At 48.8% G+C, this 71,329-nt stretch overlaps 1 protein-coding gene and 1 long non-coding RNA gene across 2 annotated transcripts; one reads left to right on the top strand and one right to left on the bottom strand.

The window, feature by feature from the left end:
- Positions 1-21,190: 21,190 nt before the first annotated feature.
- Positions 21,191-22,562, bottom strand: MAGEF1 (MAGE family member F1). The gene is given in 3 exon segments (XM_060009974.1): positions 21,191-22,063; positions 22,066-22,537; positions 22,539-22,562. Coding segments are annotated over 3 exon segments (927 nt in total). The 3' UTR covers positions 21,191-21,632.
- A 297-nt stretch (positions 22,563-22,859) lies between these two features.
- On the top strand, positions 22,860-48,889 carry LOC132424166 (uncharacterized). Its single transcript, XR_009519172.1, has 3 exons — positions 22,860-23,054; positions 34,434-34,628; positions 48,720-48,889. It is a non-coding gene; the product is annotated as an uncharacterized lncRNA (long non-coding RNA).
- The last annotated feature ends 22,440 nt before the right edge of the window (positions 48,890-71,329 follow it).

The following is a 71,329-nucleotide window of genomic DNA, read 5'->3' as shown; positions in this document are numbered from 1 at the left end:
CAGGAAATTTGGCCTTTAAAGCAGGTACCCTTTTCAAATGATGTGGATTTCATGGGACTATTTTAATTTCACTTCAGCTCCATTACCCTTTATGGGCTGCAGGGGTGGTAGGGGGAGAGGGAGGGGAGGGATCTGGTGCAAGTCTGCTTCCGAGAACCGTAAAGCAGCCTTCTCTCAACCCAATAAATTCACACTTTCAGCGCCTGGCCGGGGGCCTCCTCCAGCCCAGGTGAGGGCAGGTGCCAAGGTTCCCAGTCCTACTTTTGTGGCTGGTTGCCTGCTGGGGTTTCCTTCTTCAACCTCTCACTGGCCCCTCATGGTCTTTGGACCACCCCCCCAACTTTACTGAGGTATAATTGACAAATAACATTATCTATATTTAAAGTTTACAATGTGATGATCTGATATACATTGTGAAATGATTACCACAGCTAAGTAACATATCTATCAGCTCACATAGGTACCTTTTTTTGGTGATAATACTTAAGATATCTTAGCAAATTTCAAGTATACAATACAGTGTTATTCACTATAGTCACTAGGCCGTACATCAGGTCCTCAGAACTTATTCATCTTATGACGGAAAGTCTTACGCTTTGACCAACATCTCCCATTTCCCCTCATCTCCCAGCCCTTGGCAACTACCATTCTACTCTGTTTCTATGAGTTGGACTTTTTTTCTTTAGATTCCACCTGTAGGTTTTACCATAAAATATTTGTCTTTCTCTGTCTGAATTATTTCTCTTAGCATAAATGCCCTCCAATTTCATTCATGCTGTTGCAAATGGTAGGATTTCCTTCTTTTTTTAAGGCCACCGTGTAAATATATCACATCTTCTTTATCCATTCATTTGTCGACAGACATTTAGGTTGTTTCCATATCTTGGCTTTGTGAATAATGCGGCAATGAACATGGGAGTGCAGATATCTCTTTGACATAGTGATTTCATTTCCTTTGAATATATGCCCAGAGTGGGATTGCTGGATCAAATGTTCTATTTCTAGTTTTTTGAGGAATCTCCATACTGTTCTCCATAGTGGCTGCACCAATTTACATTCCCACCAGCAGTGCAAGAGGGTTCCCTTTCCTCCTCATCCTCACCAACACCTGTTATCTCTTATATTGTTTTTTTTTAAAGAAGATATTGGGGGTAGGAGTTTATTAATTTATTTATTTTTGCTGTGTTGGGTCTTCGTTTCTGTGCGAAGGCTTTCTCTAGTTGTGGCAAGCGGGGGCCTCTCTTCATCGCAGTGCACGTGCCTCTCACTATCGCGGCCTCTCTTGTTGTGGTGCACAGGCTCCAGACGCGCAGGCTCAGTAGTTGTGGCTCACGGGCCTAGTTGCTCCGCGGCATGTGGTATCCTCCCAGACCAGGGCTCGAACCCGTGTCCCCTGCATTAGCAGGCAGATTCTCAACGAGTGCACCACCAGGGAAGCCCTATCTCTTATATTTTTGATAATAGACATCTTAACAGCTGTGGGATGATAAGTCACTGTGGTTTTGGTTTGCATTTCCCTGATAATTAATGATGTTGGGTACTTTTGCATATATCTGTTGGCCATTTGTATGTCTTCGGAAAAATGTATATTCAGGTCCTTTGCCCATTTTTAAATAGAGTTATTATTATTTACTATTGAGTTGTAAGAGTTCCTATGTGTTTTGGATATTAAATCATTTTTGGATACATGGTTTGCGAATATTCTCTCCTAATCCACATGTTGCCTTTTCATTCTGTTCATTGTTTCTTTTGCTGTGCAGAAACTTTTTAGTTTGGTGTAGTCCCACTTTATTTTTGCTTTTGTTGCCTGGGCTTTTGGTGTCAAGTCCAAAGAATAATTGCCAATATTTGCCAATATCAAGGAGCTTTTCCTCTATATTTCTTCTAGGAGTTTTAAGGACTCAGGTCTTATGTTTAACTCTTGAATCCATTTTGAATTGATTTTTGTGTCTGGGATAGATAGGGGTCCAGTTTCATTCTTTTGCATGTGGCTGTCCAGTTGGACTTCTTATCCTGGCTTGTGGTGGCCTCCAGTTTCCCCAGCCATCAGAGTGCCGACTGGGCTCCAGGTCACTCTCTCATTTAAGAATCTCTTGGCTAATTCTGAAACTCTTCAGCCCACACCTATGGGTCTTTCCCACCTCCTCTTATTACCTGCTCAGTGGGATTCCAGGTCAACTGTCCCTTTAGCCAGTCTAATACCATAGCCCCTAGTCACATGTGACTAGTCTGAACTGAGCACTTGTGGCCAGTCCGAATTGTGCTCTTAGTGTAAAATATATACCAGATTTTGAAGACTCAGGATGAAAAACGTAATGTGAAATATCTCATTATAATTTTTATATCGATAACACATTGCAATAGTAATATTATAGATACATTGCATTAAATCACATATATTAAAAAAATTAATTTCACCTATTTCTTTTTAACTTTTTAATGTGGCTACTAGAAAATCTGAAATTGCATCTCTGGCTCCCATTCGTGGCTCACATTATGCTTCTACTGGACGGTGCTGCTCTAGAGCATCAGGTAGTACAGAAATGCCTGGGCTGGGGGGTAGGCAGATTTCAGTGACCTTCCTGACCTTCTGCTTCCCTTTATTGAAACAGGATTAAAAGTACCTGCTTCAGGTGATCGTTGCAAGAACTCAGATGAGTTACCTGTTGTGAGAGTGCCTAGTGTGTACAAGTTAACATAATACATGTTGGTTTCCTTTCCAAATCATGTTTTGAAACACCTCCTAGAGCAGTGGGTCTCCATCTGGGATGCACCCAGATTCACCTGGACAGTTTCTTTATTTTTTTTTTAATAAATTTATTTATTTATTTTTATTTGTTTATTTTTGGCTGCACTGGGTCTCCGTTGCTGTGCGCAGGCTTTCTCTAGTGTGGCAAGCGGGGGCTACTCTTCCTTGCGGCACGCGGGCTTCTCATTGCAGTGTCTTCTCTTGTTGCGGAGCACAGGCTCTAGGCACGCGGGCTTCAGTAGTTGGGGCACACAGGCTCAGTAGTTGTGGCACAAGGGCTTAGTTGCTCTGAGGCATGTGGGATCTTCCCAGACCAGAGCTCGAACCCATGTCCCCTGCATTGGCAGGCAGATTCTTAACCACTGTACCACCAGGGAAGCCCTCACCTGGGCAGTTTTTTTAATAAAATGTGCCCAGGCCTGGGTCCCATTCTGGCTTAATTGGTCCATGAGGCCTGGGCATCAGCATAATTTCAAAGCTCCCCAGGTGATTCTCATGCCTAGCCAGGGTTGAAAACCCCCGCTCCAGAGCTGTTTGCTCCTTCACCCCTCAATGCTCTGACCCCCTTCCTTTACATAGTGTCCCTATAGCATTTTACATGTGTTTTGTGCTACTTTAATGATAACCAATGTTTCTGAAAGCCTACCAAATGACTGGCACTTTTCATATATTGTCTCTAATCCTTCCCACAACTCTGCGAGTAAAAACCCCATTCTGCAGATGAGGAATCTGGGGCTTAGAAAGGTTAAAGTAACTTACTTGTTCAATAAGTGGAGGGGAGGCAGGGGGAAGCGCTCCACTCAGCTAAGTCTAACTCCAGAGTGCAAGCTATTGACCATGAGACTACACTGTCTTTGTTTTAAATTCTGCAGTAACTAGACTGTAAGCTTCCAGGGGCAGGGATGGTTTCTTCTTGTTTGCAGCAGGACTCAAACAATGCATTCAGTAGCCCCTTGATATATACCTAATAACCCTCAAGAGTATCTGTTTGAGAGCATCCTTGAGCAGGCTGACGGGCTGGGGGCCTAGCTGGGGATGAGGAAGGATTGGTGTCTGTGCTGCTCTCCAGCAGTGGAGCGGGGGCTCTCAGGGCTGCCTTCCGCAGGCAGACCCCTAACAAGTGCAGGAAGGCTCTGGAAAGGACAGCAGGCATCTGACAGAGGCTCCTTGGTTTCCAGTCTAACATTCTTCTACAATCAGTCTCTCCTGGCAACTCTCTGGCCCAGAAGCAATGTTGAGAACCCAGGTTCTGCAGGACCAAGAAGGCAAGGGGCCTGATCTGTGTGGGTCTGAGCTGGTGGCAGGTGCCCCAGCCTCACCCCAGCAGTGCCTCCCCGCCCCACAGGCCCCCTCCCCACTCAGCTGCAACCAAGGGCTACTTGGATTTTCTGGACCAACTCTGAGTTCATATAATTTTATTCTTTTCACAATAGGAGATTTATTAAAGGTTGAGTAAATGTGATTCAAGTTTTCTACTTTTTAAAAACATTTTTTTTAAATTTAATTTTATTTATTTTTTTTATACAGCAGGTTCTTATTAGTTATCTATTTTATACATATTGGTGTACATATGTCAGTCCCAATCTCCCAATTCATCCCGTCACCACCACCACCCCCCGCCACTTTCCCCCCTTGGTGTCCATACGTTTGTTCTCTACATCTATGTCTCTATTTCTACTTTTGTAAGACTTCAGATACTTAAATCAAGACTTCAAACATTCTTAAATCAGGGGGTAGAAGCCTTTGCCTTGACTCACACAGTGGACTCCTCTACAGTGGTCCAAAAGGAGGACAGGCCAACTGCACAGCAACATGGGAAGATGATTTTATGTCATGAGAAGCGATGGGAAAATCCATCCACATTCTGAAAATGCCGTAATAACAATTATTTTAAAAAAATTTTAATAAAAAAGAGGTTAGAGAGCTGGGAAGAAACTACATGAGAGTGTTACCAGTGATTGTGTTATGGTGGTAAAATTACAGTTAATTCTTTTTCTTCTATTTGTCAAATCTTCTGTAGTATGTCTATGTGACTTTTACAATAAGTGGAAAGAAAAATTATTTGGGGGTGATCTATCCCAACAAAAACCATAGGATTTGATCTGCACTCCGTCGTTCTCTGCCTCAGTCCAGGCCACCTCACCCTCACTCCTTCCTGGGAGATGACGAGAAAAGATGGGGGAAGCCAGCCAGGCCCTGCCCTGGGGTGAGTACTCCGACATGTTTCCCCACAGCCAGTCTGGGAGTGGAGGACTGGAGGGCTGCCTCTCCTCAGCCCGACCCGCTCCAGGAGCGGGGTCCTTGGCCTCCATAATCAGGCCCCTGCTGCTCTTCGGGGGCTCCCCGGTGCCTCCCCCAGGTTTGGAGCCGAGCGCTGGAGCAGGTCACTTTGGACACCCGTGCCTAGGCACCAGGGCAGGGCAGCCCTGTGGTTTAGTCTGGTGTGTGCAGGCTTGGCGGCGGTTCAGAAGTGCAGTTACTGAGGGTAAACAATTTCCCTTTTCCTCTTAGGCTCTCTTCTCTCCCTGGTGGCTGGGGACCCTACCCAGAAGCTAGCCCAGCCTCGCCCAGCCTGCCATTTTGGGCTGACGGGACAAGCAGGCGATGGGTAGGTCTTTGGACCTAAACAGAACCTGGTTCAAATCTTGTCCAGCTTTGCCACTAACTTGACGAGCAACCTTGGGAGAATTACATCCGGTCAGAGCCTCATCTGAAAAGAGGCCTAATAACCCCTGGGTGGCAGGGCTGTGATTAGGGTCCAATGGACAGAAAGCACCTAGCACAGGCTCAACAGACAGCAGCAGTTATTGTTGGAGCCAGGGAGCTTCTGTGTCCCAGGCCCCTCCTGAGCTGGGCTCTCAGGGCTGAGGCAGGGGGATAGTGGGGGCGGGGCGTGGAGCCCTAGATTTGCCTCGAAGGATCAGCCCCTTTTAGTGCTTTGCTCTCTGGCCCTGCCTGCGGGGCTGGCTTTGGGAAAGTCACGTGACTTCAGGCTGCCCCCTTAGCCGTCCCTACTCCTCCCTTTCTTTACATCTGCTCAGCTCTGGAGGGGTGAGGTAATCCCTGGGAGAGACCCTCGCTCCTCCTTGGGGTATAATCACTGTCCTGTTGCTGGAGGCTGGATGATGAGGGTGAGAGGGCTAACCTCACCCTGGCCCTCCTGCCCTGGCCGTGCCCCATGGCAGGATCGGTCAGGAGACAGAGACTCCAGTCTGGAAGGCTCTCGTGGTGTTCCCCTGAAAACATCCACAGGCTTGGAGGGCATTTCTGAGGGACAATGGCTGTTTTTATAGTGCTTGCAGCAGTGTAATAGTAATATTAATCATCGTAATTATTATGTGTGGCACTGCGTAGTTTGCAAAGCTTTCTCATACCCCATCTCATTTACTCCTCTCAACAAACAACCTCGCGAGGTGGTATTGTTATTATCTCCATTTCAGAAATGAGGCCATTGAGGCCCGATGAGTAAATGATGACCGTAGGTAAGTAATAAGTGATCTCTTCTGACCACAAATCCTAGAGAGTAAGCATGGTACACATTGGCTCAATAGCAAGACCCCTGGGGGCTTCTCCCTTTGCTCTGAGTGCCTGCACACACCAGAAGGAGGTCCTTTCTGTTCTCTGTTCAGTAAAGAAAGGGAGAATCTGATTAAAATGGAGGTGGGGAAAACAGAGGGGAGGGAAGGTGATTTTCCCCAGGTTCTGGGTGTGGACTTAATGAGCAGATGCCTCCGTGCTATGGGTGGTGTTTTGAGTGTAGGAAGGTTAGCCGGCTCCACACTAGGTGCCTGTTAGGTGGCCTCTGCTAGGACACAGTTCAGTCCTTCCCACAGCCCAGCCACAGCCTTGGAGAAGAGAACAAGGTTCATCTTTGTGGTGCACCCCTGCCCTGCTGGGGAAGAGAAATCTCTGGAAAGGTTTTCCAGGGAGCAAGAACCCCCCCACACCCGCCACACTCCTTCCCTGCCCCTGCCAACACAGAGTGCTGAGAGGGGCACTTGTCTTGGGGCTGGGTCAAGTGCCATGTCACCTACCTGCTACTACAGAGAGGCACGGGGGCAGGCTTGCCAAGACCAGCAGGGAGCTGCTGGCAGCCCGCCCAGTCTCCCTTTCCCCATCCCCAGAGACAGAGGTGGCTCAGGACCCCACCTCCTAGGCACCTGTGAGGCCCAAACCCAGTAACAGCAACTGTGGAGGAAAAGAGCCTTTGGAAAGAAAAAAATAGAGCTTTTGACTTCCAAATTGCCACCATGTGCTATGGGGTAGGCAGGAGGAAGGGAAGTCCCCACCAATTGTCCTGAAGCCAGCTGTCGGTTTAGTTTGGCCACTGTCTGTCCCTCTGCCTTTGCGGCCAGCTGTGTGGTGGTACTATTTTCAGCATGAGCGGCAGAGCACAAACGTCCTCCCTGCAGTCAGCCAGCTTCCCCACCTGGAGGACTCGGGGCCCCTTCACCAGGCGGCGGGCAAGCAGGGCCTCAGACTAGTTCCTGGAAACTTTATGGTCCTTCTCCCTGCTCTGCTCGGTGCCTTCGCCAGGGATTGCTCAGATAATAAGGCACTGTAATAATGGTGACCATTTATTGATCACCTACCATAGGCTAGGCTTCGTGCAAGGCGTTCCATTTACGTTATCTTACACATTCCCACTTGGTCCTGCTTGTTCTATACCCTGCTTTAGAAAGAGGTCTGCTATGTAGAAAACAGGTATATTGCTTCTTGTTCATTAAACTTGTGGCTGATAGATTCTTCTCTTAAAACAAACAAACAAACAAAACCCCACATTGTTTTCATGGGGAAAATAGACTTCATTTATATTGCTTTGCTTTGCAGGAAAACCTCCAGAAACCTCAGTGGGCACTACTTCTGCAGACAAGTCACCTAAAATTCACTAGCATCTTCCTGGTCCCAGCAGTTCTTCCCTTCAGGGAGGCTGTATTTTAGAGTCTGTTTCTCCAGCCTTTCCCTCCCTTGCTCAACAACTGAGGCCTTTCCTATCAGAGTTGGAGGGGCAGAGGTTCTGGGTCCAGCTATGGACTGGTGGGCCATCAGGGGCCTTGGCAAGCCTCCCCTCCCAGCCACGGGGGCCCTGGAACGCTGCCCCTGCAGGAGCTGCCGGGAGAGTGGAGGGTTTGTGGGAGGGCTGTCGGTGTAGGGTGGGAAAGGGGAGCACTTCTCCAGCTGGTGGCAGGAGCTGGCTGGCCAGAGGCCTTGTTCACGGCCCAGTGCAGTGCGGCTCTTGTGTTTATGAGTTTTGTGAGATTTAGAGCACTCTGTATTAGCCACAGGTTTTTTGGGGTCACATCAAAGGTTAGAAAGCCGTGGAAAGAGTTCTTTCCCCATGAATCACACTTCCCCTAAACTGTAATTCTCTGAGAGGAGCCGGTTTGCTTTATAGAGCTGGCAGGAGAAAGGAGATAACAGGGGCTCCTGGGGAGTTTTCCAGAAGCAAACTTCTCTGGAGGACTAGACAAAGAAATTCTCAGTAGAGGAGCCAGAGGAGGAGAAAGACCCACTGGGACCAGGCTGATGGACTAGGATTTGGGGATTGGGATGAGGGGGCAACAGGGCTTCAGATGCTGGGGGCCTGGAAGGATTGGGCCCTTGCATTGCACAACTCCAGGGCACACCCTGCCTTCTGCGGTACACGACCTACACAGCCACATATAGCGACCCTTTCCTTGCTCCCTCATGGATGGATTGGTTATATCTCTAATGGGCTCCCATAGAATCGTCTAGATGGTTGAAGAATATGATTATCCAGGTGCTTATCTGCACCCCATTTCCAGCCACTTCACAGTTGCACCTTTGAGAAGAGGGACCCTAACTTCTTAGCTTTTGTCTTCCAGCCTGACACATAGTTTAAGCTCCGCAAATGTTTGTGGAATGAATGAATAAACATTGTCGAGAGAATTCTTTTAGCATTTAGGGACTGGTATGGCTAACTCAAGTATTAGGAGCCAAGAAGACCTTTGATTTCTTTGAAGAGTAATATTCAAATACACCAATTCTTTTAAGACCCAAATGGACCACTGCCTGCTTTTAGGAAGCCTCCAGATGAATTTCTGTTTACTTAGTTCCTCCTTCATCTCTCAAACACTAGTCCCTGTCTCAGGCACCATGATGGGATACGCTTGAGAAGCCCACAGTCCTAATGGGGTGACACACACTGGGCCTTACACTGGAGTGGTCAAAACTGTCAAAACGAAGGGCACATGTGGGGCACGTACAGGGGCTACAGGGTTCTAGGAAGGGAGTGGCTCACTCACTGCCAGGATGGCAGGCTTCACAGAGCGGGTGATGGGGGCAGGGGCTGGAGAGCAGACATGGAGGGAAACTGTCTTTGCTCTGCTCTTATCTAGGCTTTGTCTCTCTTGAGCACAAAGAGGTTAAGTGTCTACTCCAGGGTCACATGGCTAATGAGTAGGTCTCAAAGCTGATTCTTCAACGCCATATCCTGTGACCTAGCACCAGCTCGCTCTCTGTGCTTGAGCCCAGGCCTTGATGACCTGTCCGTCCAAAAGCCCCTGTGGCCTCACAGAGCATCTGATGTAAGAGGAGGCCTCAGCCACGGAGTTGATTCCTGAGCCATCCTGATGACACGTCTGGGCCTCTTTTACCTGTCGTTATCCTGTTAACAATCCAGCTTGTTCCCAGCTCTGCACCTGTCTTGCTCAACAGTCTGATGCTCTGCTGACCTACTTGGCAGCTCTCGTACTTCCTGCTTTGTTCCCCAGGTTCTGCCTGGCAATCGTCCTCGTGGATTATAGCACCTTTGCACCCTTGGGCAGCTGGCTTCCAGGTTATCATGAGGCACTGGGGGCTTCAGTTCCTCCAGGTCAAGGTACACCTCACTCCACCAAGCCTCCTGCACAAACCAAGGCCAAACAGAGTCCCTGCCCCTGCTGCCAGATATCCCCAGCCAGGCTCCTCTGCTAGGACTTCACCTCTTCCCTCAGCTCACCAACAGGGGCACTGCCCATCCCTGCCCCCTGGGCTGTAATAGGAGACAGGCCATGGGCTCCAAAATCAGACAGACCTGGTTCAACTTCAGCACCTGTCAGTTTTCAGAAGTTCCTTAACTTCACTGAGCCTTATTTTCCCATCTGTAAAATGGGAGTAGTAATACCTCCCTCACAAAAATATACACACAATCTGTACCTGGTACATGGCTGAGGAAGTGGGAGCTGACATCATCTACTACTTATAAAAGTTTTTCAAGAGCTCCTCATGTATCTAGGCGTTGGCCCTCTTGAGCACAGAGAGGTTAAGTGTCTACTCCAAGGTCACATGGCTAGTTAGGAGGTCTCAAACCCAATCCTTCAACTCCACATCCTGTGACACACCACCATCTCGCTTTCTGTGCTCAAGCCCCAGCTTTGATAGGTTGTCCAATCTATGGGTCTTTTTTGACCCTGAGATGCACAGAGAAAGCCTGAGTTAGCCCATTTTACAGTGAGGGGACTTGGGCTCAGTGCAAATAAGTGAGTTTCCCTAGGTCGCACTGCTCACCAGGAGGGAGCTGGGTGAGAACCACTTGATTCTGCATTCTATGGCCTCAAAATAAATCCTTCCCATCTCTCCCCTCCACTGTCAAGGGACCCAGCCCTATTCTGAGAAAGCCTTCTCTCCCCATGATCAGAATGTCTGTGAGTTCAGACATCATTCTGGCTCTTTCCACGGTCCCAAGCAGACCCTTCAAGTGGAGAACAGTGAGAAGGCCTCTCCAGATAGGTCTTGGGGGATGAGGAACACAGTGCCTGGAGCCCTGGGAAGGAGGAGACTGCTGGCTGAGATCCACTCCTCGTGCCCCTGCGGCAGCCCAGACTCTCCCCCCACCCCAGCCCCTGGCCAGAGCAACCCTGTGGCCAGTTGACGGTGGCCACCCAGCCCCCATCCCCGGGCTGCCAAGGTTGGCAGCCTCACGGCCTTGCTGCACAGCTCTGCACCTCTCCTCCTCAGTTTATTCCTTCCAGATACGCAGTTGCTGCTTTTTATTTGGATCACTTTTCTGTGTTATGGTATTTCGGTTGTTTTTCCACTCCTTCCCCCCATCCCCCTGCCTTTCCCCCATGGCAGGATTCCTGAGAAGACTAGCTTTTGGAAAGAGCTGCAAGCACATCTGCTCTCTGGCTACAGCATTCCAGGAGGGCCCTGTCAGGGGCTCGGCTCTCGGGGAGCCAGGACACGCTGGGCAGCAGAGGCTGGGGGGCAGGGTTCAGGGGCCCTGGCAGTGGAGGCCCGTGGTGGGCACGCTCCCTGCAGCAGGCAGGGCTGAGCCTCAGGGCCTGGGGGTGCTGCCTAAGTCCTGGGGCCACAGCTCACCAGCTCCCCGGCCCTGCTGGCTGTGACTGTTGGCTCTCTAGGCTCAAATCTGTGTATGCCAGACTTGGGGTGAGAGAGAAACCAGGAGCCTTGGAAAACGCCCTGGCCCTCCATCTCTTTTGTCAGAACCTCTTTGGTCAGCGGTTCTGAAGGGGTGGGGGTCCTGTGTGTGTGTGATCTCTGTAGGCGCAGTCAAGCGCGCTAGAGAGTGTGTGCCGGTTGCGTGCAGGCTTGGAAGTCACAGGGCCGGGGTTCGATCCCTGACTTCCCACCAAAGGCTGTATGAATCTGGGCAAGCCACCGCGAAGTGGGCATGATAACATGACTCCCTCCAACGTTGTTGTGAGGGTGAACTGAGTTAACACATGAAAATACTTCCTTGCACATAGTAAGTGCTCAATAAGTATTTTAGCTACCATTACTATATATGCATGGGGGTATGTATGGAGTTTAATAGATTTGGGGTGGTGCTTCTTGGACTTTGGAGTGTGACAGTCACCTGGGAAGCCTGTTAAAAGTGCTGGCTTCTGGGCCTCACTTGCAGAGATTCTGATCCAGCAGGTCTTAGGTGGGTTCAGGAATTTACTTTTTAATCCAGAGACCCTGGTGCTGCTGATGCACCGGTCCAGGGTCTGATCTGGAGTTGTGTGAGGTGTCTGGTGAACAGATCCTTGGGATCCTGGGCTCTGGTACATCCATCAGAACTGCTTTGCAAATGTAACTGGAGACCAGATAAAGGGGTGGTGTGGGATGAGGTTGGGGATGGCCAGGAGCCATCTCAGGCAGAGCCTTGAGGCTCTAGGAAGGAATTAAGGTTGTTGGAGTTTTAGGCATGGGATAGACACAGTCCTACTGAGTGATTTGGGTCGGACCAGTCTGGTTTACAAGCCCAGGGCACAGCAGATGGCAAAGAGGGTGTAAAATTGCAGTTAGCTCAAGGCCAGAGTGGCAGAAGTGTCTGTGCCCATATAGAAGCAGCAGCAGTATCTGGAGGAAGAGAGAATGGCCCAGATTGAGCAGCTGTGCCAACTCCCTGCTCCCTCAGGCTGGGCATCTGAGCCACTGGCAGAGCAGCCAAGCACGGCCTAGGCTCCACGAGCTGACCGCCTCACCCGCTGAGCCGGGCTGTGGCCGGACTGGAGGGCCTGGCTTAGGGTAAGAATCCGAATCTGTCAGCTCATCCGCTCAAGAGCTTGTAGTTTCTTGATTATTTTTCTCTTAGTAAAGATCTTTTAGAAAAATTCTTTATTTTGACTGAGCTAAGAAAAGAAGGAGGTGGGATGTACTGAGGCTGGGGAGATGGGGAGGTCACTCCTTCAGGAGCAGACCTGCAGGGGCAGCTCTGAGAGCTGGAGCTTCACCTTGGAGCTACTTTCAGGCAGTGGATTTGATGTGTTAATTAAGTGTATGTGAAGGTGAGTGAGTGTGCCCGTATGTGCGTGCGTGCATGTGTGTGCGTAGATGTACATGTACACAGGTGAGGGTTGCATGCACGTGTATTCATTCAATTCATTTAACGACAACCACAAAATATTTATTGAGTGTGTACTCTGTGCCAGACACTGTTCTAGATATCTGGGATCCATCAGTGAACAAGATGACATCCTTGCCCTCAAGGAGCTTACTTTCTATGGGATGTTGTGTGTATAGAGGGATGGATATGTGTTTGTGTGTATGAGTCTGTTGTACACACATGTGTGGAGAAAGAAGAATAACAACATGTGGGTGCACAGGCAGACCTGGGTCAAGAACCATCTGCCATTTTCTAGGCATGTGATCCTGGGCAAAATATTTAACGTTTCTGAGGCTTGGGGTTTTACAAAATGGGAAAATGATCCCTTTCTTTCACAACTGTTGTGAGACTAAATGTAAAAATACTTGGAAACCTCCAGGCAAAGTACCTGATATATGATAGTTGCCAAATGATACTTTTTTCTTCATGTCTCCTGTGGATTTGGAGGAGCTATTTCTACGTGTGTATACCAAGCGTGCATTTGCATCTGGGCAACATGCCTTGTGTATCTAAGAGGCTGAACGTGAGGGTTCTCCCTGAATGAGAACCTCCCTCCCTTGGGATGTATCCTGCACTGTGGAGATATCTCAGGTCTGATCAAAGGTGATGGTGTTGCCTGGAAAGTTCCATTCCAAGACAGAAGGTCCATTATAAAGCGGGGAGAGACAGGCTGCTAAGTCTGGAATCCCATGAGTTGGCCCATTTCAGCCTTGGTTAGGTCTGTCCTGGATCCTTCCAGCAGCAGTGGGACTGTGTGTTTTGCAATGCTGTTTTTTTTTGTTTGTTTGTTTTGCTGTATGCGGGCCTCTCACTGTTGTGGCCTCTCCCATTGCAGAGCACAGGCTCCGGACGCACAGGCTCAGCGGCCATGGCTCATGGGCCCAGCCGCTCTGCGGCATGTGGGATCTTCCCGGACCGGGGCACAAACCCATGTCCCCTGCATCGGCAGGCAGACTCTCAACCACTGCGCCACCAGGGAAGCCCTGCAATGCTGTTTTTAGTGCACACTAAGAATCTTGGCACCCCTTAGCTGACACCCACCTACAACAACTTGCAGCTTCTCTTTTCCTAGTTCCATGACTCCCTGGCCATGCTGCCTTCTTCTTAGCCCCCAGATCATTTGTAGAAGTATATCCAGAAGATGGACCCAGAAGGCAACTGTGGAGGCAGGATTGCATTTCTGTGTAATCTGCTTGGGACTGCCAAGACCTTTGCTTTGAGCAAGAAGAGAGATGGGTCAGGTTCCTGCCCTCCTCCCTCTACACTCTTTCCCAAGCAGAGAGTCCGCGGTTTGGGCTATGTCTTCTAAGAGGCTGACTCAGAGTGTCTACCTTCAGCCCCGGTGTCCATCCTCTGCTCCATCTCCAAGTGTCCATCAGATATTCATCTGAGCAACTGAGACTCAGTGTGACTGATGACATATCCATCTTCTTGACCACGAACCAGCTCCCTCTGGGCACCCAGCTGTTCTAGTGAATGGCTCCAGCATTCTTCCAGACATGCCAGCTTGACGCTGCTGAGTCATACCTCACATGTCCCTCTGTTGCATTTCCCACAGCTGATCAGTTATCCAGTGGTTCCAAGTTATTCCCCCAACCAGTCCTTTCCCACCCGCATTCCTGCTGCACCCCTCCCCTGGTCAGGCTGCCATCTACTCCAATTTGGAGTGGCCTCCCTGCCTCTGGCCTCCCCCTTCATGACCAGCCAGGCCACCGTCCTTGTGCTCATTGCTGTCCCTCAGCTGCTGCCCCCAGCTGCTCTCTCCATCCACAGCACCCTCTCCTCTCCTCCACAAACTCTGTTCCAACCTAACTGGTCCCCTTGTGGTTCCCAGGACACTGCACCTTCCTGCTACCTGACCTTGGCTGAAGTGGTTTCCCTTGCCTAGAATCCTTTTCTCCATTCCAAGCTTTTACCTAAATTCTAGCCATCTCTCACGGTATATAAAATCCCTGGCTGAGATGTTATAAGGCACGGGCGCCTAGAGCCCGTGCTCTGCAACAAGAGAAGCCACCGCGATGAGAAGCCCCCGCTCACCACAACTAGAGAAAGCCCACGAGCAGCACCGAAGACCCAACGCAGCCAAAAATAAATAAATAAATTTTAAAAATTAAAAAAAGAAAACAAACATGATGAGAAGGTGGGAAAAGTGGGGGAAGGGAGCTAAGTTGCTAGCAGTTTGCTAGAGATGGAGGATTTAGTTCACCTTTGGGGCAGACTTTTGCTTTGTTTCGGGAAAATCAACACCAATCTAAAACTGTGTTATCACTGTCAGCGCGAATGCATATGTTCACTGTTCTGGTTCAGCAATGTAAATAGCCGTGCCTTGGGAGACAGGGACTGCCTTTTCTCTCCTTTTTTTCCTAAGGTTTGAGGAAAAGAGTTGTGGAGGAAGTTGTGGACTGGTCCCTGTGGGGGTGACTATTTTCAGCTGAAGTTTGGAGAGTCGCTTGCAAGAGATGGCAAGCAGAGACTAGCAGGCTTCCTGAGGAGGCTGGAGAGTCCCTGGCACTGCTGCAGTGGGACCCAGGTGACACTTCTTGACACAGAGCTGGGGAGAAGCACACTCTATCCGTGTCTGCAGCATCCCTCTAGAACACTGGGGGCATCCGAGGAGGCAGCAGCCACGGATGCTTGAGGACTCCACAAGGACCATCTCCAGCAGAAGCTCTCCTTTCATGGGCCTCCGTAAGCCCCGCGCGGTGACTGCTGTGGATAGATGGATTTGTGACATCATTTGAGATGCCCCACTGGGAGCTCCCGGAAGTATTTGAGGGAAATATTGCATGGAGTGCGGCTCAGTGTCATTGTAACTCACTGTTAAAGTAGCAACAAATCATTTATACCCTTGGCAGGTGAAAACTAAATACACTAGAGACATAAAACCATACTACACTGTTAACCATGGTTGCCTCTGGGTGCCAGTATTCTAGAGAATTCCTTTTCTTTATATTTTTATGGAACTCTCCACATTTTCCACTACAAGCATTTGTAATTAGAAAAACAAAAGCTATGAATAAGGAATATCTCTTTCCTTCCCCTTCCGGCCCAGTGGAAGCCTCTGCTGCCTAAGGCTGTGTGGTTTCTTCCCTGCTGAACCCAGGCAGTGACTCTTGGGTGCAGATCCGTCCTTATTCCTTGTTTTAGGTACTTGTGCCAGCTCTGCAAGCTCCTTCAGGAGAAGGAACACGTCTCCTTCTACTCAACCCTCCCCCATCACTCACTCTGCTTGCAGGAGCTACTTCTCAGAACCTGCCTGGCCTGCTTCCACCCTTGGCCTTCATACTCACTGTTCCATCTGCCGGCACCCCCTCCTCCCTGGTCCCCCCCAGACAGCTTGTGGGCTTCCTGCTTCTCACCTTCAGTTTTGACTCAAATGTCTCAACGAGCAGGCCATTTAAAATTGCACACCCTCCCAGCACTCTTTCCCCCTCTCCTGCTTCATTTCTCCCTCCAGCATGGATCTCCATCTGACATGCTATGTAATGTGCTTCTTTATTATGTCTCCTCGCACCGATCTGTAAGCTCTAGACGACAAGGATTTTTGTCTGTATTGTTCTCTGCTGTAAGCTCACCACCGGGATGTATGCCTGGTATGTACAGAAGATAAGTGTTTGTTGAATGAGTGAATACAGTTTATAATAACACTAGTTACCGTGTACCAGATCCTGTGCTAGGTGCTTAGTAATTCCCTCATTCCGTCGTCTTCACAGTGTTTTGAGGTACACAGCAATATCTCTGTTGGAAAGACGAGGAAACCAAAGCTCAGAGGGTTAGCGAACTCAGGTGGAGGCACACACTCTCCCATGGCAGGGTGGTGTGGAACGCAGATCTGGCTGCTCCAGGGGCCAGGAGCTTTCCACTGTAGGAGACTCCTTTGTCCTCATGGTGGTCTCTCACTGTGCTGACACCCCACTGCGTCTTGGGCACCATTTATTTCCCCCACTGCAGGAACCACAGTGCTGGTGCCCTGAGCCAGCATTGCTCCAAGTGGGCTCCTCTCCCAGTTTGCATCCCTTCTGGTGACCCAAACCCTGCAATCAGAGAAGCCAAATGGTTCCTTCCCTGCCTCACTGCCTCTACTGTGGGCGCTCTAGGTTATGGTATAAATGAGCAGGCCCACAGGTTTTCTTTCTTTCTCCTGCAGCCCCATTCTCCCAAAGGGAGGTTGGTTGCTCCCTGAGAACCTTCTGCAGACCGGCAAGGTGGAATTACAGCAAGAACCCAGGAGATTCGGGTCCATGCTCAGGATCTGCGGCTCACTAGCTATGCCATGACTTTGGGCAAGTCTTTTAACTTGTGCATTGACACAATGAAAGGAATTCTTCTTTCTTTGTGGTTTGCCTACAGTACTGTGATGATGGCAAATGGAGAATCTGTCTCATGGGGATGTTGTGTAGATGCATGAGCCAATTTGATTATCATACTTAGCACCATGCCTGACAGATAAGGCTTAATAATTGTTGGCTGATCTTGTCATCAGTCATGAGTAGCCTGGGAACTGGCAGGGTTTGCAGTCAGCTGGTAGGATGTGTTGTGGGTGTGGATTGTAGCTAACCACTAACTCCAATCACCCTCCAATCTAAACTTTCCTAGAGCTTCAGTCCTCAGAGTTTAGAATTCCTTGTTCAAGGTCACATAGTCATGACTTTTATAAGGCCTTGATTGGGACGCTTTTCAGAATACCTCACCTCTTTAGTTAGTACACTATATTTCTGCTGGGAGGTAATTGTTGCCATCTCTGCTGGGTTACACAATTTGAGGAATGATTTGCACAAGCATCAGTTACCACCAAGACCAAGGCATGAGGCATAATTATCTCAGGTGGAAGCTGTGATCGAGTCTGTGCACTGAGGCCTGGTTTGCAGGGGCTACAAATGAGCTACCACCTCCAGAGCGCTATGTGCCTGCTAGATGCTGGGGCTGTAATTCACCGGAGCCTGTTTGCAAACACCCATTCTCCAAGTTCCAGTGGGTCAAAAGTCCCGACTCTGGTGAACGTCAAGATCCCTGCAGAGGGACTTCCCTGGTGGCGCAGAGGGACTTCCCTGGTGGTGCAGTGGTTAAGAATCCGTCTGCCAATGCAGGGGACACAGGTTTGAGCCCTGGTCGGGAAGATCCCACATGCCTCAGAGCAACTAAGCCCTTGTGCGACAACTACTGAGCCTGCGCTCTAGAGTCCACAAACCACAACTACTGAAGCCCGTGCGCCTAGAGCCCGTGCTCCGCAATGAGAAGCCACCTCAATGAGAAGCCCACGCACCGCAACGAAGAGTAGCCCCGGCTCGCCACAACTAGAGAAAGCCTGTGCGCAGCTACGAAGACCCAATGCAGCCAAAAAAAGAAAAAGAAAAATCCCTGCAGAGTCTGTGGCTGAACTGAGTGAGACCTTCCCATTGTCTAAGGCTTCATTTATAGTTTTCAAGGGAATTCCCTTTACTGGCTTTGCTATCTAGTTGTGGTATAGTACGTATGATTTGGAGTAATCCATCTGCCATCAGTCCCCCGACATCTCCTTGCTCTCCCACCCACATGGTTTCACCCAGGAAGATCTAGTTCTGATTGTGCCTGAAGGGGAAGGAGACCAGGGATCCAGGCCTTCCTTTTCTGTCATGTGAATGACCATAAGCAACAGGAGAATTCATCTCTTGCCCTCACCATGGCCAATGTCTGCTCTACACATGGGCCCAGAGGCCACACTTTCAGTACTTCTGAGAAGTTGATGATGGCATCTATGAAATGGGAGGTCTTTCATCCTGAGGCAAGGGTACAAGTTCTGCCAGCCCTTTGTACCATCTGGAAACAATGCTGGGAATCATATTTGCAGGTCCAGAAATGTTATTTGATTGTTCCATGGCATGAAAGACTTAATTTGAGGCTTAGTGGAGAGAGCAGACTAAAGAAGATTTAGGAAACATGGCCCACAAGGGCAAAAAGTGCTGAGTTTGAGTAAAAATACACATTCTACACGTAGTCAGCACTCTGACAACACTGGGGGTAGGCAGAGCTGGGACCAATGTTCACAGATAATTCTCCAACTTTATTTTACCCTCCCACAGGCCAGGGTCTTGTCATAATTACCTTGCTTATACAACCCTTGTTTGCATCTCCAGAGAGACAGCCATGTTTGGAAGAAAGAACACGAGTCCCCAAGCCTGAAAGGAGTCCCAAGAAGAAGGAAATGTAAGAGAGTGAAAAGTGTGGAGTTTTTTTTTTTGTTTTTGTTTTTGTTTTTGTGGTATGCAGGTCTCTCACTGCTGTGGCCTCTCCCGTTGCGGAGCACAGGCTCTGGACGCGCAGGCCCAGCGGCCATGGCTCATGGGCCCAGCCGCTCCGCGGCATGTGGGATCCTCCCGGACTGGGGCACGAACCCGCGTCCCCTGCATCGGCAGGCAGACTCCCAACCACTGCGCCACCAGGGAAGCCCCAAAAGTGTGGAGTTTTGACTAAGTCAGACTTCAGTTCCAATCCTTGTTATATCATATACCATCTATGAGAATTTTACAGCTTCTCTGAGTTTCAGTGTGCATAGTTCAAGATGGTACAGATAATATCTATCCTGTTAGATTGTTATAAAAATCATTAAAACATATGTAAAGCATTGAAAAGCTGGCTTATATTACGTATTGAATAAATGGCAAGTATTAATATCTGTAAAATGGAGGTATTTCGTAATACCCACTTTGCAATACGGTTGTGAAAAGTAGGGGGGAAATGCTTTTGGCCTATAGCAGATGTTTAATAAATGGTAGTTGTTAGTCCTGTCTTGCTGTGAAATATATGTCTGACTTTCAGCAAAGTCACCTCTGCTGACAGTGAAATGGGAAGTATTTCTACTCTACTCACTCCCATAAGGACTGCAGTGGCAACTGGCAATAATCACACATGCCTCACTTGATTTTTGGAGTTGTGATAAATAAAATCACATACAATATATTGGAAGCCAGACACAGGGAACAAAGTACTAGAATGAAACACATTGGGAGGCAAGGGACTTGGGTTCTAGTCTTAGTGCTGTCTTTTGCCAAGTGACTGTAAGCAAATCGCCAAGTAATCAGACCCTCAGGCGCACACACTGCTGACCTCTCAGCAGCTGTGAGAAAATGCAAATGTGAGAAATTATCACTATTGCTCCTTGAGGGTAAAGACAGTTTTCCCTTTTTAATCTTTGGAACCCAGCAAAGTCCTTGGCATATAGTGGGTACTCAATACTTTTGTTTAATGAATTATAAATTGCCCAGAAATCATATTTTTAATCATCAGTGAACTTTTTTACCCATAAGCTTATAATCTTTGGTCTCACTGCGATTGGTTGGATCCCTGGGCCTGTGTCCCAAAGTATTTGTATTCCATGCTAACCTTAACATACTCAGACATGTTATTCAGACGCAACTGAAAGCACACACACCCACAAAACCAGCAGTAAAGAGAGAAGAAAGCAGCTCTTCTGTATATGGCAGCTGTAAGGGGGCGGTTTCATAATCCTACACCCAGTTCTGGTTTGGTTACCACTCCTCTAGATTCCTTATTCCTCTATGTACCCATTCTACAGAATTCATCCCCAGAGTGAAGGTGGTAGCCACTGCAGAGGCTCAAGCTGCTTTCGAAGATGACTCTTCATGGGTAGTTAAGAATGTGAAAGATGCCTTACAGTTCTCCTCCTAATGGGAGATGGCAGGTGGCAAGTGGCAAGCAGAAACACGGATGAGAGTGCGGGGCTTCCTGGTGCCAAGGGAGAGCCCTTGAAGACTTCTTGGCAGCAGAGAACATCACACGTGCCCTCCACACTACATACCGTTCCAGAATTGTTAAAGTATTTGGTCTCTGGGCTTCCCTGGTGGCGCAGTGGTTGAGAGTCCGCCTGCCAATGCAGGGGACATGGGTTCGTGCCCCGGTCCGGGAAGATCCCACATGCCGCGGAGCGGCTGGGCCCGTGAGCCATGGCCGCTGAGCCTGTGCGTCCAGAGCGGGAGAGGCCACAACAGTGAGAGGCCCGCGTACCGCCAAAGAAAAAAAAAAAGTATTTGGTCTCTGAGGGCTTTAGTAGATGAGGAAAGCTTGTAGAGATTGAGAGAAGGGAAATGGAGAAGACCAAAATGCTAACAGTCACCATCATTACGTGTGCACTGTAATAAACTGCCCTGGACAAGGGCACTGGCAAAGGTTGGATGTTTTCCAGATCTGCCATGTATCATGTCTTCCCATCTTACTGAGGAGCATCTATGATCTTAAGTAATTTTTAATACCATCTCCCACCCACAACTCTTCTTCCTTTTTTCCTTCCCCTCTTCTCCACCCACCCCATTGTTTCTCCCTCCCTACCCTGAAGTCCGACTAAAGGTAACCTCAGGCAAGCCTCACCCAATCACCCCAGCTGGGTTGGGTGTCCCTCTGTAGCCTTCAACTCACCGCACTGTCATTTCTGGTTTATTTACTTACTGTCCAGTTCTGAAAAGTAGGACCTTTATCTTGTTCAGCATTTAATCCCCAAATACCCCCAACAGTGCATCACACAAAAGATGCTTAACAAATGTTTATTAAGTGTACCAGGTTATACTTCTAATTTATTGCATTTCCCCCCCCCACGCCCCAGCTACTACAATAACTAAGCAAACAGAGTTAAATGTCAGTCTTTTTTCTTTGCACAGTAGACAAAAACTGTTGGAAAGCTAGATACCAATCAGCTATATTTTTCCCTGGTACCAGATCATCATACTGGTGAGTTCCTTCAAACCATTTAAGTATAGCATTCAGTGCTGCATAATTTGTTCAAGATCACAGAATAAAATGTAAAGTTTTTCAATTAATTTTACAAAAGCAGCAAAACTCTACAACAAAATCCTACAGGAAAAAGTAGACCAATCTCATTTATAAACATGAATTTAAGTGTATTAAACGTAACAAAACTTACCAAGATACAAAACCTAAATCCTAGTTACACAAATACAACTGCTATAGAAATAACGACCTTCTCCCCACCTAGTCTACTTATGACTCAGACAGTAGCTTTTATACCCAACTTCCCCCCGCCCCACCTCTGGCTGGCCCTCACCAGGGGTGGATGCCGGCCCCAGCATTAGCATTAGCCCTGGCCCTAGCCCTCACACTGCCCCTGTCAGCCTCGTCTGCCAGGGCCTCACGGTACTGCACTGGCCAGTGTTGGGGTTCTTTCTTATGGAGCTTGGCCACGAACCCCAGGACTTTCATCTTGCTGGTTTCCAGGTCGCTTCGGGGATCCCAAGAGAATTCACATGCCGGTGGATTGGTGTGAGAAACAAGCCGGTAATTGAGGTATCTCAGCTGCACGAAATCTTCCATAATAAGCCTCCTCGGGCACCCAAAGAGGGGGTGATACTTTGAGGGACGCACCTCCAACCGACACAGCATCTCCCAGACCTGTGCCTCCCTGGCGCTATTACCTTTCATGTAGATAAAGCCCAACATCATCATTAAAAGACCCAGTCTGGGGCCATCTCCTCCTCCTCCTCCTCAAGAGGTTTTAGTTTGTTGGTCAGGATATAAGTGTGGTGCTTGCGGTCAAGCTGTTTCAGCTTGAAACCAAAGACATACGGCAGATGCTCTGCGGCCCTTGCGATGATCTCAGGGAACAGATCCTTTAAGTCTCTGATAATGTATTTCACCATCTCGGAGAGGGTGATAGGACTCTTCTTCCTGTCCTTTACCAGCAGAAACTGCACCAACTCGGCCACCGTCCGATCCAGACGGAGACGGGCCCCGCGCCGGGCCAAGGTTTTGGCTGCCAAAGCCCTCGCACCTTTCAGGGTGATGGAGGGCTCCGCAGCCTCCTCCTCCCTTACAGCACCAAGGTCCTCCTCGAGGCTCTCTTGCAGGAGGGGGCTCGGGGCCACCTCCTGCGAGGCGGTCAGGGCCTGGGTCTCACTGTCGTGGCCACCATCCATCTCCCCCTCCGCCCGAGGGATAGGGAGACAGACCCCCGCTCTCTGGTTTCTACAACATGTTTTCGGGCAGGCAGGTGCAAAGCGCGTACACTGGCCGAGGGGAGTGCAAGCCGCTGCACAAACCCCGGCGGAGGGGTTGGACAGCGGCTGGGACGGCTGGAATAGGACTAGGAGAGATGACAGAGGGGACTTAGTGGCTTCCGGGCTGCACCGCCGAGGGTTCGGGACGGCCGCAACGCCGCCGGCGCCAAAGAAGCGCGGCGAGGCCACCGCGCAGCCTCAGTGCGCGCCGGCAAGCCGATTTGCCGGACCACTTCCGGCCAACTCAGCCAAGATGGCGGCCCCGAGGCCCCGCGAAGCCCCTCCTTTTACTGCTCCCGCTGGGGTGGGAGTGAGCGCAGCCTTCGCAGGATGCCAGGGCTGTGGAGGAGTGTGTCGCCAGCGCTGTTCTTTAGACTTGAAGGCTGGAGGGGGGTAACCAGGGCTTTTCTGAGGTTTCAGTGTACAAGGATGAAATAGGGATGGAGTTCCAGCCACGTACTTTCAGCAGGTGCTTATTTCTATGTGTGTATCTAAGATTTTGAGTAATTTACTGTAGCTTAGTGCGGAGTGCATGCAGGTGAAGGCTGAGATATAAGGCTGTGCGGGACAGTTAGTGACGGGCCTTGAACAGGATGCTACGGAGATTGAAATCTATTCTGAACACGATGGGAATTCATACTACAGGGGGATTTAAGCAAGGGAGTGTCCGGACCAGATCTGTATCTTTCCAGTCTCTCTGGTGGCAGTGTGGAGGATGGATTGGAGTAGGGCTGACCAAAAGCTGGGAATCCAGCTTGGAGTATTGGTATTATTATAGTGCAGAATAGGAACTGAAACTCGGCCTGTCTTGTTCATTGTTATATCCTCAGTGCCCAGAACAGTGCCTGGCACATAGAGGCACTCCATAAATATTGTAAAATGGATGACGAGAGGGTAAGGATAGCAGATTCTGGGGGGTGGGGGTCAAAGAAGATGATAAAAGATATACTGAGATACAGCTGGCAGAAATAGTAACTGATTGGAGGAAAGGGGAGTTTTGTTTTTCTTTTTATCTAATCAAACTTAACTAGTCCCATTACTTTTTGCTTACTCTACTCTGAGCTTTCTCCCACTACCAGTCTGTCTCTCTCCCTCTCTCCCTCCCTCTCCAACTCCTCCTCCTCTTTCTCCTCCTCCTCCCTCTTCTTCCTCTACTTCCTCCTCCCCTCCCCTCCCCTCCCGTCTCCTTTCCTCCTCTCTCCTCTCCCCCTCCCTTTTCTCTCCTCTCCTCCCCTCTCCCCCTCCCTTCTCCCCCTCCCCTCTCCCTCTTCCCTCCTCTCCACTTCTCTCCTCTTCTCTCCCTCCTTTCAAGGCTCAGCTTAAATGTCACCTTTCCAAAGCCTTAGTCTCCATGCATGGAAGTTATTTACTGCCATTTCTGAATCACCATAGCAATTTGTATTTGTTTAACACCCACTTGTATAGACCTTATTGTGCACTAGGCTCTGTTCTGTTGTTCAAATATTAATTTGTTTAATTCTCATTAAGGTAAGTACTATTATCACTATCCCCATTTTACAGATGTGTCTTTCCTATGGAATTTGCTATTTACTAGCTATGTAATCTTGGGCAAGTTACCTGAACTCTCCTTCCCTCGGTTGCCTTATGAGTGAAATGGGCGTAATAGTAGAGAGAACATTGTGGAGATCATGTGAAGTAATTCATGTAAACCATTTAACACAGTGCTTGGCATGTGGTGTTCAGTAATTGTTAGCTATTATTTATTGCATACTTTTAATGTGCTGATAATGTACTAATTTTTTACATGTATGTACTCATCTACTCATAACAGCTCTGCTAGATAAGTGGTATTATTATCCCCATTTTACAAGTGAAATAACACAAAAAGAGGGTAAGTAACTTCCCCAGCATCACATGACTGAGCCACTATTTCAATCATATAGTATGACTCCAGAGACCATGCTCTTAACCACTATATTAATAGATGTTAATTATTGTCATTAGTATTGACCATACTCTGTATAATAGTTATTTTTGTGCTTATTACCCTCCAAAACCAAACATCCTAAAAGCTAGGGCTATGTCCTTAACTCTTTTGAAGAGCCCCTCAGCGTCAGCACTCAGTATGTAATTGTCACTGAACAAATGATGAAAGGCTTTACTTTTTTCCAGAGGAAATAGCATTTATGTTAAGTAAATATATGACAGTTAGACTTTTTTTTTTGGCCACGGCACGTGGGATCTTTAGTTCCCTGACCGGAGATAGAACCCGTGCCCCCTGCAGTGGAAGCTAGGAGTCTTAACCACTGGATCACCAGGGAAGTCCTTAGACTTTTCTAGATGTAATCGTGAACTCTTCATTTTTAAAAACTTCTGAAAATATGTACCCATTTATACTTTATGACTTAGAGAAGCTGAAAGTGTGTGAATGAAGCAGGAGGATGTTTATTATAGTTTAACTTGAGGCTGTTATTGGTTTCTATTGTGTAGAATATAAACAGAAACATTTTATGTACAATATAATTTAGTCCTCACAAATCCCTATTAGGAAGGTATTATTATTCTCATTTTACAAATGGGAAAATAGTCCCTGAGAGGTTAAACCACCTGTCCCCAACCACCCATCTGTTAAGTGCTAGACTGGAAATGAGGACCTAGATCTGTCTATTCTGAAAACTGTACTCATGACCACCATGCTGCACTGCCTCGTTGTCAGTTTCTCCTGAAGGTAGAACCACTCCTACCTAAAAGGGCATCACTGGAGGTAAAATAGTCTACTTACATATGTTTCTCAGTTCAAGTATTGCTGAGGAGAGACAGAGGAGATAGATGCATGGAAAGGAGCATGCAGGAGATACATTGAATGGAAAGAATTTTGAGGGGCAAATTAGCAGTAATATGACTGGATTTTGAAAACTGAATCAATAATGTAATGCTACTCATCAAAAAAAAAAAAAGGAACAAACTACTGATACAACATGGATGAGTCCGGCTGACATTATGTTGAGTGAAAGAAGAAAGATACAAAAGATTATATACAATATGATTCCAGTTAATCTGATGTCCAAGACAGGTTTAGCTAATCTGTGGTGACAGAAATGAGAACAGTGGAGGCCTGGAGTGGGGTTGACTGGAAAGGGATATGCATGAACTTTCTGGGGGGGATGGCAATGTTATGTATCTTGGTTTGGGTGTAGATATACATTTGTCAAACTGTACCCTTAATATCTGTGTATCTCATGGTATATAAATACCTTAAAAATTATAAAAATAAAAAAGTTTTAAAATTGAGGTATAATTGACAACATTAGTTTCAGGTGTACAACACAGTGATTTGATATTCGTATATATTGTGAAATGATCGCCACAATAAGTCTAGTGAATATCTGTCACCATACATAGTTACTAGATTTTTTTTTCTTGTGATGAGAACTGTTAAGATCTATTCTCTTAGCAGCTTTCAAACATGCAATACAATATAATTAACTATAGTCACCATGTAGAAAAGTTTCCAAAAATTAAATGAATAGGCCTTTAGGTATAGGAGGTGATGAGGGTATGAAGGGTGAATGGCTTTGCTTTGCCACTTGCCAACCCCTGGATGCTACAATGTTTTGTACTGAAAGGGACCTAGACAATCATTTGCCAGTTTTGATTGTGCCGACCTCACACTGGACAGGCAGACTTTTAAAACAATCCTTACCTAAGCTGTTAAAAGGGAGGAAATGTATATCTCTTTGGTAGGGGGTGCGGGGTGGCAGCAAAACAAAATTTGATGACTATTCGATGGAAACCTTTCTGAAGGATGCTCCTTTGTAGCCTAGACTACAGTGTTTAAAAACCTACAGTGCTTAGCACAGTTTAGTATGAGGAAAAGGATGAGGGAGTTACACTGGAAAAGCAGAACTGCAGGATGAATTATCCTGGAAATGTCTGGCACCCTGTGGATGTAGAAAAGGTGCGTCCTAGAACAAAGCACTGAACCAGGTCAGAAGACCTGAGTTCTGGTGTCCCAACCCCTTCATTCATTCTGTGACCTTGCACGGCATACTTAATCTCTCTGGGCCACTGTTTCCTCATCTTTAGGCTGACAACCTTAGCTTTGCCAGTCCCCATAGCTGTTTTGAGATTCAAGTAGGATTATAAATGTAAACACACTTTTAAAATGCTCTACCATTGAGAAACAATTATAAAATGTTACAGATTTTTTTTGTTTGTTTTTCTCTAAGAGACCTGGTAGAAAAATCTCAGTAATGAATGTCACTGGCCTCTCATGCAGACATTTTGGAATGAGCTTACACATTCCTAGTTGAAAAAACTGTCTGGCCAAAAAAGATTAAATAAAGAAATGTCATGTCCTGACACTCCATCTAAGGCTAGTGAATGCTTTGGTGGGAAGCCAGAGTTATCTTGCTGGATTCCTTCTAAATTTGTCAATGGATTCCTCCAAGCTCCTGATGCCTTCTTCACACAGATGCTGAGTAACGTCTCACTCCAGATCTGAGTGAGCCCCAAACTGCATAGGTGCTTGTGTCTTCTCTGTTTCTCCTGACAGTTTTGATAGCCGTGCAGCTGATCCGGCTCAAAGAAGGGATCAGAGGAAGAGCTTTGTCCCACGTCCCTGGGCCAGGGGAAAAATGGAGCCCAGTTTTGTCACAGCAGAATGGGCAGAGTGTGAAGCCCTGGGTTCTGTATGTGTGGCTGGTATTGAAGCAGGATGGCCAGGCGGATGATTCGATCTGACTTGGGTAATGAAAATTGTTTGTTACTGTTTGAAGAGCAATTGTGTAAGCAACAGTACTCCTGTGTTTGGCTGCCTGTGACCCACCACTGTCTGTAACATAACACCCGACCCAGAGGAGGAACAGACCCTGGCCGGCAGGGGAGGGGAGAGATGCAGGGGGCACAGGGCCCCCTTCTCCCTCCCTCCTCCACTGTCCCACCCGCTCTGTAAACCTTGAAGGAAAGTTGGCGAGAAGGCATTTGCCACCTGGACACAATGAGGCCCAGTGCGAGGGGCAGGCGCAAGGCTGGCGGGGAGCCAGGGCCCTGGTCTGAATGGCCGTCGCCAAGGGGCTGCCAACGGCCCATCTCTATCCCCCAGAGGCCGGGCCAGGGCCAGGGCGGGGGCCCATCTACCCCCACCTTCGAGGCCCCGCTCGCACCATTTGCTGGCCGTGACCAGAATGCACGGGACGCTGGCCTTTGAGCCGCTGAACAGAGCTGTTTCCCCTGTGCTGGCCGCCAGTTCCCTTGGATTAGAGCAGGCTCTCCGGAGCCCCTTTGTTGGCAGCTTGTTATTCTGCACATACCGAGCACTGCGCATTCATCTTTATTAGTTCTAATTGCTTCCCTATTCTAATGGGATCTTGATATTCCCATACAATTGAAAGGAAATGTATTCATTAAAATAATTCTTCTCCTAACTGCCGCTTCAAGCTGCTTCTCTAAGTGACATTGTCTCTCCAGCCACAGCCTGCTGAGGCCTCTTATTAAGACTCTAGTCAAAAGCCAACTTTGGGAGCAAACTTTCCTTGCAGGAGTTTCCAGACACTGAAGAGAGGGTGCTTTTTAATCGGCTCACACACTGAAGTCGGAGGCCAGCTGGTAGGCCTGGGGGTGCCGCTCGGGGCGGCGGTGGGGGGCGGGGGAGGAGAAGGGCTGGTCTCCAGCACTGCCTGCCTCCCGTAAGAATGCCCCCTTTCTCTACACTGACTGGCTGATTTAGGCAGGGCTCTTCCCCCAGTGTCATCTGGGTGGAACTTTTTGTTTATGCGCGAGCAGTGTCTAGGTGTGTTCTTAGAGCAGGCGCTGAGTAAGGTGCTGTGGGAAGTGTGGAGACGGAGCTGCAGTCTCGAGGTGTTTACAGTCTCCGTGGGTGGCTGCCTGTTCTGAGTCCCTCAAGTGACGCAGGAGAGGGGAGGCTGGGAACAGCTCTCAGTGTTCAGAAAGCTTCATGGGACAGAGAACTTAGAAAAGCGGGATACACTTCAATCAATGTGTTTGATTTAATCACCAAAATCTTTCAAGCCATGGGATCATGGGGGTAATACAAGAAGCTTCCTTGGGACGTTGGGAACCACTGATCTATTGGGGTGAAATAAGCCATTCTAAAAAAGCACGGCTATGTGAACACCTGCTCTTTACACGAGTGGTATAAAGACTGCTATAGGAGTTTGGAGGAGTGGAGGGGAGCATGTGCTGGGCACTACACTGTTGCCTGAGTCTTCTTTAATCCCTGTAACAGCCCTGTGAGGGAAGCACAGTTATTCCCCATTTTACAAGCGAGAAGTAAACAAGTTAGATAATTTGTCCAGTGTCCAGAGCTGAGAGTCAGGACTTGAACGCCGGCCTCTGATCCCAAAGCACAGGCTGTTTCCGCAGGAGCCTGCTGCCTCTCACGTTGCGTCTGTCAGGGCCAACAGAGGGGGTGTGATGTGGAAGTTGGCATTTGAGCTCCCTTGAGGCCTTTCGGGGTGGTGGGTCGTCAGCAGGTAGAGTGGGGTCAGGAAGGAAGAGCCTGAGCAGAAGTGCTGGGAAGAACCTAAATCAGGACATGACAGGAGTCCCGGTGGCCCAGCGGCTGGAGAGCGAGCAGTAGCAGGAGGAAGGCAGTAAGGTTTGTGGGGGCCAAATTTTGTAGATCCTTGCCTGACAGGAGTTTGGATTTCACGCTGTAGGTACTGTTCCAGTGAGGATATTTGAGCCTCTGGATAAACACATTATTTCTTTCAGGAGCATCAGTTTTCCTTGAGGTGAATAATTTTAGACATCTTCCTATTAAAAGAAATTCAGATAGATCATGCAATAGAATGCAGAATTCTCATGAATCTTTAAGAGAAAACAGAAGACTTCAAAGAGAGCTTGGGTGTGCCGGCAGGAACTTCAGGCTGAGGGGTCCCCTGGGGGAACTGGAGGCGTTTCTTTTGTCTGAAGTTGGTGTCCTTTAGCGGGAAAGTTTGAGAAAGACTGATTTTGGAGAAAATGTTTTGATCCCAGGAATAAAATAATTAGGTGTATTTCAAGAAGGATGGCAGGGGCTTGGAAGACAGGTGGGACAGGGCAGGGACCAAGAGCAGGAGTCCAGATAAGAGATGGTTACAATAAACTCTTAGGAGACATGAAGGGTCTAGGGGGCTGCCTGGGCCTCGGACCCCACCTCTTCACCCGAGCCTTTTTGGAGGCGGCCTGCCTAAGAGATGCCCCACCCCGAAACCACTCCTTCCTTTTAAGGGGCTCAGCGATTAGACTGGGATGGCTGGCCAGGGAGGCTGAAGCAGAAGCAGTTAAGGGAGAGCCTGGGCCTGGGCCAGGAACTGGTCCTCCCAGAGAACCTTTGTGCCCCGGCCACCTCACCCACCATGTTGCCTGCCGACCACTTTCCAGCCCAGCAGCTTTATTAGCTCACCTGCTGGAAGGTACCAGAAGGCAAGTGGTTGGACCAGTGGATTCTCTGCAGTGGTGGTGAGAGCAGGTCCTGTCTTGTTGCAGTGTCTGATGTCCTATACTGGTGGGCAGAGCCATTGGACCCAGCATGGTGGCCAACACCCTGTGGTCAAGAAAGACTCAAAGGAGGAAGGAGGGAATAAGACATCTCAGCTTAGGACCAAGACCTCACTCTACTTCTCCTTATCATCAGTAGATGGAGATAGCCCACCTTACTTAGCCAGACTCTCCTTTCAGGTGGGTGACTTTTGTAGGTAGCTTAGAAATGAACTTTGAAGCATCATTTTTAAAAAAGCATTAAAAAAATTCCTTAGTGCTTTATTTTTTTCTCATTTTAGAAGAGATTGTTTGTTGTACAGCAATGAGAAAATCCCGACCATTTTAAAGAAAAAACCAAAAAGCACCTATAATTCCACTACCCAGGGGAAACCACAGTTAACAAATACCCTGGTGTGTATCCTCCCCCAATTTTTCTAAGCATTTACTTTTATTGATTGATTGATTGCTTGATTGATTTAGGCTGCGTTGGGTCTTCATTGCTGCGCGCGGGCTTTCTCTAGTTGTGGCGAGAGGGGGCTACTCCTTGTTGCGTGTGCAGGCTTCTCACTGCAGTGGCTTCTCTTTCTGCGGAGCACAGGCTCTAGACGCGAGGGCTTCAGTAGTTATGGCATGCAGGCTCAGTTGTTGTGGCGCATGGGCTTAGTTTCTCCGCAGCATGTGGGATCTTCCTGGACCAGGGCTCAAACCCGTGTCCCCTGCATTGGCAGGCGGATTCTTAACCACTGCGCAACCAGGGAAGCCCCAGCATGTACTTTGTTTTTTTAACAGAGTTATCTTGTATACTCTGCTTTATATACACTATATATATGTATATATATATTCACATACTGTGAATCTCTCACACTAATATTTTTCTATAATGTAATTATTTGTGATTGAAAATATTCCACAGACCCCATGTCACCTTTAATGCCTATTGTATATTTAGGATGTTTTCAGATTTTCATTATTAAATACAATGTGATAAACTTGTTTGTGGCTAAATCTTTCCTATTTCCCATTATGGAAATTATTATATAAGAATATGACCATATAGATACGTGATTTTTTGAAAGACAAAATTGGGATTATTCTATATTTATTTCTATGACCTAATTTATACACTAAATCCATTTTGAAAATCTTTCATGTCTACAAAAGTGAATCTGCACAATTATGTATTCATTTAAAAAATAGTACTTTCATGTAGTTCAAAAATCAAAACGACATAAAAAAGAATTTTTTATAAAATTTTATAAAATTTTTTATGAAATTCTCAATTTCATAAAATTGAGAATTTTTGCTTGCACCCATGTCCCTCTTTACCTGGTTTCCTGATTTCCCCTCCCATAGGTCACTGCTTTTAATAGTTACAGTGCCCCTTTTTGAAAATATAAGCAAATGCAATTATATATACCTTGCCCCTTCTTACAAAGAAGTCAGCACACTATGTTCATTACTAGGCACTGTGCTTAAAACAAAAAAACTTAATAGTATGTAGTGGAGACTTTTGCATAGCAGCACATAACTTCCTGGCATATTATGGTTTGGATGGACAATAATATCTAACCAATTCCATATAATTGGACATTTGGGTTATTTCCAATCTTTTACTATTAAAAGCAATGTTATAATACAGACATATATCATTTCTGTATGTGTGCAAATATATTTGCCCAAAAAATTCAGAGAGTGGGATTGATGAGCCAATAGGTAAATACATTAGTAACATTAATAGAAAATGCCATATTGCCCTTCATAGGTGTGTATCATTTTCTATTCCTACCAGCAATGTGTGAGGGTGCCTATTTCCCTACAACTTCCCCCATCAAGTGTATTTTGGATATGTAAAAATCTGATGGGTAAAAAATGGATATATCATTGCAACTATAATTTGTACTCATTATTACTAATGAAGTCGAACGTTCTTTTATACGCTAAAAAGCCATCTGTATTACTTTTTTCTGAAAAAGGGCATTTTTTTCTATTGGGTTATTGGTCTCCTTGATTTATAGAAACAAATTATGTATTAGAGTGCTTGACCCTTTGTGAAGTGAGTTGCAGTTTTTTTTCCAGTTAGTCTTTTGTTTGTTTTGCTTATGGTGCCTTTGCCATGCAGGAGTTTTAAGATTTTTATATAGATGTATTTATCTTTTATTTTATGACTTTTATGTCTTATTTCATGACTTCTGGATTTTTGAATCAGTTAGAAAGACTGTCATTACTTCAAGATTTAAAGGAGTTCTCTTATTCTTCTGGTAATTTTATGGTTTTATTTTGTGCATTTAAATCTTTGATCCAGTTGATGCTTATCGTGGTGTACTGTGTGAAATACTGGTCTAGCATCTATCTTTTTCCACATAGTCAAACACCATTTATTAAAAAGTCTGGGGCTTCCCTGGTGGCACAGTGGTTGAGAATCCGCCTGCCAATGCAGGGGACATGGGTTTGAGCCCTGGTCCGGGAAGATCCCATATGCCGCAGAGCAGCTAAGCCCGTGCGTCACAACTACTGAGCCTGCATTCTAGAGCCCGTGCTCCGCAACTACTGGAGCCTGCGTGCCTAGAGCCCGTGCTCCGCAACAAGAGAAGCCACCGCAATGAGAAGCCCGCGCACTGCAACGAAGAGTAGCCCCCCCCAAAAAAAAGAGTAGCCCCTGCTCGCCACAACTAGAGAAAAGCCCGTGCACAGCAACGAAGACCCAACACAGCCAAAAATACATAAATTTATTTAAAAAAATCCTGTCTTTGCCTCACCGATTTGGTATTTATCTTATACCAAATTCTCATATATATTTGGATCTGTTTCTGGGCTTTATTCTATTCCATTGGCCTGTATGTCTATACAGCATCATTTTTGGTAGCTACATAATATTGCTTCTTATGTATATAACATAATTTATTTGACTAATTCATTTTTGTTAAAAATCTAGGTTGCTTCCAATTTTTCAACATTCCAAAGAGTGCCTCAGTGAATAAAATCCTTATATACATTTTATGTGTGCATGTGTGTGTAGCAGATCCATTTTTTCCCTTGGATAAATTTTTATACATGGAATTACTGGGTCAAAAGTTACGTGCCTTCTTAGGCTTTTTTCATACATATTGCCAAAATGCCTTCCAGAAAGATTGTACCAGTTACACTCCCTCCAACAGTGTATGAGCGCTGATTTCCCCTCACCCACACCAACTCTCAGTATTATCATTCTTTTTAATCATTGCCAATCTGATCAGGAAAAAAAAAGGGCCTCTCATTGCTGTTTTAATTTGCCTTTCTTTGAATGCTAGTGAGGTTGAACATTTTTTCAATTTATGGTGGTTTTTGATGTACAGAAGTTTTTAATTTTTAATGTAGTCAAATCTATCAATCTTTTCCTCTATGGTTTCTGCTTTTGTTGACATGTTTAGAAAGTCCCTCCCATCGTAAGATTATAAAATATCCACTTATATTTTCTTCTAGTACCTTTATGGTTTCATTTCCATCTTTATCCATCTGGTATTCATTTTGATGAATGGTGTGAGCTGGGAAAGAACTTGTATTATTTATTTATTTATTTCCCAAATGGATAACCCGTTCTTTCATCACTGTTAAAAAGCATATATTTGTGTGTGTGTGTGTGTGTGTGTGTGTGTGACTCTTTCTAGAATGAACATCTTGAATAGCTGGATACTGAGGGTAATTGAGTTCTACACTCTGGGTCATCATTAGAAACATCAGTCATACTAAACAGGCAGACGTGACACTTTCCAGCATACATGGGCTTTTAAGGACCGACTGACATTTGATATTCAAATCCCAGCATTGCAGCTCAGTGCTGGTGCAACTTTGAGGGAGACCATCCATGATTCTCCTTGAGTCTTGTTTTTTTCATCTGTAAAATGGGGTACATTCCCTTCGGACTGAAGCCCTCCCTCCTGGCTCCGCCATCTAGTGATCGCCTCAGGCCCTGACTGTAAATAGGATATGCTGGAGAGGGGAGGGGTTGAGTGCTGTGTTTGCTTTTTATAGGCTTTCCATCTTTACACTTGTGCTCAGACTCTCATTTGTTACGTCTTGCTGGTTTTAGTGTCTTTTCATTAGCAGCTTTTCTCTCCCGTCTGAATATGTGGTTTTTAATCATATACCAGCTAGGAAACCAGACAACTGGATTGTTAGAAGTGTATATAAATTAAGAGTAACTGGGATCTGAGTGAGGGCTTGAGGGCCTCTCCTGTTGTGTAATGTAGTGGTTCTCAACCCTGGCTGCACATTAGAATCACCTGGGGAGATTTTAAAGCATATCCACGCCTGGGTCCTACCCCAGGCCAATTAAATCAGAATCTCTGGTGGTTGGCCCCAGGCCTGGGTGTGTGATGAAGCTCTGCAGGTGATTCTATTCCTGTTTTTTTTTTTTTTTTTGCAGTACGCGGGCCTCTCACTGTTGTGGCCTCTCCCGTTGCGGAGCACAGGCTCCGGACGCGCAGGCTCAGCGGCCATGGCTCACGGGCCCAGCCGCTCCGGGGCATGTGGGATCCTCCCGGACCGGGGCACGAACCCGTGTGCCCTGCATCGGCAGGCGGACTCTCAACCACTGCGCCACCAGGGAAGCCCTCTGCAGGTGATTCTAATATGCATGCAGGGTGGGGAACCATTGGTTGAGTGCCCTGGCTTTGTGAGATCAGTATTTACACTCAGTGGTCTCCCCCTCTGGTTCCCTTCTAAAATGTGCCCCAAGTTGTGAGGGTCGCCCTACAGAACAGAAGGCCAGATGGCAGAGATGTCAGGGATTTTCTGGAGACCGTGCGCTTGCTGGAGAGGGCAGCGCCAGCTCTCAGGCCTCTGTCACCCTGGAGGTCACATACCTCTGGAATCTGGAAATGGCGTTGGCAGTTTCTTTTCAGAAAAATAGAGCCATCCTAGTCTCCCTCATGCAGTTCCTCCCGCCTCTGGGGGCTCTCCTGAGGAGTGTGAGAGGTGATGAGAAACAAACATTGAGAAAATAGCTTTAGTTATTTCTATCTCATCTATTTGTGTATTCTCTTGTTCTCTCGGCCCCTTCTCTGTCCCCCAGAACACATGTAGGTGATACATGTCAAGCCACGCTTGGTCCCCAGCTTTGGTGAATCCGTCCTATCTGTGGTGGAGCTGCTCTCTCCCAAAGTCAGGCTCACCTCCGCCAACAACTGGACTCACTTTGTCACCTGGAAAAATAGATAAAGCCCACAGGATGAGTCCCAACATCAAGTCTCTTTGCTACAAGATAAGCCTTCTTCTTATTCTCAAGTTTTGATAAACTGACTGTGGGCGTAGCCCATGCACTCAAGCCCCCTTCCAGGTGTCTCACCTGGTTTATGTAAGACTAGGGCACCTCTGGTTCCACCAGACTCTGTGGGGAAAAGTTATCGCCTTTACTAATGAATGAAAACTCCTCCAAGCTTACTGATGAAGGGAGAATCTCTGTGGAGAGAGGTGACTGGAATTTTCCCTTGGGATTTCTCACTCATCACCGACACTAGTCAGTGGCTCTACCCTCCAACACACACACATACACTGGGCAGCTGAGACAAGGCTGGATCCTTCAGACCAGCCTTTACTACACGTTGGGGATAACAAGAGAAATAAACAGAGAAGAATAACATGACTTCATATAAGTCATGACTTGTCATTTGCAAGATATGACTTGATCAGGAGGGCTCAGGGCCCACTTATCCTAGTGTGGGGCTGCCTCTGTGTAGTCAGAACCATCCCAGCAGCCCGGGGAAGCCTGGACAGATGCTTTCTTGAAAGTTCAGGTGGATCCACCAAAATAATGAAGCCAAGAAGGAGACGAGAGTTCCCCTTCTGTCTGGTGCCACCATCTGCGTTCCAGTTACTTGTCTGAGGATCTGCCTTTTCCTGGGATGATTTAAATGATGGCTCCTTTTTATGGGAAATAGAACTCAGATTCAAGTAAGGGTTTGATGCTCATTAAGGCTCATACAGCAAGAAAGGGGGTGGGCACACACCAGCTCACCTCAATGACTTGACTGGTTTTGCCAGAGGTACAGTTTATATCCACAAGACAATGGTTTTTCTTTTTTTCGACAATGTTTTTTCTTTAGATACGTTCAGTTGAGAGACACACAACGTTGTGAAATCCTCTAGTGTTGATTCATGACGGAGCCATAGGTGAGCAAACTGAGGGTTATTTATAGACTGCTGTTGATGTGCTTTTCAAAGAGGTCCCAATAGTTGTCCAGGGGGAGAAAAATGCAAGGGTCTATCAATCAGTCTGCTGAGACTTTTGCTCTACCTGGAAGTCTATGTGACATAGCTCTGCCTAACATGGTGGTTTCTTCTTCATACTCATCAAGACAGGCCTCATTCCCTATTCATGGGGGAATGGCCTTACCCTATGGCCCCAGCCAAACAAGAATGTAGCAGGACACAGCAAATCAATGGGGTCTGAGTGCGAAATGCTGATAGATTTCCCTAATGCTGTCTGTCTGGTCTGTGTTCCTGGAGATTGTATGGCCATCATCCTGCATTCCTTATGGGTTGAGTAACCCCATAAACTGTGGCCCACTGATCTTCAATGGAGGCAGTGCTGCCCCCTAGAGGCATTTTAGGAATATGTAGTGTATTTATGTTCGTTGCATTGGTTGCTGAGGCACTACTTAGGGGAGATTGAGGGGGCCAGACTCCTTGCCTTAGGTGATGCAGTTTTATCCAACGATTTGTCCTGCACTTCATGTGACATTTGAATGCCCCACCCAACATTCATATATAGGTAGAAAATCTCTATATTGGTCTGAGCTTAGAACCTAATTCCATTTTGTATATAAACACAAAGTACTTTTTTAAAAAAAAATTATTTATATTTAGCTGTGTTGGGTCTTTGCTGCTGTGCGCGGGCTTTTCTCTAGTTGCAGCGAGTGGGGGCTACTCACTGCGGTGCGCGAGCTTCTCATTGCGGTGGCTTCTCTTGTTGTGGAGAACGGGTCTAGGTGCGCAGGCTTCAGTAGTTGTGGCTCGCGGGCTCAGTAGTTGTGGTGCACGAGCTTAGTTGCTCTGCGGCATGTGGGATCTTCCCGGGCCAGGGCTCGAACCCGTGTCCTCTGCATTAGCAGGCGGATTCTTAACCACTGCACCACCAGGGAAGTCCCACAAAGTACTTTTTGCATAGTTTTAATATACACTGAATTTTTCATGAATGCTACTATCATATAAATCAAGAGAATACTGTATTTTATCTTTACCAGAAGTTGTTCACCATTTCAGACAACCACAATACGAATAGCAGAATCCTTGCCATATTTGAATTGCAAAAATAACACACCTCTATTCATCTGCATTCGTTCATATCTGTATGAATATACAGTACTTGTTTAATCTTGTTTCAGAACATCAAATATAAAGAAGTACCCGTAATGTTGAAGTCAATAATGTTTTACTGCTCTTAAATTCAAACTTACTCATTATAAGTAGGTCTAATTGTCTTATATCTTCTTATGTAGTTATGCTCAAGCATTTATAAATTTAAATGCATATTATTTTATTCTAAATTATTTCCTTTTAGTTCTTTATCTTATAGTTAGGGCTATATGTTGATTCTTTACAAAATTACCTGCGTAGGTGGGTCATACTATCTATAAATTTCATTTCAGAATAGTAAAAGTGGTCTTACAAAATACTTGCTATAAAAAGGGAGCATTGGATCTGATAGAGTTTCGGTAACCTCCTGGAGGATGTGTTATCTAATTTTCACAACAGCTGTATGAGCTAGGTCCTATTATGACTGCCATTTTGCACCAGAGGAAACTGAGTCACAGAGACATGCGGTACTTTGCCCAAGGTCACATATCTGGAAAAGGGGAGCCAGGATCCTAGAGGACTTTCACAATACCAGGTCACTATTCTGCCTTCCACCCATCACGTTTGGCCCATCTCCCGTGATTGGCCCAGGTGTCTACCAGAAGCCCATCCTCTGGCCTTGTTAGGCCTTTTACAGGGCCCAGCAGGGACTCAGACTGGAAGAAAAAATTACTTTTCCCTTTTGGATAACATTTCAAGAGAGTAAATCAAAGGGAAATGCTTTGCATAGAGAAGATCCCCAATAAACTTTGCTGAATGAATGATTTGGTAGAGTGGTACTGGGTCCTTTGGAACAGCCCTTAGATTTTTTTTTTATAGCATTTAAAACATTTATTTATTTTAGCTTTGGCTGTGTTGGGTCTTCGTTGCTGCACGCGGGCTTTTCTCTAGCTGTGGTGAGCGGGGGCTACTCTTCGTTGCGGTGCACGGGCTTCTCATTGCGGTGGCTTCTCTTGTTGTGGAGCATGGGCTCTAGGTGCGTGGGCTCAGTAGTTGTGGCACGGGGGCTCTAGAGCGCAGGCTTAGTAGTTGTGGCTCACGGGCTTAGTTGCTCCGCGGCATGTGGGATATTCCCGTACCAGGGCTCGAACTCGTGTCCCCTACATTGGCAGGGGGATTCTTTTTTTTTTTTGCTGTACGCGGGCCTCTCACTGCTGTGGCCCCTCCCGCTGCGGAGCACAGGCTCCGGACACGCAGGCCCAGCGGCCATGGCTCACGGGCCCAGCCGCTTCGCAGCATGTGGGATCTTCCCGGACCAGTCCACGAACCCAAGTCCCCTGCATCGGCAGGCGGACTCTCAACCACTGCGCCACCAGGGAAGCCCCAGGGGGATTCTTAACCACTGCGCCACCAGGGAAGCCCAGCCCCTAGATTTTTAATAATTTATTTCAATAAGTTGATGTGAGTTTCCCAGCCATTGACACCAGGTTCACAGGTCTCCTACCTCAAGGATGGAGACTTCCATTGTCTCCCTGGGGCTGAGAAAAGCTGGCCATTCTTTTTTCCCAGGAAGCACTGCTGTTGAAACAGGAACCAGCACATCTCCCTCATTCTTTCGCCATGCTCACTGATGTGGGCCTCAGGCCCTGGATGTGAGGTATTCTTTAAATAATAGCCTTTCTTCAGACCCTTGCCTGTGATCTAACTGATGCTGGCCTGGGAGATGCCAGCTCCTATAGTGGGTACCACAAAGAGATGCTGCACTGTGTTTCCTATGTGTCTTTGGCAGGTCTCATTCTGAGCTCCTGCTTCTTTCCTTCATTCAGCAAATGTTTTCTGAGGGCTTGCTTTGTGCCAGATACTGGGGTGCAGGGATAAGCAATAACACATGGTCCCTACCCTCCAGAGACTCAGATTTAGGACAGAGGACTGACTTTTGCAATAAAGTATGGAAAGAGCTGTGACAGTGGAATATACAGAGGCTCTGGGAGCCCAAGGAGCGGGGCAGCTGACCCAGACTGGGAAGAGGAGGGAAGCCTTCCTGGAGGAGGTGTTGCCTGAGCTTAATCCAAAGGAAAGCTTATGATTTAGCAAAGGCAAAGGATGACTCTGTTAGTCAGGGTCGCAACAGAGAATGATGACACACTAAGTTAGGATGATTTGAGGAGGGTTTATGTACAAAGGGGTTATTTGCAAAGGTGTGGGTAGGGGGTGGGGGAATGTTATGAGATATCACAGAAACCCAGGCTAGCAGCAGGCCCTAGGCCAGGAGGGGGGCTACTGTACTCTGGAAGGAGAGAAAGTCCTGTAGAACAGGCTGCCTTGATAGAAGGAGCGACCCTCCATCTGGGAGCAGGCAGCCTGATAGACTCGACAGGGAGGGAATAATTACGCTGGCTTCACTTTCTCTTATCCTCCCATTGCTCCTGATTTTCCCCATTGGCTAAATCCAACCGGAAGCCATAGGGCTCTAGAGTTCGTTTATGTGATCCATACGGGGCAGCCTCTGGGGCACAGAGCAGGGCAGAGAGTGGGTCTGGAGGATCCAGCAGGTCTATCCAGCACACTGGGTTAGGGAAGGCCTGGAGGTGGGGGAGAGCATGTAAACTGGGGAAACGTATACTTTATGGCTGGAGTGTGGAGTAAACTGGCCTGAGATCCGTCCATTATGAAAGGCCATGCATGTCTTTCTGAGGAATTTGAAAATTTGTCCTGAAGGCAGGGACAACACTAAAGGATTTTAGTCAGGAGGTGACATGGTTAGATTTGTGTTTTTAAATGGCCCCTCTAGCCCTGGTGTGCAGATGACCTGGAAGTACCATTTCAGACTAGAGATAATGAGGCCTGAATCAAGACAGTGGCTGTGGAGAAAGAAGTGGATGGATTTGAGGAATTTTTAGGACATAGACTCAAAATGTGATCCAGGATTGGATAGGGAGGTGTCAAGGCCCTGGTTTTTGGCTTGAAGCTCGGACAGGGGAGGGAACTTCACAGGAGCAAGTTGGTCTTCCGGCCGTTGCCTCCCGGGTTTTGCTTTCTGGATTCAGAAGACATAGATTGGCCCTCGTTAAGCTTTCAAGGGGGCTTTGGAGGGGCTTCTTAGTCATGCAGCAGGTTGGCCCCATCTTGGCTGTTCCATGAGCAAATCAAACTAGAGAGAAGGAGAGGCATCTTCTGCTCTCCCCCCTGGGATCTCCTGAGCCAGAACCTGCTCCCCTCCAACCCCTGCCCCTTTCCATATGGAGAGAGGATGTGTTTTCTTTTAACGTGCTTCACTGCAGGGGCAAATGAGGCCCAGCTGAGGGGAGAGAGCCAGCAATGAGGCAGAGCACGGGCTCAGCAAGCTGGGGCGAGCGCTGGGGTCCTGTCATCCCCGGTTTCCTTCCCCAGCTTTTCTGAAGGCACAGGTCCCCATAGGCTCATATTTCATCACTCGCAACTCTGAGGAACCTGCTATCCAGTAACAGGTCCCACTCCTTGGAGTTCTCTGCCCTGAAACCTGGAATAATTTTCTTTTGTTTTAGAGGGAAATGCTGAGGTAGTTCTTTCAAGTCCTAAGAACTTGGGTCGTCATGGCAACACATAAGGGTGGGAGGGGTGGTGGGGGTGGGGTGGGGGGGCTTCTTAGCAGCATTTTGTTTCAAATGCCTGATTAAAGGAAAAGCTGCTTTGGAGTTTGCCTCATTAAGACATAGCTGGGCGCAGGCTTGCTGGAGGATTTTCTGGTTCATCATTTTACACTTTACGTTTTGTCTACATTTTCTCACCTGATGGACAGTCTTCTGGGATTTCTCCCTGAGAATTTTGGCTCGTGCACTTCTCCGAAAATTTCAGCTCATTCCTGGCAAGAGAGTTGGTGGGAGTGTTTCCTTTGTTCTCTCCGGGGCCTTGTCCTGTAAGCCCCTTACTTACAATAGGACCTGCCACTTGAAAGGAAAAAAAAAAAAAGGTGTGCTTATTGAGGTTTTGTTCAGTCTGTGGAAGGAAAGATGTTAGCTGAGCAGCCATTTCACTCCACACTCTGCTTTTGGTCCAGGATCCTTCTCCCATTTTGACCTGGGCCAAGGGCTAGGGGCGTCCAGTGCTGACTCTGGCTCTGGGGGATGTCTTCCACCTGCTGTCTGTGGGAATCTAGGAGAAAATAAATGTGGAAGTGTTTAACCCAGAGGCTGAACTTAAGTCTTTTTTTTCCCTAAACTGAACTGTAAATCCTCGCTTGACGTGACTTTAGAATTCTCCTTCAGCTGGGACCAGCCTCCCCACTCCACCCCAGTCCATACCTTCTTTCCCAGCAGGAAATTCCAACTCAGACCTACAAATGATACTCAATCACCTTACAATTGCCCGGGGTTTCAATTAAAATATTTCCCACACTCAGTCACCAAGTCTTGTCATTTATTCCTTCAACGAGACTTCTAGATTCACCTAGTAATTTAAAAAAAATATTTATTTATTTGGTTGTGTTGGGTCTTAGTTGCGGCAGTCGGGCTCCTTAGTTGCGACATGAATGTGAGATCTAGTTCCCAGACCAGGGATCGAACCTGGGCCCTCTGCACTGGGAGTGCGGAGTCTTAACCACTGTACCACCAGGAAGTCCCTCACCTAGTTATTAATGTTCTTATTAACAATAGCCCCCACTTATTATTTTTTAAAATAAATTTATTTTACTTATTTATTTTTGGCTGATTTGGGTCTTTGTTGTAGCATGCGGGCTTTCTCTAGTTGCGGCGCGCGGGGGCCACTCTTTGTTGCGGTGCGCGGGCTTCTCATTGCGGTGGCTTCTCTTGTTGCGGAGCAAGGGCTCTAGGCGCGCAGGCTTCAGTAGTTGTGGCTCGCGGGCTCTAGAGCATAGGCTCAGTAGTTGTGGTGCACGGGCTTAGTTGCTCCGTGGCATGTGGGATCTTCCCGGACCAGGGCTTGAACCTGCGTCCCCTGCATTGGCAGGCGGATTCTTAACCACTGCACCACCAGGGAAGCCCACCAGTCCCCACTTATTGAGCATTACTGAGAGCCAAGATTTCTATGTGTCACCTAATTTAATAGTCACCCAAACCCTGTGAGGCAGGTACCATTCTTTGCATCTTACAGAGGAGGGAACTGAAGACCCCAAAACTAACTTGTCCAGAGCCAAGGAGCTGGTCAGGGGCAGAGCCGGGTCTGTCTGCTGCCCTTCCCTCCAGGACACAGTTGGAGCCTCGACCACCACCTAGCTTTCATCCTCTCTTACTAGACCTCGGCAAGCACTCCTGCACAGGCTCTGCACTTTATTTCCCGAACGTAGCCACTGAATGATCTTCCCAGAGTTTCCCTTTCATAGCTCCCCCAGTAGGCTCAGTTTTGGGGGTACAGAGACACGGCTGTGTTGTTCACCGTGGTGTCTGTAGGACTCAGCCCATAGAAAGTACACTATCAGTGCTTACTTATTTACTTACTGAATCAATGAAAAGTTCTCTTTCCTCCACCAGCCCCTCCCTTATTCCCTCTTCTTGGGTCCCTCCAAGCTGGAGCCACTGCTGGCCTCCACCATCAGACATGGCTTACCCACCTCCTGAGCCAGTCCTGTACAGGCAGGTAGAATCCAATCAGAGTATGCTTGTGTGGTTATAGGGTACATGCCTGTGGAGCTCCTGTATCTCTGGCTGCTTCAGCTTCTGCAGGGAGAAAGTATTTCTGCTGCAGTAGACCCAAGATCTGGGGGTGATTCCTGGGCCCCCAAAAGCCCCCTGGGTCCCATCTTTCCTCCGCTCCCTCACATATCAGCCTCATCTATAGAGTAGCTATTAACAAAGCACCTACTGGGTTGGGCATTCCATGTACATTGTCTCATTTAACTATCACAGCAACCTCAAAAGGCAGATATTGGTGTCTCCGTTTTACAGATGAGGAAACTGAGGCTTGAAGAGACTAAGTCACTTGCTAAAGGTCTCAGATAGACACTGGTGGAAGAGGGATTTGAGCAGGGGCTTATCTGCAGTTGGAGACTTTGTGATTTTTTCCTTGACTGCCCTTCCTCACAGGGGCCAGGCTTCTTCCATGTTCTACCCATCAAACCTAGAAATCCCTCCTCATTTTCGGGGAACCTGACAATCTCAGGGGCTAATAATCATAGTAAGAACAGGTGCAATTCTGTGAGCATCTATATATGCCAGAAGCTCCACAAATGACCTTATTTAATCTCTACTCCTAAGAAGCAGGTGCTATGATTATCTCTATAGCTAAGAAAACTGAGAGATTAAGTGTCACCTCCAATGTCCAGTAGCTACTCGGGGGAGGAAGCTAGGATTCAAAGCAAGTGTGTCTGAGTCCAACGCTCGTAGTCTTTATTACTCTTGCCAAAGCCATCTGACTGGGAATGAGACCCTGACAGCCCTCTACTCCCCTGCTGCACCCCACTTCTAGCAGAGGTCCAGCCACCAAGAACCTGGTTGCCTCTGCCTTCCGGCCTCTGGCCTCCTGCTGCCCTACCCCACCTGCCTGAGGGACCAACCTTCCGGGTTGACCTGAACTGAGCCACATTCGCTTACCCCTTTGGTTGCTGTGCTTAGCATGTCTGGCCACCTAGCCGCCAAGTCAGTTCCTTTGTCCTAGCTTCCTCCACAGCCCAACCCCTGCTCTTCCCTGTGCATGGAAGTCCCTGTGTGATTCTCACTGCCCGCCATCCCCCTGCGAGCTCGACGGGCTATGGCACTCCGCTCTTACAGCTACATGGCTTTCTAAGGTGGCCCAAGTGAGTCTCAGCTCCTCTGCCTGGCTTCCTGGGCATCACGTAGCTTCCCTGCTTCTACCCACCAGTGATCACCTCTTCTCTGTGGCCCTGGGACCCTCACGTTCTGGGGCCAGTCCCTGTGACTGACCGAGCCTGCCTCAGGGCCTCCTTGGCACTGTAGCTGAGGCTTTTTGCCGGCTGCCTGCTCCCTGCTGACCCGCTTAAATGGTTCTGCCCTGTTCTGCCATTTGATGGCCGCCTGAGTCTATCTGAACTGACTCCTACCCCTTGTCTCCCTCTGACCCCCAAAGAGCGCATGCTCCCCACAAGCCCTAGGTCCTGTCTTGCAACCTGGCCCAGTCACCCCTCTCACCCCATTTGATGAGACATTATCCAGCCTTTATTTCCCAGCGTCTCCCAACTCGGACTCTGCTCCACTTAGAGCAAAATCAATCAACTAAGAATAAAAGGCGGGGGCCCATGTGTAAGACATAGTGGGGGGCACTGAGACGTCCCAGCTGCCCCTGCTCCCAGACCCACTGTCCCACACCCACGCCCTTCGTCCCTGGTTTTGCTGTTCCACTTGATTCCTCCTAAGACATCCGGCCCCTCCCCTCCTCCCATCTCACCGAAGGCCTCCCATGCTCTGAAGCCAACGCTGAGGACTGTAAGCCAGGGCTTTCCTATGTTCATTGCACACAAAGAAAAGGCAAACTGGGGTAAATGGAGTGATGGCTGGCGGCCAAGGAAGAGCCTGCCAGGAGGTCCAGACACCCCAGGCTTGGCCCCAAGCGCTAAAGGGGTGGATGAGTCTCTGTTCACCTGGAACCCATTCTGCTGAGCAGCTCTCCATTGAGCCATGGCAATAAACAGTAATAGCTGCCTTTTATCAAATGATTAAAACGTGCCAGGTGGTGTGTTAGGCATTTAGATGCATCCGTCTGGCTGGTCCTCTAAGGCAGGTAATCATTATCCCCATTTTACAGATGAGGACTGAAGCTCAGAGGCATTCAGCAGCTTGCCCGAGGGCTTTGCCTCTCTGAGCTTCCAATGTGCTTAAAGTCAGCCTGGGATGAACCCTCCCGCATTCTTTTTTTCCTCCCTATGTGCCCATCTTGCAATGAAACGGGAGCTCTTTGAGTGCAGAGCTGGGTCTAGTTCCTGTCTGCATCCCATCCTGCCTGGCACACTGTAGGTGCTGCCTATTCTCCAGGTCCTTCTAGGAAGCCCCAGGATTCTTAGACCCAGCTCTTGCTGCGATCCTGAAGGAATAAACCCAAATGCCTTTCTTGAGGAAGGCCAGACCCCATATCTGGGCAGTGTGTTTGGGAAGAGGGGCTGAGCTGTGGCCAAGTGGCTTGGTGACCATGGCCGTATGGTAGTGAGGCGTTTCCAAGACAAACACTGTCGGAGTCCCTGTCTCTTTGCTTGTCCTCCGCAGGGCATCTGCTCACACTAACGTCCCTGATCATGGCCTCAGGGATCTTTCCCACTTCAAGTATTGAGAAATCGCAGGTATCTCTTGAAAGATGATCCCATCTTTTTATCCAGCTCCTCCTGGCAACCCCTGGTAATCCTTGAGAGAGGAGAGGGCCAGGGAATTGAGAAGTGGGTCCCATTTCCACACTCCTGCCTCCATCCTATCATGTATAACAGACAGTGTTAGGTCATTGTGACCCCAGAGATTGCTGAGCTGGTCCAATCTCTCCATTTATAAATGACAAAGCCAAGACTCAGGGAGAGGAGTGTTTCCTGCAAAGTCGCAGGTGAGAAGAGGCATTTCGAAACGTCCGGACTCTTCACCCAGTGCTCTTCCCACAGGATACATTGCTGCAGCATCAACTCCATTACCAAGGTGCTCCCGCCCAGTCTGGGGTTCTGGAGGTCACTGACTTCTTGGTTGCTTCTTGGTTGGAGGACTTTGTGTCTCACCTGGGAGGAGGGGGGATGGGTGGGTAAGACCACCACAGGACAAAAATCACAGGTGCCTACCTGGGCCCTTTGTGGCCCCTGCAACTTCACAAAATGGCAGGCTGGGCCACTTGTGCTCACTGTTGCCCACGCTCCCTCTGTTCCCATTGTCTGGAAGCTTGGTGGGAGGGCAGTTGCCTCTATTTTGAGCACTGTGGTTGCTATGGGCCCATTAGTGGCACAGACTTCCTACTGAGTCTGTGCTCTTTGGCCAAGCAAGGGCCTGGCTCTTCCTAGGCTTGGCAGGACAAGCTGGGTTAGCTGGGAGCTGCCCTCCTCCTCGTTGTCTCCATTTCTTCCAGAGGGAAGGAGTGAGCCATCTACATATTTTCAGCTGAGTTATATTTTGCATAAAGTAAACTTAGCAAACAGAGAACACAGTGAGAATATATTTGGCTTTGAAGCATCAGTGTTCTGACAGGCATTTCCTATTAGCTATCTCTGAGCCGACCAGCTCGGCTGCGTTTTGCTTAAGTGGCATAATTCTCCTGCCGTGGAGACAGCTCATTCATTAGTCATTCCAAAAGCCAAATACGAAATATCCTTCTCTAAGCCAACTCCACCAACCAGCCCCGCAGCCCACAGCCCGGGCGGAACAATGAAACTGTGGAGCTTATGGGCCAGTCAGAGGTGGGCCTGGGAGCTACTTGTCTGAGGGCCTTGGAGGACGGCTTTGGCTTGAGCCTTTCATTCCCTCTGGAACAGGAAGGACACATCTTCCCCTGGTTGGCAGAGGCCTGGGGGGCCTTTTGGAGGATGGGCTCTATCCCATGTCACTACTGAGTCACCTGCAACAGCTCGAAGCCCTGATTGAATACACTCCATTTGGTTTATGTTTTTTTAGGTCCTAGAAGCTAAGGGTGCTTGTTCTAAGAGGAAGCAGAGGAATGTGTCCTTTCCTGTTGTGTCTCTCAGCTGAACTCAGTCCTTCCTTGATTGGCATCCTGCATGTTAGCTCTTTTAATCTCTGCGCAATGAGGGCTGATGTCCCCATTTTACAGATGAGGGAACTGGAGCTCACAGAAGTGAAGCTCACACAGGCAGGGTTCGAGCCTGTCAGTCTCCAAAATGCATCTTCTTTCCTCTGTCAGGAAACCTCTTTCAGGATGATTATCTGAGTTTAAAAATAAATATACATATGGAGGTGAGGATCTCTTTTTCTCAACTTTGGAAGAACTAAGAATGCCACTGTATTCCAGGCAGGATGGGCTGAAAAGCCAGCCAGGATGAAGCAGGGAAGGCATGCTGTTCTGAAAGGAAGGCTGAAAACACCTGGGGTGGGAGCTGGGGGGCAGGTAGTTCTGATGTGGGCAGAGTCTCGTTTGAGGTGGGCCAGGAGCTGGGACCAGAATAGGGACAGGGAAGGGGTTGTTGTGGTTCCATGGCCCAGCTAGGGATTCCTCACATGCCCCACTGAATGGACCATCTGACCAAGCAGAATGCCATGTAGTAAAGACTCCACTAACACCCAGTAATGGGGGGAACACCAGAGGAGCGCCGAGAAAGTTCCTGTGCAGAAGCGAAGAGCTGGCGGTTGTGATCACAGCTGGCGGTTGGTGTCGGAGTCTCCAGAGGGCCTCATTAGCGCTCCAGGTAGACAAACACACTCACAGGTGCCCAGGCCAACAGGGAGGTGGGGGGGGAGACAGGCCAAATCAGAGATAGAATATATATATATATGAGCTAGGAATGAGAATCTCAGAGTCCTTCCAAAGTAGACCTCCAAAGCCAGAAATCCGGAGTGGTGCCCTCCTTACCCTGGCATTAGACCTTCTTCCTCAGGCTGGCCTCAACTCACCTCTGTAGTATCATCTCCCACCTTGCCCTTCATCCCTCCATTTTCTGTCTCAAACTATTTGTTGTTTCCAAACACACATAACACTTACTCTACAGCTCTTCCACATGCTATTTTCTCTGCATGTACTTCATCTCTCCCATTTATAGCCTCACTAACAAACTCCTACTCACCCTTCAAAACCCTGCCTAAATGTATCAGGAAGCCTTCTCCATCTTCCCAGGATACTTTTTCTTTTTTAACTATGTTCCTGACCCCTTTTCTGTAACTCTAGTAAATCATTAATTCTTATGTACCATGAGGAACTCTGTCCTATTTTATCTCTGGATTCCCAGGACCCAGTGGAGAGCTGGCATATAGAAAATGCTCAGTCAATTGATAAAGCAGCACAGCCTGAACCGCTGAGAATTTGAAAACGTTTGCCACGGAATCATTGTGCCTCAGACCTGAAAGAAAACATACAGTTGATCTAAGTGAACCATCTCTCTGATGTGGTCCCACATCGTCTACATTTCCAGCCTGATGTAATGTACATACCACCTAATCTAGTAACTGGCACATATTAAACGCTCGAAGAATGGTAGCTGATGTTGTTGCTGTTGTTTCTCAGGGACTCAAAATAGACCTAGAAGAGTCCATAGAAAGAACACTGAATCTGGAGTCGGGGCTGCAGCTCTGCGTCTAAGGCTCCAAAGAACTTTGGATAAGTCACATCAGCCTCTCTAGACCTCAGTTTCCTCATCTATAGTGACAGATACAGCCATATGTCCTATAATTGGGTCCCTTCTAGCTCTAATGTAAACAAGCCAAAACAAAACCAAAACAAACATCACTGATAGATCTTAGGGATTCCCGCTATGATCTTCCTGGCGTGACCCCTGATCAGAAACCAGGGAACCAACCCCGACCTAAATGGTTCTTCTGGGGGTGTGTTTTTCCCACAGGCAGGACCAATCCTCAGGGAGGCAGAAACTCTTCCTTGCCAAACTGGCTGCCAGTCATACCTGCTGTGCCATCCTGGAGAAGGAGGGAGAGAGTCTGTCATGGAGCTTGTGGCAAAATCCTTCTTCCTCCGCAAACACCAGCTATGATTAGCTGTGTCCTCACCACGAAACTGCAGGGCTGTGTGCGGGTGAGTCACAGATGTTCAGATCACATTTATAGAGTGCTTGCAAGGCGCTGGGTGTGTGTGTGGGGGTGCTTCGTGGCTGTCAGAAGCACCCCAGTTCCCTTTCCCTAGCCCCAGCAGTTGTTGAGTCCTTAGGACCCAGGCATTTGGGTTACAGAGTTTAAGAACCATCCTCTGATGCTACCCAGCTTCCAGGCAGTTCCTTATGCCAGGCCTCTGCCATTCAGAGCAGACCACCTAGAGGTGGATAGGGACTTGCCCCTCACACCGTTTTCTCCACCCCATCCCACCCAGCAGGACTGCCACAGGGACAGACCCAGGCCTGAACCCCTCTCTCCCTGGTCCCTGTCACTCCCAGGGCTCCTCTGAAGGAACTGGGTGATCTCTCTAGGAGTGGTTGGTCTGAACCTCATAACCTCCAGGGGCCCTAGCTCCATCACCCCCATACCCTAGGCTTACTCTGTGGCTGCTGATGTGAGGCAGGGCTGCAGCCAATGGTGCAGGAGTCCCAGCCCCTCTGAGCTGGGCACTCTGTTCCCAAATGCCCTCCTCAAGCCCCCATCGCATCCAGTGACGGAGGACCCTAAGCTGCCAATAGGAGCTGGAAAAGAGGCGGAGGCCTCTTAGGTGGAAGAATCCTGGCAGATGGGCAAGTCCCAACAGGTGGACCAGGACTGTGGCAGGCAGACGGTGAATCACCTAGGTCCCCGCTGCTTACTGGACAGAGCCAGGATAATGACAATAATAATAGAGATCCAGGGTGCTGTTTTATTTATTTATTTATTATTATTATAATTTTTGCGGTATGCGGGCCTCTCACTGTTGTGGTCTCTCCCATTGCGGAGCACAGGCTCCAGACGCGCAGGCTCAGCGGCCATGGCTCACGGGCCCAGCCGCTCCGCGGCATGTGGGATCTTCCCGGACCGGGGCACGAACCCGTGTCCCCTGCATCGGCAGGCGGACTCTCAACCACTACGCCACCAGGGAAGCTCCAGGGTGCTGTTATTAATGCCCACCTTTCCTCCCAGGATCGTGTCTCTCCTCCATCTATCTAACAACCCTCAGGGGCAGGGAGTTGCTGAGGGCGGAGATTTTGTTGTCCTGTCTTAAATGGGGGGAAACTGAGGCCAAAGTTATTCTCTGCTGAACCCGGGTAGTCCTGAGAAGAAGACTTTGTTTCCCAATGTCATCCTGATGTCAGGAGAGTCACGCAGGCCCACAATTATTGGTCCTCCTTACTGGCAAGCTCTAGGCTTAGGTTTTTTTTTTTGAGTTCTCACAGCCTCTCCTCTAATCCTTACTTACAGCAGCCTTAGGGGGCAGGGATGATTATTAGCTCCATTTTACAGATGAGGAACCTAAAGTTCAGACAGGTTAGGTCACTTTTTCATGGTCACACAACAAAGGAGTGGCAGAGCCAGGATCTGAACCTGGTGGATTGACCGTGGTAGATTGACTGTGCCTTCACAGCTTCCTGCACAGCTATGCCATCCACAGTCAGGAATCCCAGGATCTCCAAGGCTGGCTTCCTAGGCCTTTTCTGGCCTTTCTCTATTGCCTTCCCCTCCTGGATTCACTCTATCTCAAGATTAGGGCTCTTCCCAGGGTTCCCTGGAAGCCAGCTTTCATTTTCATCTCTGAGCAGCCGTGGAAAAGTAAAGATTCAACACTTTAATTCTGGGGTCGTAATTATCTGGTATCTACCACCCACTCAACTCTACCCACTAGTTATTATAATAACAACTATAATAATTTAGAGAAGCAATCATGATGATCACAGCGTTCACTGATCCCCTATCAGAGGCTGGACAGAGATAGATATAGCCTCGCCCTTTTTAAAATTCCAAAATGGTCCTGGATTTGGGAGTCAGGAACACCAGGTTCTAGGCTTAGTTCTGGCCAGGATGCCAGACATCATATGGCTGAGTGAGCCCCTAAATCCCTCTGTGTCTTCATTTTCCCCTCAGTAAAATGGAAATAATCATCTTGCAAGGTGAAGTGCTTTAAGCTTCTTGAAAAAACATCATAATAAGACAATCTTTTCTTATTTATGATTAAAAAGCACCCTGGGGTCTGATGCCTCAGTGATGCCCCAGTCTCCCAATGCTCTGGCTGCCCAGCCCTTGGGGAGGGTACTGGATCAGGGCTGGGGCAGGGACTGATCTCTGGGTTGCAGTGGGAATCTTACTTTTCCAGCCCTTATCCTCAGCAGCTGCCGTCTGCCAAGGCCCTGGAGCTAGAAAAAGAGAGGCTATTGCCTGAGCTCAATAAATGCTTTTATTAGTCCTTTTATTAATGATGGTTGGTATTTGTTGAGAAGCTGGGACAATAGTTATTCCAGTAAGAGGATATTAAGCTCCCGTGGACAGGCCCTATATATCTAACATGCTCTGGCCCCCGCCCTCCCCCGACACTGCTTTATTACAATGCAGCACACCCCTGGCCTCCTAGCAACTCCAAGAAGAGAGAGGAGGGGTGGGGGCGGGGGGGTGGGTAGGGATAAGCTGGTGTCATTAAACACATAACCCTTTTCAGAGGTTATGGTAAACCAATAGCAGGAAGCTTTTGCTTCCCCCTTGAGAGCTTAGGGAGCCTGGGTGATTTTTGCATTCTTTTTTTTTTTTTTTGCCTCCTCTGGGTTCTTGGCTATTTCACAGCCAAGATGAGTTGGTAGTGATGAGTTGCTAGTGATGAGTTGGTAAAGGAGGAGGACATCCTTGACCATTTGTTAAATTTGTGACCATTCCTGTTCTTTATTTTCAGCAATTTTACATTATTTTTAATTTAACAAACACATTTATAATACTTACTATATGCTGGCAGTGTTCTGAGTTCTTCTCAAATACTAATTTATTTAATCCTCATAACATCCCTATGAAGCAGGTACTATTATTATTCCTATTTCATAGATGAGGAAATTGAGGCCCAGAGAGGTTAAGTGACTTGCCCAAGGTCACACAGCTAATAAGTAACAGAGCCAGGTTTGAACCTAGGCAGTTGTCTCCACTGTGCTCTTTATCTGAAATTGAAACTGAGTGTGAAAAGAACTGGGAAATATTTCTAAAATTCAGCACCTTTATTACTTTACCAAAGGGAATTAGATATTTTCATATAAGTAATAGTATAATAAATTATAATAGCAATCCTGAAAATCGGAATATCTGTGAGTTGAAAGCATCCTTAAAGGTCATCTGATCTAATCCTCTGAAGAATACAAGAATTCTCTCTGCAACATCCCTCATATGTGATCCTCAAGCTTTTTCCTGAATATCTCTAGTGACAAGGAACTCATTACCTCATTAGGCAGATCTTTCTAGGTTTGCACAGTTCTCACTGTTACAAAAGAAAGTACTGAGACTTCCCTGGTGGCGCAGTGATTAAGACTCTGTGCTCCTAATGCAGGGGGCCCGGTTTCAATCCCTGGTCAGGGAACTAGATCCCACACGCATGCTGCAACTAAGAGTTCACATGCCGCAACTAAAGAGCTGGTGAGCCGCAACTAGGGAACTCTTGAGCCGCAACTAAAGGAGCCCACCTGCCGCAACTAAGACCTGGTGCAACCAAATAAATAAATAAATATTTTTTTAAAAAAGGAAGTTCTTCCTCGGGCTGGACTGAAATTTAGCTCCCTGTAACTTATTCGTATGAAGCTACCTTAGTCTTCTAGAACTGGGGAAGAAAAAAAAGAAAAAGATGTCTCCCTTTTGTATAGGAGATAGGCCTTAAAGTACTTGAAAACAGCTTTCATGCCCCCTTAAATCTTTTTTCCTCTTTGGGGTTAAACTTCCTTAGTTCTTATGTGGTCCTCATTAGTTATAATTTCCAGATTCTCTGTCTTCCTGTTTCCACCCCTCAGATGCATAATCGTTTGTCAGTGTTCATCCTAGAGTGGTGTCAGAAGGAAACACACGTCAGGTGTGGTCCAGGAGCTCTGAGAAGAGCAGGACCACTTCCTCCATCTCTTTCTTTTGCACTCTACCCTTCCAGTGATGCAGCCTAAACTCGCCTTAGGTGCTTTGAGAGTCACATTATACCCTTGACTCATACTGATCCTGCAACCAACGTGTGACTCTTTCAGCTCCATCTTCCAAATTCTGAAATTGTACTGCCATGCTGGGTTTTTGTTTGGTTTTGTTTTGAGCCCAAGGGTAGTAAATTTCATCTTGTTAAATTCAGTTCCTTGTCCAACCTATCAAGGTTGACTTGGAACCTTACTCTTTTACCCATTTAGTGATTCCCTACCTGATTTTGTATCATCTGAAATTTTGATAAATATGCTATCTGTGTTCCCATTCAGGCAGTCATTAACTTTTTTTAAGCCAACTAGGAAAATTTCCAAGGTTAGGTTTGTGGAGGAAGATGAGGTAAAGCTAGAGTGATTCCAAAAATACATTTTGGTTTTGGATCAATAGGGGTGACTAGTGTTGTACACTTTCTGGGAGTGTGAGTATCTGGGTAATTGGGTAAAGACTCGTCCAGCATCATTGCTGCATCAGAGCCTGTGACCCATGATGAGGCAGGAAGGCAGATATTGATAGCTTGGTTCATAGATCTGATTGTTTCCTATATACCCTCTGCCGACCAGTACTGAGCGTTGAAAGGGAGGATGTTGTGAAATAGAAGCAAGGACCACTGTGAGGAGACAAACAGGACTCCCAGACCACAGAAAGCCAGGAGGTTGCTGTAAGCATTAAGAGCTCCAGAAGTAAAAAAGAAGACATTCTTGGAGCAAAGACAGAGCTAACAAAAAAAAAAAAAAAAAAGAGCTTTAGCACCCTGCCTGGAGTTTGAATAAATTTTTCTCAGCTTGAACAGCCATTCTCTTCTGTCATTCCTTAGAGGTCACACCTAAAAGCCAAAAGAATCAAACTGAGGCCACCTCATTGGGGTTCACAGAAGGGGGGTCTCTGATTATGCCAAAGGGTGTTGGAAATCAATTTAATGTCGCAGTCTTGCTCCCCAGCCCACTCACACCCCGCACCACAGGAGTATATTTTTAGCTCTTTCTAATATTCACCCAAATTGTTCTTCTCCTTGCCCATTTTGACACAGTATTCTCTAGTCCCCACCTCTTCTCCACATGCTGCGCCCCGCCCCCCTCAGGAGTGTGGTGCGCTGTGGTGGCCCAGACACCTGGGTTGGATGCAGATGCAGGGAGGAGGTCGATTTTGGTGCCTGGGGGGTAATTATTGGTGGCTGAGAATTATGGGACTTCCAAGACAGTTATGAAGGAGAAATGGAACCAGGTTGCCAAGTCCACTTAGGACAAGCCAGTAAAGCTGAACTGGGACCAAGTGGGAGCCAATGTCTGGGGCAGACAGAGCAGTAGACGCTGAACTGATGGGCAGCCAGGGTTTTTCATGTGTCTTCGGTGGCCAAGGCAGAGGCATGCTTCTTGGGGCTAAGGGCCCAGGCTAGGCAAGAACGTCCTCAGCCCTATGCCTCCCTGCTCCACACTCCAGCCCTGATGCCCACCTCAGACTCTTTCTTGCTTCCACAATGCACTGCTTAGTCCATTCAGGCTGCTATAACAAAAATACCATAGACTGTGTGGCTTCAACAGCAAACATTTATTTCTCATACTTCTGGAGGCTGGAAAGTCCAAGATCAAAGTGCCAACTGATTCGGCATCTGGTGAAATCCCATTTCCTAATTCATAGACCATCATTGTCTTACTGTGTCCCCACCTGGCAGAAGGGGTGAGAGAGCCCTCTGGGTCTCTTTTTTTTTTTCCAGTGGGTCTCTTTTAGAAGGGCACGAATCCCACTCATGAGGCTCCATCCTTGTGACCCAATCACCTCCTAAAGACCCCACCTCCTGATACCATCACATTTCGGCTTACATGAACCTCCAGTCTATAACAGACCTGATTTGTCCGTCTACTGGACTTGATGCACAAGGCCCACTCTCAACTCAGGAGGTACCTCCTTTCCACTCAAAGGGCCTGTAATCAATGCAAGAGACACTCCTGTTACCTGCCTCAGCTCATTGGAGCCCCACTAGGTGGACAACCCCACCTGGGCTCCCTGCTTGGCCAGGTTGCAGGGAGTTGGACACTCACGCAGCATCGGGCCCTGTGCCCAGTAAGAGCGGAGCTCAGACAAACGGGGATGGCCCCCCTCAAAAGGATGGAAACCACTTATCTGTACAGAGCCAACATTTCCATTACTTTAGTAACTGAGACCCTTGTTCAGTTAAGTCACTAAAAAGAAGATGAAAGTAAATGGAATCTGTTTTTTAAGTCATATACATTAAGGGAGTACATAAACAAACCAACCCCTACAGAGTTGGTCTGGATTGAGTATTTCACTCACAATTTATCTTTCAGTCACGCCAATCCAGTTAAAGGCCATAGGGCTTACTTACTGTGATTATTTTCTATTATTAGGCAAATTTTTATTTGCTTGTGGTCTGATTCTTTCAGGTGTAGGCTTGTGGGCCTGTGTTAATTTGTAGGGTTGAGTTATTTATGTCATATTACAATCTAGTCTAGTCTATCGATTTCCTACACGTTTTCCTCTCAAGACGATCACAGATTCGAAATGAATTAAAACTCTAAACTCAGGAGTGGGATAAAAGGAGTGAGATGGGATTTGAGAAGAATGGAAGGATCACCTCTTGGTATTTTGCCCCAGTGTCCTGGACCCCAAAGGCAGAAGAAAGCAGGCATTCCCACTCGCTGAGCACAGCTCTCAGCTCACAGGAGAGGGAAATAGGAAGATAACAAAGATAAAAACATCAACTCCACCCAAATGACTCAAATGAAGGCGCGTCTCAGAGTCTTTCTGTTTTCCTGAAACTCAAGGCCTGAACCTAGGAGAGCACTGTCCAGCTGCCTGTGCTCGAATGGGAACTTCATAAATCTCCAGAAAGCCTCTGACCCTTTCTCTTTTCACTTTGGCTCTGTTTCCTTCTTTGCTGAGGGTCCCTATTTGTCAGAGCAGAAGGGAATTGCATCAGTCAGTTTTGAATCAGACAAAACAAAAACGAGTGGGCAGCCTTCCTTGGAAAGGAAAAAATACTGGTGGGATTTTTTTTTTTTCACCACCCCTGACTTATTAAGCAGCACTAAGTATCTTAGAGGAGGGTGGCCAAGATTTCAGATATATGAAGGGGAGCAGCAATTTGAACACTGAGTGGGGGGTGGGTTGGGTAGGAAAGCGAGGGTTTGGATTCAGCCTCACGGTTCTCCCTCTCCCACTGCAGGTTAGAAGAGGCAGAGAGACAGCACAGCCTGGGGACGTGCAGGTGTGAAGGTGCGTGTGCGCAGGAGTGACCCTGTACACACCGGTACAAGGAGCAAACAGAGAAAGGAGTCCAGGAGAAGAAAAGAAAAGGTGACTGAAGTGAACAAGAAAATACTCTGGGCAATAATAGTGAGGATAAGAGTGATAATAAGAACCATATGCTGCATTCATTCATTCAACATGCATTTACTCAGTGCTACTCCGGGCAGGGCATGTTTTAGGCTCTGAGGATACAGCAGTAAATGAAACCAACCCCTGCCTTCAAGGAGCTTAAGTTGTAGAGTAATACATATCGGGCCTGTAACATCTGTTATCTCATTTATAGACCCTGGGAGGTGGTTACTGTTATCCCATTCTACAAATGATGTGGCCAAGTCTCACAGTTGAGTCGAAATTTGAACTCAGGTCCCTCTGACTCCAGAGCCCCTAGACTGTGATACATGCCCCCCACTAGCAAGACCCCAGCGAAGGCCCACTGGCCCTGCCTCAGTGGTGAGAGCTCATTGGACAGACCACTTTCCCTCCTTGAGCCTCAGTCTATCCATCTGTGGAAAAGAGGGGATGGACTCATTGATCTCTGAATCCCCTCCTGCTTATTTGGAAAAATATTCTATACGGGTGTCCTCCCCCTCCCGAGTGCTTCTTGTGGAGACGAGTGGCAGCTCCAAAACGAGATGACCGTCCAGAGTAGTGCTTCCCACACTGGGTTCCAAGGCATTCTTTCCAGGGATTCTGGAGAAGCAGCCCTGGGGTGGCCCTCTGGCCGGCAGAGGAGGGAGAGAAATGGGGTGGAAGGGAGGGTGGGGAGAAGGGTCTGCTGGGGGTCGGATGCAGCTAGTCCAGGCAGTTGCCTTTCTTCTGGGAGGTACAGGGCTGGGGCCGTCCCAGAAAAGCCCCTCCCTTTCCCCTCCTCCCTCCTCCTTCTTCTTTAAATACCAGCCAGTCACAATACCTTGCTCAGGTGCATCCGCCCTGAGGCTGGGAGAGGTGGGAGGCAGCGGGGGGCCTTGTGGGGCCCAAGGCTCAGAGCCCAGGAGGGCAGATGTGGTTCAGGCTTACATCTAGGACTCTGAGGACCCGGCTAGAACGTTTGAGCGAGGAGGGATGTGTCGCCAAATGGTAACGGATGCCCAAACAAGGTGAGATGGGTCCCAGCTCTTCACCTTAACCCTGACTCACCTCACCTGGCTGGTCAACCGCTCTAATGTGGAAAAGTGAGGCAACAGCGTGAGCCCGGCTCGCACAGTGGCTAAAGGCAGCCCAGGTCCCCCCTGATAAGCTTGGTCAACTTATTAAATTACACAGGAAAAAACGAGATGGATTATTAATTCTGCACACCTCTCTTCTCTGCCTGGGGAAGCTGCCTTCCCGGGTTTCACTTTTCAAAGGCTGAAACAGATACGGAGATTTTGCACTTAACTAAAGGAGAAGGGCGCTCACTTCAAGTCTTTTCGAAACCATTTTGGTTCTGAGCTCAGTGGAGCCAGTAGAGACCCAGTCACCATCTGGCATGAAAGGTGTTAACTTGGAGTCTTCGGTCAATTCCAGACATCAGACTCAGGAACAAAGAGAATTAATTTCGGAGGCCCCCTTAGCCGGCCCCTCCCCTTCCAGCCTGTAAGCTGAGAGCCTCTGTCTTGACTTGCTAGGTATTAAAAAGTTAAGTCTGTGAGGTCACCTGCAATGCAGAACGCCAGGTGCCGGAGCTTGCCCTACAGGGCAAGATTATCTTATCAGCCAGGCTGATAACACTCAGGAAAGTCTGGCCATGAGGAACACATACTTATAAGGCCAACACCTTTCAGTCCATAATAGATTAGGTACAGAATGGGGGCAGGAGCAGGGGGCTGAGTTAGCAGTCAACTCTGGGCATGGGAGCCTGGCTCCTGGTCAGAACCTTCCTGCGCTCGTTCGTTTGGCTCGTTAAGAAGAAGGCATGTTGAGTGTTGAACTGTTTAGGAGGTACTTTCCCATATGTCACCTCACTTGACCCTCACGACAGCCTGGTGAGAGAGCTATTGTTACCCCCATTTTACAGTTGGAGAGACTGAGGTACAGAGAGGTTAACTAATTGCCCTTTCACACGGCTAGCAAGTGGGACTTGAACTCAGGTTTCCTGATTCCAGAACCTGTTTGCTTTCCACGCTCCAGTGGTGGCCTTGACCTGTTCTCACTTGGCTACCCTTTGAATTGACAGCTCCCCAGCAAGCCCCCTTTGCCCCTCTGTCCCCTGGTCACAAGCTCTGCTCACCTGGCAGAGGAGGCAGGCCAGAATCTGATAAAGAGGGAAGAGGAGATAGTGACACCATGGGAATGGTTGAGGGGTGCTCTAAAACAGCCCTGGCCCCAAAATACACACAGCCTTATGGGCTCTCCTGGGGCTTGGAATTCATTATCCCTGGGAGAGGTGATTAAATGATTAAATGCAAAGGAATTAGAATGAGAGGTCACGCTTGGTGTCAGAGGAGGGGTCACTGGTTTCCTCTTGTGCTAGTGTGGAGAGGGGGTGGGGGGAACCTGGAGGAAGCCTCCTCCCTCTGGGGCCCGAGTTTCTCTTCTGCCAAAGGAGAAGCTGGACTAGGTGATCTTAGACATCCCTACTTCTGGGACCTCTCAGAAAAATCTCCTGGGACGAGGATCTCTGTAAGCCCTTTTCTATCCATCCTCAGCCAGGAGTGGGGGAGTGTTCTGGAGGAAGCAACTTCTAAGCTAACTATAGAGGAGGTGAGTAGCTGGGGTCTGGAAGCAGCCCATGCAGACGCCTGGAGGTGAGCGCCAACATGTGTGTCTGAGTCACTGTGGTCCCGAAGCTTAGGTTACAAGAGGCTGAGAGATGAGGCTCAGAGATAAGCAGGAGCCAGATTACAAAAGGTCTTGTAAGACCATGTCAAGGAGCGTGGGCTTTATCCTAAGAGCAATAGGGAGCCAGAAAGGAGTTAAAGCAAGGAAGTGGCTTGACGATATGTGTGTCTTAGTACTTCCCCTCTGGTGCAAATGTGGAGACTAGATTGGAGGGCGGGGGACAGAAGAAGGTGATGGGAGGAGAAAGGGCAGTGGGAGAGAGACCCCACCTGGACTTATTTCTGCTTCCCATCCCCTTCTTCTGACCTAGGCTGGCCTGGTTGTGGTACCCATATTTGCAAGAGTAATAATAATGGCTACCATTTATAGATGCTTCCTCTGTGCCAGGCCCTGTGCCGGGTGCTGTGCGGGCTTTGTCTCATTTAAGCCTCACAGTAACCCCGCTGGGTAGGAATGCTCACCACCCATACTTTGTAGATGAGAGAGCTCTGGTCAGAGAGGCCAGGTGTCTTGCCCTGGGTCACACAGCTGGTAAGTGGTAGCACGACCACCCAAGCAGAGATGTGGCTCATTGTTCCTAACCACCGGGTGCCCTGCCCCCTGAGACACCACCCCCACCGTTAGCCCTCACTCTCCGGAGCGGGATGGAGCTGGGTTGGCCAGCTTCCTGCAGCAGAGGAGAACTAGAGCAGTCCTAGTTGGCACAGACGTGATTTGCTGTGGGTCCCTTTAAACAAACTGTGAGTTGTGTTTGGAGAGGGTGTGAGATCTTTGGGAGTGTTTGGGGTCCCACAGCTAGTTTGCCTTTGCCTGTCAGAGGGGACACAGAGCTGGGCCTGGGGCAGGGTCTGATGCTGGGGACCCTCCTCCCCATTCCCCTCTCACATGAAGGGGCCTCTCAGAATCCTTGGGGCTTCAGGAACCACTTCCCAATCCAGAGGGGAGCCGAGACGTCACACTTTGCAGAGGCTAGAGATTGTAGAGGGAGAATGGCTACTATCTCTTTCCCACGCCGCCTTTTCCTGGAGGGGGAATAGGACCCAGGTCTGGGTCAGGGAGCTCTGGAGGGCACCCCAAGGTGATTAGAGCACCCCAAGGAGGCTAGCACAGGGGCAGTGCTTCCAAATGCCAGACTTCTGTGCTGGGCCCTGCCATAGAGAGCTGGGTAACCTTGGAAAGGTCCCTCCCCTACTCCCTGTACCTCAGTTTCCCCACTGGATGAGGAGATCCCTAAATCCCCCCTCTCCCAGCCCCGGAGTCTGAGTCTCCAGAGCCTGGATGAGGCTGTGGTCCAGGCTGACTGGCTTCCCAGCTCTCTCCAGCCATGGGGGCCCATCCTGTCTCTCAGGGCCACCGTGGAGCCAGGCTAGAGGGCAAGCTGCCCCTTGAGGCTTCCACAGCCTGAGCTGGAGTGGCTGCTTGCCAGCTCCAGGCCAGAGCCCTGCTCCTGCCCCCCCCACCCTTCCCCCTACCCTGTAAGGACACGAGCCCTTCTGGGTTTGCTCTGTCAGTTGGAAGATAGGGCTGGCTTGCACCTGCAGAAGGGCACACTGATTAATTTATTTTGCATCATTTTGCATTACCTGGCTCCCGGGCCTCCAGCTTGACATGCAGATTTATGTAAAAGAGACCTGACATGCAAATGAGCCAGGCCTGCCACTTGTTTTAGTAACAGGCAGGGCTGCATCACTGGCTCCTCCAGCCCAGCTGCTCTTCCCATGGCCCACTGGCTCTCGCAGGCCGAGGAGGTCCGTCCCTGCACTGTGTTGCCTCTGCTCTGCTCAGAGGCCAGGCCAGGTAAGGAGTCAACTTGACAGTGAGGTTAGAAAGAAGAAGGAGGCTCAAGACACTGCTTCCCAAGGAGTTTCTGGCTGTGACTTGTTGAGAGACAGAGTGGAGAGGTAAAGAGACAAACACACACAACCAACCAGAGGGTACGAGGCCAACTGAGAGAGAGGCAGGCAGGGATTCAGACAGGGGAGACAGGGCTGCACACAAAACAAGCATGGACGGAGAGGGATAGACAGATGGACAAAGCACAGGCAAAGCACAAAGTCAGAGAGGGTGAGAAGCAAAAAAAAAAAAAAACATCAAGCAGGAGAGTCGGGGACACAAGAGGGGGATGCTGAGGGAGGGGGCGGACACCAAGAAAGAAACAGATCTCAGAGTTGCTGTGGAGGAAGAAGTGAGGATATAGCAACAGCCTGGCTGTGGGGAGGAAAAATGAGGGAGGAGTTGGCAATGACAGCTTGATGCTGGGGAGTCGGGGGAAAAGGAGTCACAGGCGGATGTGACGGGGGAGACCTGTGGGGAGAGACAGGGGAGCTGCCCTCTTGGAAGCCCTGGCAGCGGCTTGGCTGCCACAGGCAGACGCAGTGCCACCACCTCATAAAGCCTGATTTGTATCCGTCTAGCTATGTTTACACACGCAGCTATAGACACACACTTACGAACCACACAGACATGCCTTGGGTAGAACAAAGCATTCTAGAGCTATGAGGCTCTAGAAAGGGAGCTTGAGGGGTTGTCTAGTGCGGCACTGGCAGGGTGTCTGTCCTCCCAGGGCCCAGGGAGAGTTCACAGCCTGCCACCCCCACCTTCCGGCTGGAGAGCAGCTGACACCCCAGGTCCAGGATGTTCCTTGCTCACCTGTCCCAGCCAGCCTCCCCACTTCCTGTCCTCCAAATGCACTCGATCTGAGCAAGAAGGCAAGCAGGCAAGGAAATAAAAACCAAAGAGGGACCCCCTCTTGTTCCCACAGCCTCTTTTGTAGGGAAAGTGACACTGTGGGAGGAGGGCGCCATGCGTAGGCCCTGGGTGGGTGATCTTGGAGAGCAGGCAGGGGCAGGGTGGGAAAACTCCCTTGGCTTTTGGACAATCTCCAGCTCCCCCCAATGAGACTTCCAGGGAGGGGACAGAGGAGGCATTTCTTAAAACCTGAGGTGGCGGCACTGAAGGTACCCTCAGAGACCCTCCAGCCCAACCTCATCATTTCACAGAAGAGGGACCCGTGACCCAGAGAGGTCCAGCAGCTCGGTTAGTGCATAGTCCGGCTAGCGTGGGGTTGGGCTAATGGACGTTTTCGCTAAACAACTGTTGTTACCTCCAAATTGTCTCCTTGGCATTGACGCCCTTCCCCTCTCTTTTTCTGATTCTTCTGACTTGGTGCTGGATACACACACAGCCCCTTGAAGAGTGGACTCTAGTTTTACTCTGAGACAGATGAACTTGGTACACATTGTGAAACTTATGGGCTCAGATGCTTCTGTGCACTTTTCACTGGTGCTCCCATGGAGACCTAGGACTCTTTGGGTCACCTGTACCATCTCACTAGCTAGTACTTGCCAGTTCCCAGCAGATAAAGCCTGCAAACAGCTGAGTCCAGCGAAGGAGTCATGTGAGCCTAGGATTTCACCTGGCAGAGATCTGCTTTAAGATGGGGTCTCCAGGCACCCGGGTCATCTCTGGAACCCCTCCCTGCCCCTACACACACATCTAGAAGTGCAGGTCAGCTCCTGAGACTCACGTTACTGCCTGGGCCTGACTCTCCGCTTGGTTCAGCCAGAGGTCATCTAGCTCCACGCTGGCCCTGTCTTTTGTGTCAGTCTGTCCGGCTTCAAGTATCACCTTCGTGTTAACCTCTAATCCAGTGGTTGTTAACTTCTTGGGGGTGAGATACCCTTTTGAGGACATGATTAAGGCCGTGGAGGTTCTCCCCTCATGGTACTGTTCATGCCCACGAGACTTTTCATATGATGTCAGGGAATTTGTGGACTCTCTGAAGCCCACAGACCAATATGGACCCAAGAGTCCTCCTGGCATCTCAGGCCTTAGGAAGCGAGGGTCCCAAGGCCCCAGATCATTTCAGAAGAAAACTGAAGCTCTGACCAGGTGGCATCCCTGGATGCTTCCCATGGAATGTCTTCTTTCCCTCTTTCCGTCTCAGGGATTCCTTTCTAGGCAACTATTTCTTCCTTGCTGAAAAGTCAGATCTAAGCTTCACCACTATGCCCTAGCTACGTATCAGGCAGGCTCAAATGGTACGTAATTCACAACTCCATTTTACTTTCCCTCGGACTCTCTTTCTGTCCTCCTCTCCAGCAGCCCCTCCCACTCAGCCGTGCCCCTAACCCCGTTGTGCTCTGTCTCAAGCCAGGGCTCAGCTGAGCACCAGACCCTAGGGTGGCTCCAGAAGACGAACAGGGTAGGGGACACACTCTCAGGGAGTTGAAAGCTGGTCAGTCTTGTCCCTTTGTCAGCTAGGGGAGACCACGGGTGTCCATGTTCTCAGAAAAAGGGCTTCTGAGGGCAAGAGTGGGTGGGAAGAACAGAGAAGCCAGAGGAGAAAGGGAGGGGTGGGTAAGCAGAGTGAGGGCTCTCTCTGCAGATTCCAGACCCTGAGCACTGCCCCGTCCCTACCCCCACCTCTCCTTTTCCAAAAGCTGGTGATAGAGGAGGTTGTGGACTCTGGGCTCTGGGCCTGGCTGGAGAAGCTGAGGGGCCTCTGTGTGAAGGGGAAGCGATGGGAGGGCTGGAATCTCTGGGGGCCAGGGCAGGCTAGGGGCATGGGAAGTTCCTTGTGGAAGGCCTAGGACTCAGGGTGGGCCAGGGCTCAGAAGAGTGAGAGCAGGCCCCTCGCCAGAGAGAGGTCTGGCCAGCCCATGGGGTGGCCCAGGCATCCGAAGTGCCTTTAGATGGAGAAAGCTGTTTAATCTCCCCCTGGAAATCAGGAAGTTGGAACCCAGACAGCTGAATACGGGGCGAGAGGAGTGATTTCAGAGGAAAGATGAAAAGAATTAAAGTCAGCTCAGGAGGGAGCAGAGGAGAGAGGGCAGGTCGGGGGTGGGCGGTGAGGGGTTGTCCGCAAAGCCCCTGCACCCTGAGCCTGGCTGGGACTGCTTCTGGGGGTGGAGGTGGGGAGCCTTGCTGAGGCGGAGTCTGTGGGCGAGGGTCAGGCCTGTCATCCAGGGGAATTCTGAGGAGGTGAGTGTCAAAGCAGAGAGGAGCTACCAGGGGGTTCTGAAGATCATGGGAGAGCTCTGAGAGGAGACAGCAAGAGGCCAGGAACAGAGCCTCAGCCCAGATTTCCAGTCCAGGCAGGACCACAGCATGTGTATGGGGTGCTCTTGTGATGGGGGCAAGGCTTGGTCCTCTTAACTGTCCCTCTCCTCCAGGCCTGGAAACTCCAGCCCCAAATCTCTGGCTGAGCAGCAAAAAGGGACAAGAGTGTATGGTGGATGGGTTATCTACCCCTGGCAGAAAGTGTCACCCAGGGCATCCTGGGGCTGAGGGGCAGGGACAGGGGCTATGGTCCCAGGAGACCCTAGGTTGAAGGACAAGGACTGTCCTAGGAAATGGCCTTGTCCTGCATCAGGTCTAGATGGGAGAGTCGGGACTGGAGGACAGCTGGGACTCAGGCAGAGCCTCTGGTGACTCCTCTGTTCTGCTGTCTGCTCTAGTCACACACACAAACACACACACACCCCATCAGCCATCCTTGCTTGCTCTCATATTCCCTCCCTCCCTCTCTCTCTCTCTCTCACACACACACACACACACACACACTCACATACATGCACACTTAAACATACATTTAAATAACTTGCAGACATATATTAGCAAAAACATTCCATCCGGGCTGGGATTTCTCTCATTGCTTTGAATTCCCCTGGGTTTTAACTTGAGGGGGGGGAAAATAAAAAAAAGGAAGAGGCAAAGATTTGACTAATGTTGGGTTAAGATTTTTTTCTTACCCGTTTCTTTCTTGGTTACTGACTGCCAAGAATTTATGTTTGTAAAAGGAAAAGAATTAACTGTGTTGATTAAGAGGCAAACTCCCTGGAAATGTTCTCTCTTAACCCTTTGGTACCCTCTCAGTGAGAGATACTGGGGTTCTCTGGCCCAGGGCTTCACATCCCTGGGCTGGAGGCCCAGAACCTTCCAAGGGGCTGATCCTGTTCAAAGGGAACTTACGGAACAGAGGCAAGCCAGGCCCTTCGGGTGTGCGAGGGCATGCGAGCGTGTGTGTGGATGAGCAGATGTGTAAGTACGTATTGTGAGAGTCTGTGTGTGAGCGTGGGTACTGTGAGTTCACGTGTACGTGTGTGTGAGTGTGCAGGTGTGGGAATCAGCGTGCTGGCCGCATGCCTGTGCCCTAGTGGTTATGGGGTGCGCTGGGCGTCCCTGCCGCCTGCTGGCTGGGCGGCAAAACACCAGGAAGGGGAGGAGAACTTCACCTTGACCAAATTAGCGGGCACTGATTTGGCAGAAGCCGAGGACCTGGGCGTGGGGAGGCTTAAGCTGAGGAAGCAGGTTCTTTCCTGATATCTAGCAGCTGTTACCACAGACTGACCACAACCAAGGCCAACTCTGGCCATCACTCAGTGTCCTTGCGTGGGGAGCCAGGGGTGGGGGAATTCTTTCCTTTTTCCAGCTCAGCCTAAGCACCCACCTCCCCGTTCTCCTTCCACAGCTTCCCCGGCCCTTAGGAAGAGCCCGAGCCACGTGGCTCCCGAGCTAGGGCAGACAGCAGAGGCGCTGAAGCCTCTGGGGTGAGGCAGCCCTGGAGCTGGGACTGAGGGGTCTGACTGGAGAAAGGATGTTGCAGGGAGACAGAGGAGCAAAGGAGAGCTTGCTAGAAGCTCAGAGCCTCGTGCATATGCATCCAACCATCCAGAACTACCGGTAGAGCCTTCCACCTGGTCTAACTCCTCCCAGACCTTGCACTGTTTCCCTCAACCTGGACAGATCTTCCATCCCTCCTTTGTTTAGCCAATTCCTACTTGTCCTTCAAGTCTTAGATGTCACCTCCCCCAGGAAGCCTTCCTTGCCCCCATCCTTAGCTGTCCCCCCTTGCACGACAGCACCCTGGGCACACAGGCACACTCCACCTGGTATGAGCCTCACGTCCACTTGTCTGTCTTCCCCGCTGGACCCTGCAGTCCTTGAGGATAGAGGTGTTGTCTTCTTCATCCTGAATCCCCTATGCCTAGAACCATGCTGGCACCCAGCATGGGCTCAGCCAGGGCTTACCCAGTTGGATTTAAGACCCTTGACTGCCAAAATCAGTGTTAGTCACTCCACAGGCTGTGATCTAGAGTGCTTAGTATACATGCCCCCGCTATGACACTTACCACAAGACCCTAGTGTCATCTGCACATATATTTGACCCTCTTAATTTTCTGTGAGTTTCTCAGGACAAGGATTTGGTCATAGTCATCCCCAGGGCCTCGCACAACATCAGACAAATAGTAAATGCCCAATAAATGTCAAATGAATGAAAGAGTAACCAATGCATGATAAAAAAAATCCAAGAACAGGGCTTCCCTGGTGGCGCAGTAGTTCAGAATCCGCCTGCCGATGCAGGGGACATGGGTTCGTGCCCCGGTCCGGGAAGATCCCACATGCCGCAGAGCGGCTGGACCCGTGAGCCATGGTCACTGGGCCTGCGCGTCCAGAGCCTGTGCTCCACAACAGGAGAGGCCACAACAGTGAGAGGCCCGTGTACCGCAAAAAAAAAAAAAAAAAAAAAAAAAAAATCCAAGAACATATATAGAGGGGCTAACGTAGCTATAAAGATTGTTAAGGGCTAGAGTGCAGAGGGGAGACTGTGCTATCAGAGCAGGATGGGAGGATAGAGGGGAAACATTCACTGAGCACTTAACTGTGCACCAGCACTACCCCAGGCATCTAGGGGTCATTATTTCATTTTATCCTCTCCATCTTGTGTGTGGGGGTACTTACCTTGTTTGACATATCAGGAAATTGAAACTAAGAGAGGGTTAGGTAACTTGCCCAGGGTCACGCAGCGGTACAGGTTCAGCCGGGATTCAAACCCAGAGCGTATGTTTCTCCCACTGTGCCATGGTTCACGAAGGACGTGAGTTTTGAGCAGAATTTTGAAAGATGAGAGGGGCATCGCTTTGTAGAGAAGGATCACAAGCTCAGGCAGGTGGAAGACTGAGGTTTCCTAGGAAGGATTAATGCTGGCTAGCTTGTCCCATGAGTTAACATAAGCTACTTTATGTCCAGGAAGCAAGGAGAGAACCCACATGACAAGGGACAGTGCAACTGTGGAGAAGGCAACGGAGCAGAGAACAGTCCAGGAAGGCCTTCAAAAGTAGATCTGAAGCCCAGTTTTGAAAAGGCAATGGGTGGGGATTTTCAAAAGGAGCCAACACGGATTTAGGGCTAATTGGGTGGCAAATGCTATGCTGAGCACATATTAACACATTTAATTCTTCCAGCAAGGCTCTGAGGTGGGTCCTGCTATGATCCCCAAATACTGGGGAGAGTGGAGGCCCAGAAGGGTTAAGTAAGCTGCCCCAGGTCACAGGGCTAGTTAACGGTAGACCTGGGACTTGAACCCAGACAGTTTGGTTCCAGAGTCTGTGCTCATGGCCACTGAACCAAGGAAGGTGAGCAGGGCTATGGAGGTCCCTCAACATGGAGGGTCACTCTAAGTCACGTTGGCAGACGGTCTGGGAGTGTGATCCGGATCTGGTTGGAGGGATAGGAGAGGTCAAGTTAAAGGAAAGACACAAATCCCAGGCTGATGAGTGAGGACATCATTTCAGGCTGGGGAACACTTAAAAGTGGGGGGCAGGGACAGAGTCTCTGATGATCTAAACCTTCTCCGTGCATGTGGAGAACTTGTCCTTGCTTCAGGGACTCTGGAGTTCATCACCCCTGTCCCAGCCCCCATGAGGGAAACCCCAGAGGGCTATGATGCTGTGGGTTATTCCTAGGCTACTTCTCCTGGAGAACTCTATTTCCTCTCTACGCACCCAACCTGTAAGCAGGGGAGTCAAGCCAGACGTGGCAAGTGGGCCCACCCCTGGCCTTGACCTTTTTCCTGCTGGATGCCTGCTGCCCTGGGGGACGGGGCCTTTTCCTTCCTTCCATTCAGGCCAGGACCCCTGGGAAGGGGACTTGCAGTCTCCTGGTATCTCAGCTCTAACCTCTCTAACCTTCTGCCTTCTCCAGCCATGTTCCTTTGTGGTCTGGGTGGGTGTCACTGTCCCAGCCCAGCCCATGCCTCTGTCCAGAGAATCCAGAGACCCTTAGGAAGAGGGCAACAGCCAAGCCATGGGCTGAGGGAAGATGATGACTCCCCCACTGTCCTGGTCTTGTGGTTTTGGGGGCTGTTAGATCTTTTTGAAGGGGGATGCTTTGTATCAGAACACTCAGAGCTGTTCTCTCGAATACCCATGTTCAAGAAATGCTTTCTATCCAGCTTTGGAACTTCGGGTCTGGAGGGAACCGGCATCCTGGGATTCCCCTATGACTTCTCTTATAGCCACGGCAGATCGGCCGCCAGCCATTCTCTCCCTCCCCTTCACTGGGCAGGAAACCATCTTGAAACATACCTTTGAAGGGTCCTCTCAAACAGCCCTTTACCTTGGTGCGACACCTTAGAGTCACCAAGCATTCTTGCATCCTTGGCCCGTGGGACCCTCCTCATGTCAGCCCTATAAGGCAGGCAGCTCAGAGATTATTAGACCCATTTTACAGATGAGGAAAATGAGGTCACATGGTTGGTGAATCATGCTGGCCCCACTGTTATATTTCTAGGCAGTGGGATCAGAAGGTAGTCTGGGAGGGGAGGGGCTGGGATCTGGATCAATGCAACCAAGGAGATGGAATTGGAGAGATGACTGATCACAGTTCCTCTGTGTTCACGAAGTTCCACCTTGAGTCACCTGCTTTTCCCTGACCATGACACCATCAGCTTCCTGCTGAGTGGTGGTGAATCAGCTCCAAGTTGCTCTCAGCCAGGCTCTCGTAGGATCTGACTCAAGGTCCGTTTCAGGTAGGCAGTATCTGTGGAGACTTCTGGTCTCAGGCCCACATCTAAACAAGAGCGAGCATTTGAGAAATATTTGTGAAAAAAGGACACCATGAGCAGCATTTGGGCTCTTCAGAGAAAAGAGATGCACAGGCTACAGGGGCGGCTGCAATAGCAATACACAATTACATAACAGCATCACCACGACACCCTGCATTGCTTTAGCACTGCTTCCAAAGAGCTTTAAACACCTTCAGGTTTATTAGGCTACTTGATCTTATAAAAGTCCCACAGATGGGTGGTGATAGTTATTATGACCATTTTATAGATGAGGAAACTGAGGCCTGGAAAGGTGTTAAGTGATGTGCCCAAGGCCTTACAGCAAGGGAGTGGGGAAGTAGGGCTGAGTCTGTCCTGTTTCTAGACGTTTCTCTAGGTGTTTTATTCGTGGGACTCCCTTTTGGTGTCCACATTCCTATGAGGCAAGGTGTGGACAGAGGAGGTGACTGGCAGCAGGCTCAGAGAATTTTCCTGCACAAGGTCACTGAGAAACAGTGAGTCAGGCTCCCTTATATTGAGGTCAGTTTCCTCTTTCACTTCTCCAAACAATTGTTGGGGAGTGAGCTCACTTGTTGTTTATCCTCAGATGAGGTGCCTTGAAGGGTACTTGCACAGGGGTACTTGCACAGAAGGGTGCTTGCACAGTCGCCCCTGAAGGGTTTGATAGTTGTGGTGTTCTGAAAAAGTGGCCAGTGCTCTTGCCCTGGGAGTCCAGCCCTCCCGGCCCAGTAGTGCCCCAGTCAGGTGAAGGGTCTTCGCTAGCCCTAGTCGGTTACCAGAGCGTCGACACTGGTTTCCTGACCTCTAATACCATTCCATTCAATCCTCTCCATGGCGGAGCTTCCTAAAGCTCTCCCTCGTTCTCAAACATTGTCAGTGGAGTCCCATTGCTTCCAGCCTCAGCTTGGCCTTCAAGACCCACCCAGTCAGGTCCCAAACTGTCTCCCCAGCTTTGGATCCTCCGCCTCGTCCTCCTCTACAAAACCCTGTCTTCGGCCAACACTGTAGGGCTTGTCTAGACATGCTTTGTTTTCCCAACTCCACTGTTGACTGCGATATTATTCCCTTGGTCTGGAAAGCCACTCCCACCCTCTCTGCTGAATTTCTATCCATCCTTCAAAACCTATGATGAATGTGATCTCCTTCATGAGGACCTCCTTGATCATACCACCAGGAAATGATCCCTCCCTCCTGGGATGTCTCACTTGGCATGCGGGTCTCTACACAAGCAATTCTTTGTGTGTTGTGGCAATGGTATAAAGCCTTGGATGTTTGTAAAACTTCAGAGATTGCAGAATTCTTTAATACCGTGTGTGTGTGTGTGTGTGTGTGTGTGTGTGTGTGTGTGGTGTGTTTATAAGAGGTGAGCACAGCTATGTAGAATACCTCAACACAAGAAGGGATTGGACATTTACTGGGTTTGGAATGTGTCAATCACTTCTGCTCGGCCAATGAACAGAGAGCCAGATGTATCCCTCAGAGGAGAGAGAACACTCACTATAAAATCTGTAAACACTTGGAGGAAGAAAGAACAGAGAGGGGGAGAAAGTGAACAGTATGTGCCGATCACTCTATATTCCAGGCACCGGGTTAGAGAGGAAACTTCACGTGAACAATGAGCTCACTTAAGGCTCACAACAGCTTTTAGAGGTAGGGGTTATTGCCCTCATTTTGTGGATATGTGCCATTGAGGGCCAGGGTCTTCAGGAAATAGACTCTGAGAGGCAGACTGTGTGCAGGAGGTTAATTGGGGACTGTTCACAGAGCAAGGCCTGTAAGGAAACAGGACTGGGCGAAGGGAGAGGGTGAATGGCATTGGAGTTGCCACGAGGTCTCAGTCGCTCCCATGGGGCACACTGAAGCTTAGACGATGCTTCAGAGATGTTCCCGCATCCAGGGAGTGGGGCTGGGTCATTGCACCCCTGGGAAGGGGCATAACTTAGGCAAGGCTGCTCCCTGCAGCTGAGGGCATTTCCTGGGGAGGGACAGCACTCACTGCACGTACAACTTTGGACTTGAGAAATGCCTGTCCTGCACACACACAGCACTGCTAGCGAGTGGGAGGATTAGGGATTGAACTCAGGCCTGTGCTTTGCTCTGAGGCACCGTGTGGCTTTCAATCCATCTCAGAATCCAGCCTGGCTACCCTGAACCCAAAAGGCACCTTCAGGAAGACCGTGCCCAGAACTTCCCCCACGGAAGTCACCCCATGAAGAGAATGGTCTCCACTTTTTGGAAGACCTCAGTAGATCTGGCGTCAAATAATAGCAGTGAGAAGGCAGGTATTGCTGATGTTTTCCGATCCTTACACTTTGGGAACTTTGATGGTGGAATACCAGTGTGATATCCAAAATATTTCACAACCAGGAAAACACCCAGGACAGTCAGAGGGCTGGCAGTATGCATCCCAGCTGAACATGAATTACACCTGGTGCTCTCCGGAGGACAAGACTGCAGCTCTCCCCAAGAGCCATGTGCTGGGAAAGAACCTGGGAAGGGCTTTCTTCAGAAAACAAAGCTGACAGAGGC

The sequence above is a fragment of the Delphinus delphis genome, chromosome 4 (genome assembly GCF_949987515.2).
Source record: "Delphinus delphis chromosome 4, mDelDel1.2, whole genome shotgun sequence".
NCBI lineage: Eukaryota > Metazoa > Chordata > Mammalia > Artiodactyla > Delphinidae > Delphinus > Delphinus delphis.
The sequence above is the reverse complement of the archived record's forward strand: the minus strand, read 5'-3'. Positions and strand labels throughout refer to the sequence as shown.